General features: G+C 35.4%; 4 protein-coding genes across 7 annotated transcripts; 3 read left to right on the top strand and 1 right to left on the bottom strand.

Moving 5' to 3' along the window:
* Window positions 1-17429: 17429 nt before the first annotated feature.
* MS3_00009894 (uncharacterized protein) lies at window positions 17430-40930 on the top strand (the record flags this gene model as incomplete). 4 transcript variants are annotated; one of them, XM_051218304.1, is made up of 11 exons in its annotated part: window positions 17430-17499; window positions 19735-19896; window positions 19931-20028; window positions 20061-20112; window positions 20145-20245; window positions 22540-22659; window positions 24453-24899; window positions 35089-35539; window positions 35620-35699; window positions 38276-39246; window positions 40427-40930. In XM_051218304.1, coding segments are annotated over 10 exons (1923 nt in total), but the record flags the coding sequence as incomplete, so codon positions are not given. The 4 variants fall into 4 exon arrangements, with proteins under 4 accessions (XP_051074153.1, XP_051074154.1, XP_035586319.1 ...); XM_051218306.1 differs by adding an exon at window positions 26109-26492 and having other exon boundaries at window positions 17430-17789; window positions 22540-23404; window positions 35089-40930; XM_035730774.2 differs by lacking the exons at window positions 17430-17499; window positions 40427-40930 and having other exon boundaries at window positions 19725-19896; window positions 38276-38617.
* Window positions 40931-45020: 4090 nt separating this feature from the next.
* On the top strand, window positions 45021-46892 carry KLHL10_3 (Kelch-like protein 10; the record flags this gene model as incomplete). The annotated part of the gene is made up of 1 exon (XM_012943333.1): window positions 45021-46892. One exon carries the CDS (start codon window positions 45021-45023, stop codon window positions 46890-46892), a length of 1872 nt encoding a protein of 623 aa, XP_012798787.1.
* Window positions 46893-51605: 4713 nt separating this feature from the next.
* On the top strand, window positions 51606-58203 carry MS3_00010139 (uncharacterized protein). Its single transcript, XM_051218492.1, has 3 exons — window positions 51606-51668; window positions 57042-57268; window positions 57310-58203. The coding sequence occupies exons 2-3, from the start codon at window positions 57080-57082 to the stop codon at window positions 57715-57717; spliced, it is 597 nt and encodes a 198-aa protein (XP_051074151.1). The 5' UTR covers window positions 51606-51668; window positions 57042-57079; the 3' UTR covers window positions 57718-58203.
* Window positions 58204-58427: 224 nt separating this feature from the next.
* Window positions 58428-62403, bottom strand: RLP7_2 (ribosomal-like protein). Its single transcript, XM_051218303.1, has 5 exons — window positions 62218-62403; window positions 62015-62183; window positions 61774-61980; window positions 61588-61741; window positions 58428-58791 (listed from the first exon to the last, which is right to left on the bottom strand). Coding segments are annotated over exons 1-5 (747 nt in total). The 5' UTR covers window positions 62220-62403; the 3' UTR covers window positions 58428-58576.
* Window positions 62404-67427: the final 5024 nt, after the last annotated feature.

Below are 67427 nucleotides of genomic sequence, written 5' to 3'. Positions count from 1 at the left end.
ACTGTTTCTGGCATTATTAGTTTATTGAAGATGAAACGGTGTTAAATGTTCTTTTCTTGTTGTTGTTAAAAGAAATATATGGCAAGAGAAATATGTATATATTATTTTCTTTGAAGTGTTATATAATATCATATTTGATAGGATAATCTGAAATTTAAATATCTAAATTAGTAAATAATTCTGACGGATCACATAATATAGCTTAAGAAACCTTTTTTTATAATGAATAAACTCATTAGTGAAAATCATCTCATATAATCATATCATTAATGCTCCTCTGATATAACAAATATTGATAGTGTTTTATTAATAGTTTCAAATAAGCATTGCGGTAAAGCAAAACTTTTAAATATCTTTTGTATATATAAATTATTGGTTGTGATCGTTCTTTTACATTGTGAAAGTGTTGTTTTTGCAATGCTGTATAATAATGAAAGAATTCTATTAATACCTAATTGACTCATTCTCAACATGCTTTAACAACAGTTCTTTCAACTTCATATCCGGTCTTTTTGAATCGTCATGGATGAGCCTGATAATCGTGAGAAAATGATCACTGTTTAATTGAGATGCCTGAAAACATTGTGTTAGTTCAAAACATTGAAGATAGTTTTCTAGTTACTGAAACTTATCATAAAAGCATTAATGTGCAGTAAATAGGAAGAATTTCGACTTCAAGCAAATCATTCAGCAAGAATATTTTATGTCGTTACCGATATTTCGAATTTAATTGGACATTTTAAGAGTTAACTCAAACCCACAGTAAATTACATTTAATATGGTTCTATTCTATATTCATCAAATCGATAGTCACTCCTAGATTCTACGATTTTTTAAAAATTTGCTTTCCTAGTTGACAAGTAACTAACTTTTTTAAAGATTTTAGGGGAACATTGAATTTAAGTTTAGCGAAACCTGAATATATATAGTTTGAGATGGTGTTAAGTGCTTCATTCTTTCATTTGTAATTACACGATTGACTTATGCCGAGAAGTCCACTAGACATTTGTTCGCCATAATTTGGGGCTTAGGTCAATCCGTTACTTGTTTGTTTTATTGATTGATTCCTTGTTTATACAGTTTAAGCGTATCATCTATATCTGTGATATACTTATATGATGCGAAATTTCTATGATTCTGAAATTTTAATTTTTTAGATTTCAATGGTCATACCGCGTTAAAGTTTAATATTTAACTCAATCAGGAATAACAAGTTGTTATTTTAAACAAAGGGAGGTAGAAATGTTTTGCTGTGTTTTGATTTAATCAGATTATTTGAATATATTGGTCCTATATCATCTACTCGGGGCAGGCTATCAGACTTCGGATTCATACGAGGGGACAAAGGTGAAAATGACAGAATTTATATTAACCGGTTCAAAAGTAAAGGAAACGATCAATAAGATAAACAAGTAAGTACACTAATCATCATTTTAACTTTTATCAGTAAAATATATATATTAAGGAAATTATGTACTACTATGTAGTGTTAAAAACGTCCTGTATTTCTTGAAGTGGATAGAATAACAATGAACTTTTCAGATGCTTTAACACATTTTCTCTGAAGTAGTCCAGATTTTTATTTATCAAGATACCTATAGCTTTGCAAATTATGCTTAATTCACTTATATTTGTGATGTTAGATCATATTACTAAAGTACTACATTTGTTTTTAAATTCAATGGAATAATTATGTCATCTTGTCTTCATAAATTCTGGTTACATAAAACTTGATGAAACTAGATAAAAATAACCATACATACATCGCCACGTTGATAAAAATTCATTATCTTCTTTAAATTTATGATATAATCTGAGTCACTATACGAATCATGTGTTAAACATAGGTGTGATTGAATTTCAAGACCAACTATGCTGCTCAGTGGTAATTTATATACTAGAATAGTTCAAATTATTTAGTGAAGTATATCAGTCAGTAATCTCAAAATTAAACACATTACACTGAGGCTAATATTCAAATTGTATTCGAAGAACTTTATCAGGCAGCTAATTCCTTTATTCATCCATAATCCACTTGGGTTTTGATTAGGAGATATTTGGTGTTTGAATGAACTAATGATACCTTTGTACTTGTTGATGGCTTGATTTCAAATTCCAAATACAATACATTCGTTTGTGGTTGTGTCTTACTTCTTAATTCAGTTACGTTAATTCTGGATTCCTAGTTCATACTACAATTCAAATAATTCAAATATTGTAAGATATCAACCAAATATAGAATAGTGTTACTTGCCTATAAAGTATGATGCAAATCCCAATCTTTTGGAATAAGTTTTAAAGCTTATAAAACGATCTAAAATGGTATTATACCGTACCTAACCAAACAACGAATTAGCTTTGAACCCGAAATATAACTCATCAGTACTTATCGAATACCGTGTACAGACGAGTGGTTTTACAAAGACTGAAGATATTATCATCAAGTTCTACAGTCAGAGAATTCAATGTACTGTTCTGACTATGATTGACTACCAAATCTACCGGGTCTTTGTATGTGGTTGAAATTTATCACTAAACACCTAGTATCGTCAAGTGTTTGTTCACTATTGATGCATTCAATGACTCTTCGACTTATTTATTGAATTATTTATTTACTTTGTTTTTAAGCGACTTTAATTTTCTCTAATCACCTTGATATGCAGTGTATGGTTGACTAGAAATATAAGGGAGCGAGTTGTATGAGGATACATCCATAAGTTTGTTTACCACCTGAGTTTAAAGGTATCCTATATTCGCTAGTCTTTTTAAAAGTACAGCAAACTTTTGTTTGTTCAACATAATTATATGTTATAGTAATACTTTTTGGTTGACTTTTTCATTTTTATTGATTTCAAAAGTTAGGATTGAACTGAAGAATAAAGTATATCGTAGTTGAAAATTTTTAACAAATGTCAGGTTTGCCTGATTTATGAAACCAAACATGATTTACAAGTCAATGATCTCTAACTGTTTCAGAATCCACGATGATGTAACAGTCGTTTTCTAATGGTCTAGCAAAACTTTGTATTTACTGACTACCGAGAATTTATTAACCTAACTAGGACATCTAGGTTTTGTGTTAATCACTGGTGTTTTTCAATAGTTCTCTCGATCCCACTAACAGGTCATGAGCTGTGGTTTTAGATACTTCCCCAAAACAAAGTTTTGTAAATACTTGACACAGTTAGTCATAATGGACACTACTAGCTGAAAGCTCTCAGTCATATAATTTCATGTTACACTACCACTGTCCACAATTATAGACACTTTTCTTCCAAAGCATCATCGTCTTCTTCCTCGTCTGTCTTTAGAAGAAAATATTTATGAGATATTTGTAAACGATTTTTGTCCAATTCTGTATTACCTACTGTATCTTCACCGGAAACAGAGATGAAGTCAAACAGTACGAGAAAAAAATTACCTGAAATTTCTTTTATCAATAGGACACCACTTCGTTCATTTTACAAGTCAACCACAGATATTATTTATATTATACATATTATAATTTTTCATCTACTTATGTTACTGTGTAGATGTGTTCCAAATTTGTATCAAGTAGCATATTGATATTCTGTTTACTTTTCTTGACTGAAAAGTACGTTTGCAGAAAAGAACTGGTGACATGTTTAGATGGAAACATCATTATTCCACTTTGCAATCAGAAACATATTTTTATCCAGCGCAATAAGAAACTAACTTACATTAAGCATCATAAGGCATACAGTTGATCGATTATAGGACTGGAATAATGCGGAGTTACATTATAAATTCGAGTTCTAGTGAAAATCGTCTGCTAGGATGAGACGTGGTGTCGATTTTTAATGGTACATTATAGCTGTTAAGCACCGTTGTGAAATAATAATTCAGTTTATCTAATTTGGTGCTTGAAAATATTCAAATTTAAACCTCTAGATGGTACTGATACTTTGTTAAAGCTGTTGCCATATTTGCTTATACAGATGGGATACTGGTATCTAAACGTGTATTTCAGAATTCACTAAGGGTCAATTTGGAAATTCAATATATTTGCTGATTTGTATTGCTTCTTTAGGTGATTTATTCAGTATATAAATCAGCATGTTGAAGACAACTGGAATTATAACAACTAACTGATAACTAAGTCTACCGTCATGTACTGATATAGACAGAACAGGCAAGATTGTGACGGAATGAACGCTCTGAAAAAACCTTCGAACAGTTTTACTTAAAATCATTGTTTTTTTGAGTATTTATTTTTGTTTTGTATGTTAACTTTTATTCAGGACTCGTTCAACCGTGTTTTTATATTTCGCAATACGAACCACTGACAGTTGTGTGTTGTTTGATTTAACTAAAGGTTAAAACAGAGTGGTCGATGACTACTATCCTATGATTGTTTGCTTGCAGATAAAAACTATACTCCATTTTGTTGAAAATACTCTCGCTGATTGTCAGATACTTAACATTTAGATTTATTAACCATTTTTTGCTGTATAGTACGTTATTTTATACGAGATAAACCTTTGACTGCGAAGTGGGAGCTGTATGGTTGAAGTATGTGGAGACAATTAACATGAATTTATTTGGAAAGTAATTTTTGCTCCTATTCGTTTTTTTTCATAGCCTTACACAACTTGTACAATTATTATTGTTGACGGTTAAAGTATTGTTTAAATTGGGCTTTGATCGTCGTTAACTTTTCGGTTTCCTGCTCGCATGGCACACTGACGATATCTTCTTAATACACTGTTGCACATACACTTCTCGTTCTAATTTAGCGGCTGCCGCGTCAACAGGACTCTACAGATCGTATTGGTATTCTCATTATGTGATTATTCTGTCCCTAAATTAATTACTTTGTCTCTATACTTTTTGCAATATCTATCATTATTTTGGCATTAACACATTTGATCTGCCACAGGTATCTTGTATTTTTATGATACAATTTGATTCAGCAATAAAATCATATAAATTAGGTACTAGGTTTTTGCTTGGATGTTTTTGCTAAATATGAGTGATTAGATAAGATTTCGCGTACTACACCGTATAACTCAGTTTGGTATAATTGAATGGACTTTGGTTAGTTGGATTGATTTCTGCGTTTGAATTAAGTATGAGAAGTTAAGCCTTTACAGAGGCTACAAAGAATACAAGTCAAAATGATATCGCAGAGCCCAACGAAACCCCTGGTGTGGGAAATAGTTATCAATAATGGATATTTCATTGACGTCAACTGGCTAAATATTCACAAGAAATAATTCAATATATTTTGTGTCACTGTTTAGATTGAAAGAGAATGGTCTTTGTAACCACCATACACACGTCAACTTCTGTGCCAGATCAAACATGTTGCCTACATTAATACCAAACTCATTTTGTTAATTACTTTTTTGTCGGGTTATTCTGAACTATTCAACCGATAACTGAAGGAGTTTAGTATCAGAATCTCTTGAATATGGTTTAACAACATAGCAAAAATAGTTTTGTATATATTATTAGATTGAAATAAAAGGCTGCCTAGCAGTTTAACTCCATTTGAGATAAGGTAAAGTCAATTGTAACGGTTCCCGCCTAGCGAGAAGTTCTTTTGTGAACTAAAAGTGCATGCAGAGTAACGTAAGTTGGGTTGGAAAGGAGAACTAAAGCAAAGATGAGTCAATGACCCGCGCGACTACTCCCAACACGTTTGGTACCGAGTTAAACGGCCGTTGAATCTGGTGGGGGACTATTGTAGGACCACTGGAATGTCACTGTGCTCTAGCCAAATCATCCAGCAGTTGGGTCACTGAATATCGAAAAGACTATTGACTACTGTCAAAGTCAAGGACAACTAACGCGCATCAGTTAATCGCATGTTACGAACTGGACAATGCGATGGTGTTCCTACTTGAGTAGCTCTCCAATCATTCGATATAGATCATCTACGTTGATGATCTACACGCACAAGACGTACTAACACTTATTATTGGAAAGGATTACAAAACAATCAGAAACGACACAGGCTTCAGATTAAGACAATATTGTGATCGAAATAATAAGCAAGTAGTTTAATCTACTAAATTATTACCTGGGAAAATTAACCTTATTTATTTAACACACCTTGAGGACCGTGGTGACAGAGAGTATGTTATATTTGAATGTCACGAATCTGTTGATGTGTTTGAACTATACCTTAATTTTCACAGATTGAAATCATGAGTCAGTTGAAGCTAGACCACCATTGAAAACCTGGAAACACTGGACGGCCGTTTCGTCCTAGTATGGGACTCCTCAGCAGTGCGCATCCACGATCCCGCACCACGCGGGGCTCGAACCCAGGACCTACTGGATTCGCGCGCGAGCACTTAACCATTAGACCACTGAGCCGGCATCCAACGGTGTGGTCTAATGGTTAAGTGCTCGCGCGCGAATCCAGTAGGTCCTGGGTTCGAGCCCCGCGTGGTGCGGGATCGTGGATGCGCACTGCTGAGGAGTCCTATACTAGGACGAAACGGCCGTCCAGTGTTTCCAGGTTTTCAATGGTGGTCTAGCTTCAACTGACTCATGATTTCAATCTGTGAAAATTAAGGTATAGTTCAAACACATCAACAGATTCGTGACATTCAAATATAACATACTCTCTGTCACCACGGTCCCTCAAGGTGTGTTAAATAAATAAGGTTAATTTTCCCAGGTAATAATTTAGTAGATTAAACTACTTGCTTATTATTTCGATCACAATATTGTCTTAATCTGAAGCCTGTGTCGTTTCTGATTGTTTTGTAATCCTTTCCAATAATAAGTGTTAGTACGTCTTGTGCGTGTAGATCATCAACGTAGATGATCTATCTCGAATGATTGGAGAGCTACTCAAGTAGGAACACCATCGCATTGTCCAGTTCGTAACATGCGATTAACTGATGCGCGTTAGTTGTCCTTGACTTTGACAGTAGTCAATAGTCTTTCGATATTCAGTGACCCAACTGCTGGATGATTTGGCTAGAGCACAGTGACATTCCAGTGGTCCTACAATAGTCCCCCACCAGATTCAACGGCCGTTTAACTCGGTACCAAACGTGTTGGGAGTAGTCGCGCGGGTCATTGACTCATCTTTGCTTTAGTTCTCCTTTCCAACCCAACTTACGTTACTCTGCATGCACTTTTAGTTCACAAAAGAACTTCTCGCTAGGCGGGAACCGTTACAATTGACTTTACCTTATCTCAAATGGAGTTAAACTGCTAGGCAGCCTTTTATTTCAATCTAATAATATATACAAAACTATTTTTGCTATGTTGTTAAACCATATTCAAGAGATTCTGATACTAAACTCCTTCAGTTATCGGTTGAATAGTTCAGAATAACCCGACAAAAAAGTAATTAACAAAATGAGTTTGGTATTAATGTAGGCAACATGTTTGATCTGGCACAGAAGTTGACGTGTGTATGGTGGTTACAAAGACCATTCTCTTTCAATCTAAACAGTGACACAAAATATATTGAATTATTTCTTGTGAATATTTAGCCAGTTGACGTCAATGAAATATCCATTATTGATAACTATTTCCCACACCAGGGGTTTCGTTGGGCTCTGCGATATCATTTTGACTTGTATTCTTTGTAGCCTCTGTAAAGGCTTAACTTCTCATACTTAATTCAAACGCAGAAATCAATCCAACTAACCAAAGTCCATTCAATTATTTCAATCTGTGAGAATTTCTAAAAATCTCCACAAACCCCTTCTAATATACCTTAATTGTCTAGTATACTTACATCCATACATTCCTATTCGACAGTGATTTCCTGTTCTTCAGTTCAAAAGAATTAGAACATGGATTTAACGATTTACAACGAATTATGGGAATCACAAATCTCACATGCGCAGCTGATATGATTCAGCATATTGGTGACTGAAGTAATGGGAATCTTAGTTGAGGTTGGAAGTATTTATAGGTCATATTTAAATTTTGTTCGTTGCTAAGCGACACCTATGAGGTACCCGACTTGTTGAAAAGTCGTAAGAAAGTGTGAATATTAAACGATGTTGGTCGAAGTATCTTAGATGTAAGTCAATGCTTTGAGTTACTATTGGCTATGGTCTGTACGCGATACGGTTTTTTATGGAAGTTCGCAATCACTTTTGTTCTCAAGCTTAATGACATGCGATCCTATAACTAGAAGATTATCAAGTGAACGGAAGGAAGACACGGCTTCTTCACTAAAGCAAACATTGATGTTGGATAATATGAAGGACAGTTTTCACAAGGAAAATATCAGTGACGTCCAAAATATAAGGTATAGGATTGCTTACAGTAAGTGAATAGTGAAATATTAGGAACCTGATAGCTTGCAGTATGGTGCACTTGGTTTTTTACGTCAGTATGAGCCATAGGTGAGCCTCCTTAAGCAAATAGATTTGTCTTTGTTTTGTCGCTCCACTAAAAACCGAATTATATTAAAAGTCTCCCGAAGTTATTTGTGTCTTTTCTTTGTACAGCACAAGTAAGGAAATGTAGGTAGGGACGTCGGTGTATCATTTTTATTCTTGCTGGTGGTTACGTCTAGTTGTACACGTGGTTGTCCTCACTTACATGCCATGACCGCGGAACAGTTGACAGACGATGTCAGGTGGATTATAGATGTGTTTGCTGATATTGTGAGAGATACCTCTATTAGACAAACTTTTATTATGGATTATACACAAGCAGGCTCTCTACACGCTTAAACTTCTTCATGCTCTGTATTCTTCCTTTTTTATTAAAGTTGTATTAATTTCTTCCACGAATGCACATTCCACTCGTTAATTTTCATCTAAAGTAGACAAATAACTCATCAATTTTAACCAACAACCAGTTGCCTTGCACTTGTTGAGTCTAGTGTCCGTCATTATTTTAAGCACACAAAATATCTTATTCTAGTTTTTGGACAAACCAATCTATTCATTCTACTTGAGTCATATTTTGACCGTGTTAATTATTCGCTTATCAGTCTTGACTGTTTTTATATGAGCGTATGTGTGTGTACACATCATATCCCATGTCTCATCACATGTCTGTAGTTTATTTTGTCTGCCTATAAATATTGAGTAACGCCTGGCTAAAAATGAGTTGGCTTACCAGCCATCTCCCCTGCGCGTCATTTTGCTGTGTTCTATCACATTCACTTTACATACAATATATATATTCAAAGACCATTCTTGTTAATTGACTTATCTAAATTCCGTTATTGACTAACGTGATTTGAGTCGATGATTGTATACGAGGATAGGTGATAACAAACATTCGTACGATCTAAATGGAGTCAGATCAACGGGCCACTAAATGAGTTTTAAACTTACCATCCAAATTGGTTGGCACAAAAGGCTATCTCCACCAAATTAATGTACCCTCCTGTCTACTTCTTATTGGTTTACTGAATTTGAGTGCATTTTATTGACAGATCATTGATGAAATCTCGTTACCCATTGCCTTAGTCATAACTATTATACTTCTGCAATTCTCCGTCTATTTTGACAAACATTGCTCAAAAGTTATGCTTACAGAAATGCTTATCCTCGTATTTTAGTGTTATAAAGAGCTGTAACGAGTCCTAACACACGACCCATAATTTATACCCATTTGTTAGGACTGTAGAGCATCAAGTGAGACACATTATTTAATCTAGGATCCACCTAAAATGAGCCTGACACTATGAAAATGGTGAAAGTGTTGTTACTTACCACCGGGCATTTAAGGTGAAGACGATGATTTTAATACAACCATGACAGTGGGACAGTACACTTTGCTTGTTTCAGCCTCTATGATCGCTGATGAAGCAACCAGTCAGTCAGGTTCTTCTCCTCTGGTTACTATTTCTCGGACTCATGTTTCCTGTTTGATACTGGTTTCGATACTCCGGTAAGATAACCTATAAAATGCTAGCTTCGGCCCGAGAGGAACGACGAAGTGGGTAGTCTGGGAAAGAAAACTGCACGATAATGGAACATCACATAATAAACGACAGAGTTGTTGGCGTTTTTACGCACGGTATATTCTTTTGATATACTTGAGTTTGACGGACAGATTTTCCCCCACTTTTATAAACTTTCCCTTCGTTACTTGAAGCCAGTCTACAATTTTACATATCACAGGTCAGTGTTCTTTATTTTTGGTTTTCCGTCTAGCCGTAGTTAGCATTTTGTCTAGGTGTGCAGCTAGAGACTGGAGCTCGGAGTCAGTGAGAAAATCGTACGAGATTACGCAAAATGTTTCTTCTAATTGTTACGACCTGGACACTGTTTCCATTATTTGTTGTAACAATGAATGATTTTGCTGTAATTGCTAAAGTGTTTGTTAACAAGTTCTGATTTGGCAGTCGAGGATAATTAATTACCCCGTAATTAATTTTCGAATTTATATGTATATCTCAACCACGATATATGCTTTTACCTGTTGCGCTACAGTTCCATTAGGTGAATACCTAGCTCGTAAATTTTCATAACCGTTCCGCCGCAAAACGATCCTGACATGAGTGTCACTTTTATATGTCTTCTGATCTAGCATTCTACAGCGGAAACCTTCTTTATACTACTAATCATGCCTGAAAATATGGCGTGTAAGTTCCTTACTTACTTATGCCTGTTACTCCTTATGGAGCATAGGCCAACGACCAGCATTCTCCAACCCACTCTGCCCTGGGCCTTCCTTTCCAGTTCCATCCAATTCTTGTTCATTTTTCTCATGTCTATTTCCATTTCTCGGCGTAATGTGTTCTTTGGTCTTCCTCTTCTCCTTTGGCCTTGAGGATTCCATCTGAGGGTTTGTCTTGTGACGCAGTTGGGTGCTTTCCTCAATATGTGTCCTATCCACTTCCAGTGCTTCTTCCTGATTTCTTCTTCCACTGGGATCTGGTTTGTTCTCTCTGATAGTAGGTTGTTGCTAATAGTATCTGGTCAACGGATCCGAAGTATCTTGCGCAGACAACTGTTAATAAATACCCGATTCCTCTGGATGATTGCTTTCGTAGGTCACCAAGTTTCCGCCGCATACAGTAGAACTATCTTGACATTTGTATTGAAAATTCTGACCTTGGTGTTGGTTGACAGTCGCTTTGAGTCTCAGATGTTCTTCAGTTGTAAATATGCTGCTCTTGCTTTACCGATCCGCGCCTTCACATCTGCATCAGATCCACCGTGTTCATCAATGATGCTGCCCAGATATGTAAAGGATTTACATCTTCCAAATCTTCTCCGTCAATTGTGATTGGATTGTTGCATACTGTGTTTTATCGGAGAATCTTGCTTTTCCATTTGTGTATGTTGAGACCTGCTGCTGCCACACTGTCATTCTTCTCCTGCATTTGTTGTTGCGCGTGCGATAGAAAAGCCAGATCATCTGCATAGTCTAGATCGTCCAACTGCATCCTATCTGTCCCCTGTATCCTATATTTCCACGCAGATGTTGACATCTTCATGATCTAGCCGATCACCAAGAGGAGGGGATATGGTGAGAGTAAGCAACGTTGCCTGACACCGGTTTTTACTTCGAACGAGTCCGCGAGCTGTCCCCCATGCACGATTTTGCAGTTTAATCCATCATTGGAATTTCGTATGATAGTGACTATCTTCTCAGGCACTCCGTAGTGTCAAAGAAGCTTCCATAGTGTTGTTCTGTTCACGCTATCAAATGCTTTTTCGTAGTCAATGAAGTTGATGTAGAGTGATGAGTCCCATCCAATTGATTGTTCCACAATGGTTCGTAGTGTTGCGATTTGATCGGTACACAATCGATCCTTATGGAATCCTGTCTGTTGATCTCGAAGTTGGGCGTCTACGGAGTTCTTCATCCTGTCTGACAATACCCTGTCGAAGACTTTTCCTGGTGTTGAGAGAAGAGTGATGCTCCCGTAGTTGACACGCTTGCTGAGATCGCCTTTCTTCGGTATTTCGGCCAGAAGCCCTTCCTTCCAGTCTTTTGGTACTTGTTCTTATCCCAAATCATGCTGAAGATAATGTGAAGTATCATTGTAGTTGCCGCTACGTCTGCTTTCAGTGCCTCTGCTGGAATCTTGTCTGGTCCTGCTGCTTTGCCACTCTTGATTTGTCTGATTGCCATGCTGATTTCTTTAATTGTTGGTGGGCCAACATTGATTGGGAGGTCCGTGTGTTCTGCTTCGATATTAAGTGGGTTCGGTTGGGCTAGTCGTTTCAAGAGTTCTTTGAAGTGCTCTACCCACCTGTTTCATTGTTCTTCAATTTTTGTGATTACCTTGCCTTCCTTGCTTTTGACTGGTCGTTCTGGTTTACGGTGATTTCCAGAGAGTTTCTTCGTTATGTCATGGCATGGGATGTAAGTGCTTTGCCAATAATGTATTGTTATTGTAAGAATATGTATTGAGCATATCACTTTGGAACTCCGCTGCGCTTGAAAATTCGCCAATAGTCATTTTTAGTTTATTGATCTTCAGAAAAAGTATCAGTTGATGGGTCATGGTGCTTTGCAGATGTCAAAAACGAAGGTATTCACATGTGACACCAGGATAAACATAGGAAAAAACAACAAAAAAGCAGTTAAACGATTCGAAGACTATCTATAGGAAGTTTTACCTAATAATCTTAGTCCATTCAGTTTCAAACAAGCGATACAAAACCAGAGGTGACAGGTGTTTTTTAGGATAGGAAAGCACTATGAGGGGAAGTTTATTGATCATTTTCCTGGACAGTAGCTGCAGTTTCTGTTCAATGTTTAATGTATTCGACTAGCTAACAACAGAACGTTTTCATGGTGTTTGTATGAACTAACGATTTCTTTTTACTTGCTGAGTGCTTGATTTTGAATTCCAAATACAGTACATTCCTTCGCGCTTACCTAGTACTTATCGATCCAATTGAGTTATTTCTGGGATTCCTAGTTTGCACTATAATTCAAATATTCTTAATCACCATAGCTCCATACGCTTTTGAGTCGGTATATCACCGAAGTCCTTGATAAAATTAATATCTATAAGGCTAAAATCCTGAATAACTAGAAAAGATTATCTTGCGTGACAGTACGTGTAAGGTTATCAATATATCAACTTTTCGGCTATAAAATTGATTAATTTAGCACGTAATTTCACGTAATCTCTTGATCTGACATATGTATTACTCTACATTAGAGCAGCTGAGCTAGATGTTTAGATTTCAAGGTTACGAAGCTAACACTATTTAATTTAGTCACGGAAATAGCTTGTCCTGACTTCAGATGACAATGATTAGTTTATGACTAGTATTAATTATTCGCATTTTGGAGTTCATCAACGAAGACTGAACTCTTGTTTCCTGCCATAATATTTAGAAATAGAACACCAGTCATGTAGTTTGCGTTTTACTAGATTTAACTCCAGTTATACTAATGAAAAGTATATAACGTTGGATAAGTTGAAAAAAACCGTTCTGTAGACCTTCGACATTGAAGTTGACCGTATCAGTTTTACTGGACTCACCTAGGTTAAGGTGCCCGGTCACTAATCTGCACCAGATTATAAATGGGTATGTAGTGGCACTAAACTCTAACCACACGAACTTTGAAGCCAAGCACGTAATTAGTGCTAATATTTAAATTCAACAATCGACACGAAGAGAAGGTCAGCATTGTAGGTGTGAAGAGTTGGTTGAATTTAATGAGATGGAGTTGCCCGGCCTTGCAGGCGTGGTTATTCTGTATAACTTGTCTTCACTAACATTAAATATATTATTTAAATGTTTAGCCTAAATGTATCCTTTAGGAACTCCATACGTCATATTGTAAATCGTTACGGTACGATGAATCAGTGTAGACAGTGGTGTGCCTTCTACATAAGATCTTATAGATTAGGCAGTCACATAATGACAAATCTATACTTTTAGAATTAAGTCTATAATAATAATAATAACAAAGAAGACCATATTTCTACAGGTACTCCATACTATGCATTTCCAACTACGTTAGTCAGCTTGGACTCGATAACCCCGGACATATATATTCGAACGTCTTCACTTATGACTTTTGATCTGACTGGGTTAGCATACTTTGATCGTAAGGGTGCCATGAATAAGGGCGATTTAAAGCCCAAAATACCTATGGCATTTTTAGTGGTGAGCACGACGTTATCTGGTAGACCAGTTCATACACTATATAAGCTGAATAAACGTGCACAATTCCTCGTAGTAGTGAAGGCATCACTGCTCGATTTCAACAGGTACGTCACACCTAATACTTCTACTAGTGGTGTTTCGGAAACTCACAAGACTCTAAAAATGGATATTCTTGAGCGTGTGGTTCTAACCGATCGATAAATGTTAGGTCAATTCCTCGACATCATCGATCTACAACATGGCTCAGCTACAGAAATGTTGCAACGAATGAGAAAGGTCATTGATAAATTGACTTTTGACGATGGCCTGTTTAGGCAGCACTCCATATCAAAGCTTCCTTCTCTCGTTTCGAAATAGCGCTGTAGATGAGACGAATGCATCTGCTGACCAGACTCTGAAGATCACCATAACCCCTGACGTCGAGGTTTATTCTGTCAAAGAAACGTCACAAGCAACGCAAAATGATGTAGTGTACTTCTTAATCGTCATCTTACTATCCAGCATATTTACAGACGCTGTCTGACTCCCTGAAGAAGTCCGTCACGACAAAGATTTCTCTCTATGCCACGAGTGGCAGGAAAACCTCATTGATTCTGGAATCAAAATAAATATATAAAATCTCGTCAAAATTGCAGATAACCATGCAGTTATTCAATCTGCGAACTGTCTGAAACGAAACCTTTTGGGAAACTTACTTGACAGCACGCGTAAAAGGAAACCGTATCCGACGAAGTCAGACATCTGGTATACATCACTGATGTGTTGACGAATGTTCGCTATCTCATGGAAACTGGAGCAGAAGTCAGTGTTCTTCATACAGTCACATTAAAGCACATGATCGATCCATATGTAACCCGCCATGTTACACATAACATCACGACAACAGGACCACCACTAGCTCCCAAAACGTTGAGGTTGGGCAGAAACAAACTCGATCACATCATTCGACCGTCAGACAGCCCATGGGCATCTCCGTTGCACATGGTCTCTAAAAATGACAGCAGCGACTGGCGTCCAACTGGTGATGATTCCCGATCGTCCCCCGTTGCCATACTTCCACGATTTGTCAGCTACCTTGAAGGGAAAACTGTCTTTTCGAAGAGAGACTTGATTGAAGACTATAACCAAATCCCTATGGCCACTGACGACATTCCGAAAAACACAATCATAACTCTTTTCGGCCTGTACGAATTTTTGCGAATGCATTTCGGCTTAAGAAATGCTGCTCAGACATTTCAAAGGTTCATAGATGACGCTTTTCGAGGTCTCAACTTCGTACATGTGTATGTTGATGACTGCTTGATTGCGTGTCCGGACAGAGAATCTCATCTCCAACATCTGGACCATGTCGTCAGACAAATACAAAGTCACGGCAATAGTGTAAACATTCAGAAACGTTTAATCCACACTGACTCCCTATATTTCCTCGAACACACTATTGATGCTCAAGTCATCCGACTTCTAAAAAGCGAAGTTGCAGCCATTCTGGATTACCCAGAACCGATCACAAACAGCAACTAAGTCTATTCAACGGCCTGGTAGTTTCCTATAGATGGTTCTTACCAAACTGCGCGTCCCATATCAGAACTTTAGCGGCTCAACTTCGTGGAAATAAGAAAATCATCAATTCGGACGACATCAGGAAAAAAGCATTCCCCACAATTACGGGAATTGTCTCCAAAGCAACCCCACTTGCACACTAGGAAACCCAAGCACCCGTAGGTATCGCAGTGGACGCATCTGACTCGGCAATCCGGGGAGTCGTACAACAATGGGTAAACAACACCTAACAGCCTTTAGGACTCTTCGTTGCTAGTCTCTGAATATAGGTATAGCACTTTCGGTAGGGAACTCCTAGCCATGTGTTGTATTGCATGACACTTTCGACACTCTATGGAGGGTCGAAAATTCACTCTTTTCACTGATCACAAACCTCTTGCTTTCTCTTTAAGCTAATTTACAGACAAGTATTCCCCTCGACAGTCTGTTGGGGACGATAGATCCTCAGACTCACATTTTTAAATTTTATCTTATCGATCATCTTATCGATTAAATGCTAGATATTTTTATTGGGGTCAATTGATGAACTATCGATTAAATGCGCAAATAGGTCAATTGATGAACTATCGATTAAATGCGCAAATAGGTCAATTAATGAACTCGTTGATTAATGTTTAAAAAATTTCTATGACAATATCGATTGTAAATAATTGTATAAATACGCTTGATTTGTGTGTTTGATTTGACTTGTTATCTGCTGTTTGTCTGTAGAATACACTTCTACGCCTTACCCAAACTTCTTGATCGAGTTAGCAGAGTCGGGGACAACGAACCAGAATAGCTATTGAGTCGCTGAATCATTGATCCTTCGTTCGTTCGAGTAAGACGCATCAGTAATAGCATTCAAGCAATAACGAAACATGACACAGTCCCAACAACTGGACTGTATTTCGCAGTTAACTTTAGATGTACAAAACATTTTTAAGGCAAAAAATGTAGTTGCAGACGGTTTGTCTCGTTAAACTTCTTTGGACTTTCCAAAAAATCGTGAAGGGGTGAGCACATTTCCTATGTAAGCTTCCAGAAACCCAAGGTAGTTAGACTCAACAACTGTCCCTCAGGTTCTTTCGAAACTTTAGGAAATATGTTTAGAAGTCAGTTGGCACCCTGAAAACCGTTTGATTTAGGCTGCTTCGCAGTTGCGAGAGACGCTTACCACGACGTACTAACACATTGAAGATGTCACAAGTACTCGGAGTTTGACAACACCTTAACCAGTAACACGTTATATAATCGAAACGTGCCAGCCCAGTTGGTCTAGACGTCAGAAGCCAATAGTTTCGAATATATATTTGATGGAAGATCGATATATCGAGAAGTAACTAAATTAGGCTGGCTAGCGGTTGTGGGAGAGGTGAAGCATGACGTACTCACTCGTGATCTGATGTTGATGCATGACCGAGCACCTACAGCAAGGTCAGCCTATTAAAACTAATGAGGTTAGCATCAAATGCCGAAGAAATTTATTTATAGCTACAGAATGGTCTTGTGTGGTTACATGACCGAGTGACAAGAACAAGGGTATGTCCAGGCAAGTAAATTAAGTTCAGAATCAATGTTTAAGATTCATGGGCCTGTTTTTTCCAAGGAATCATTCATCACAACAAGCCATAGCCTCTACTATCCCGTCCACGGCCATTTGAAAAATAGAACTAATATTGCTTGATTACAACCCGAGAATAAGTCACTTTGATAAAACTAATGCAAGTTAAACAAAAGCCGTCATTCGTAGTAAAAATTAGAAGTCTCTGGGATGAATTATTATTCTTACTTTATTTTCCTATTTCTTCTGTTATTCGTTTTATCGCACCAAATGCAAAGCAAAGTCAAGTCGAGAGCTTTTCAAATAGTTTTTGCATTATCGTTATGATTAGGAAAGGGTACTTTAACCGTACGTTTATTTGTTCAACATGAATAAAATCCGTAACGGCAGTTTTTTATGCTAGTGAAAACATTTTATAATTAAAGTTTTCGCAAAGGGCGGCATAATAATTCTTCAGTTTGTCATAAATATAAATTTCCAAATATTTAGCATAGTAAGTTTGAATTTCACATAAAACATTCCCGTTCGGCCACCACTTAAACGTGTTTCATAACATTCTTGTCGTTGAAGTAAAAATAACAGGAATACAACGGAGTATACTTTCGTATCCCTTCATAATTTTTGTAGTTTGTAAATTGGTAATTGCCGTCTATATTTTCTAAAAATTTTGTTTTGAGCGATTATTATATTTTTTCAAGTCACTTACTAGCATATCATGGGTTATTTTTATCTGTATCGACGTTTTGTTGCAATAGATCATGTCTGATTCTTCTAAAGATAAATTTCTATAATGTGAAATATTGCTTATCCGATAATAACGTGATGCTTATATGTAGTCATCGAACGAAAAGTAGGTGTCACTGAATTAAGCGTGGTTTATTCCCCCCTTCTTTTATTTGAGATTGTTGATTAGGAAATTGTCCATCATGGTTCAGCATAACCCCAAGTACATCTCCAGTAACTTGGTGATCCGAGTATATCTTCTCATCCATTTACTTTCGACTTTTGCTCTAACTGCCCTAAAAATAGTACGGTAGAAGAGATTCAACATATGTATATTATATATCACTATGAAGAACTGCAAGTAACTATTCTGGTAAAATAACCAGCCAAAATATTGGCTTATTATGGTCACTCCATATCATCTTACTATAAATTGACTGTATCTATATTTCTGACTCAATCTGAATAAAATACATTGAATCTAGTCTTTCAGGTTAATTCTGGATGAGGTTTATACTCTGCAAATGAATCACGGATAGTGAATTGGCAAATTAAATTTTTGTCGTGTATTTGCATCCCTTCACCTAATAAGTGTTCACAATTAATTTTACATATTTGATCCACCTATTCAGTTATTTTAAAAAATGCACGTAGTTTATTTTGTTTCCTCTGTATTGTGGTAACTCAACTCATTAGAAATAGGTAGTAAAATAAAAGATATGTTTCTGAAAAACTAATTGGAGAGCCAGAAAGTTTGAATAAATATTCTATTCAACGTGACATTTCGAGTCATTTTAAAGAGAAACAAAAATGTATAGCACAGTTTATCTGATTCTTTGACTTTTTGAGTATTAGTATCCGTTCGACACAACAGTTTCTATAGCGGACGACCAGCACTCACTGGGTTATGGTTTGAATCCTCCATCAGACAACGCAAGACTGTGCGTCTCAATGTAAGAAGGACAGCGTTGGTCTTGTTGTATTCACTTATGTAAACCTCACTCAGTATCCAGCCATTGAAGATTATGTCACTTGATAAAATTAAGGCATAAAGTGATGTTTAGTTGTTCTTGTAAATTAATCTAGTATATGCTACTCGTATATGAATGCCCGTAGTTTCTGCCATCGATTTCATGCATATTTTAGCCTAAAGTATATAAGGGTGAATTTTAATTTATGCATATTATTTGTCTGGATCTTCCCATCGATTGACTGCACCACTGGGCAATACAGTTATTATATAAACTCGGACGCTTAGTGGACAATGCAGAATTTGAAGCCAAAGGTACTGCGTTCGCGTTTCGGAGTGAACATCAACGCCGGGGTATAGGTTCACCCATCTGATGAGCATGGTAGATTTTAGTGCTGACCATCATTCGTCTCTGTTTAAGACGTGAGTCACTTAAGAGAAATATCGAGGTAACACGAACAGAATGCACAGACGCTTAAAAAGACTGATCAATTCAAGTCCTAAACATCAGTGTGACGATCCAAACAACCAATATATATGAATGTTATGTGTAATCATATTATTTGTCCTAATTACTCAATACTGTACAAAGTCCACGTATTCACTATCAGTAAAGTATACAATTCCTGACTGCAGCAAGACAATGACATGACGCCAAATGTTCTCTGGTTCAGGTTATGGATAATTTTGTTGTATCATTACTCTTTGAGTTATAATCTTCCTACTAATATCTTTGAAATGAGCCAGGATATTTTTTGGTACGGCATCATAAATATTACATATCATATAAACTACACCGCATAAATCCTGGTTAATATTTTTTAAAAATCATTTTACGATTTGTATTATTTCACATTACATAAATAAACTTTGTGTTCCTATGAATACAGGTTCCAAATCTGTTTGTTCCGCTCCTGTAGAGGAACAGAGTGGTAACAACGAAAGAACGAATTCCATGATACCAAAATGTGTCAGTAAAAAGTCTGTAAAATTTCCTGGGGAATGTAATCTTGTTACGTGTGTGATAGATCCAGTTGATCCTTGGTTAAACAGTAAGTCAGTTAACTTTATAAATTTTGGCTGAAGGACAGTGCTTATCACCTGCTGAGTTAATCAGTGTTTATAAATTTCAATGTAATCTCTCTTCGATCCAACCTTTGTATAGTGTCATTTCACAGTTACAAGTAAGTAGTTGAGGAAAATCACTTGTTTGTAGTCTATAGATTTGAGGCAGTCTCTAGAACGGAAACACGTTTTTAATCTTAAGGGTAAGAGATTATGCTATTGATTATCATTTTAGGTTGTCAACTTAATGGTGGACATATTGATATGCTGGAATATGTTTTCAAATACGTCCAATTTCAATACGTAAATTTGGAAAACACCAATCTTGATGACGAGGTAAGGATTCTACTGGTGTTTTGATATAACTATATTTCATCACTCAAATATACCACCTGAAATTTGATTGCAAAAAGATGGTATAGAAAGCATGTATATGTAAATAATATAATGCAAGGAAATAGAATACAAGGCAAACATTTATTTAAGATGAAACCGGACCATTTTAAAGTGACATCAGGACTATTACTCTTGTGGGCTATTTTTATTTTGGTTAAGACAGCATGAGTAATGTTGTAAGTAATCCCATGTTATAAACTCTGATATACTTTGAGTTTTTTATGGTTAGGAAAGAGGAAGTGGACTACAGGATAATAGCTACAAGATTTAAAAGTCAGCTTTCATTTCACTCTATCAGTTTTTGAATTGTAAATGCTGGTTTAAGTAATATTCTGCTGGTTCGCGAGCTCATATACCATATTAAGCGACATTTTGTGAAGTGGAAATAAATGAAGGACCCGACGAAATAAACAATATTTTCTAAAATAAAGTATAAACAAAAGAAACAAGTAAGATAAAATTAGAATGAATTCTTTTTTAGCGTAATGCATTTAGATATTGATTAAGGAGTCGCCTTTTCTCGAAACAAAAAGATTGAGTAAATTGAAATCAAAGGTAGTAAAACAATGATAGATTTTTGGTATCCCAATGATCATATATTCAGAGTAAATAAATAAATTACTGAAGTAAACTAACAAACGTCTAAGTAGCATGAAGGATAAAGAAAAGATATTTAGTTCAATCAAAATCAAAGTAAAAATAGGTCTAATCATGTCACCGTCATGTAAATTTTCGGTCGAACGGTTTCTGTATGATACACCATTATTTGTGCGGCTGTGAAAAACGTGAAGCTTGAATTATGAAATGGTCCGAAACATCAGTGGGAAGATTCAACTAATCAATACATACAAATGAGTCGGAATCTGAATGTGTATGTGTGTGTGAATTGTCCAAAAGACGAACATAGTTACATGTGGTTGTTTTGATAGACAGTTCAAGCTGGATAAATAGTCAGGACTTCTTTTCTGTCGAGGAAATTAGCATTATGTGAAACGCTTCAACCACTCGCCTTTCTTTATTGTTGGAAAAACCTTTCTGAATTATTTTGATATTATTGATATCGGTTTGGTGGTAACTAAGTATAACAAGTACTGCTAATGAGAATTTGATTTGTAGATTTTTCAGTTCTACAAAAGTAATAGGTCTTTTTGTATAGCTTAAGTGTTCTTTGGCCCAAGTCAAGATTTTATAAGAAGGCCTTCTAACATGAAATGCAAGGCAATCGACACAATCTGTAGACACAGTACTGTGTAGATGTGAACAGGATCTTTTCTTGAGTCTGAACTAAAGTACTTCGAAGAGTGTTGATTGTTTTATAGAAAGCCTTGATTTTGTATATCGTGGTGGTTAGGAAAAACTAGGGTACCAATACAGTATATTTCATTAGAACTGGTACTTCTAGATGAACCGTTATATTCTAGAATATTCATAAGAATATTCACGATAAAATTGGTAAGTTGCAAAAAGTTTATTATGTTATCACTTCTGGGGCAATGATCTTGAAAGTTCATCTAAATAAACTCAGGGTCAAGGATAGTTTTGCGTTCAGCAAGTGTGGAGAACTGAAATCGATATACCGATTTGAATGGATCGGTTCTCGGTATATGGTTGAATTAAGATTTCCATTATGGTTGCTCTTAACTAGACGGTTCAAGAATGGTAGTTCACTGGGTTCATCTTCCTTTTTGGAAGTAAATTTGCTGTGATTTGAAAAAGTGTTTATCATTTCAGGACAATTTTTTTAAGGAAAGTCTTTTTATCGATGAAAAATGGGGTATCTGCATAGTTGCCCAAGATACATAGCCTGATGGTACAGGAAAAATCAAGCAACCTAATATGAGATATGAGTAAATCGACAAAAATGGACGTTACATGAGATCTCACGGCCACTCTGTTTGTTTGTTTAAAGTTCCTTTGGATAAGAAATCATTAAATCCAAGCATAGTTTTAGAAATTTCATGTTTAGATTAATGCTGAAAGAAAATCTGCTAGGAAGAGTGTTATTATTCATTGGTAAGTCAGCCAATAAAATCTAAATATCTATCAACTGGAATACTAAAATATAAAGACACAACATAATAGCTTACTATTGTCTATTTCTGTTCCATAGATAATTCCAAAATTTTTAACTTGAAAACATATGAGTCTTAATAAATATTATGTAGGTTCTGCTAAAAGATCTCTATAAGTAACAACGGATTTATGTTTATTTTATTTCTTGGACTCATTTTTAGTCTGTTGAATCATTATATGAAATTTTGAGTTATTATGAAACATGTACAGGATTGTGTTTGGCTCGAAACCCTAATGTTACGTCTACCGGCTGGATCCCTGTCGCTTTTCTATTTCGAGAAGTAAGTGAACATGTTGTAATGTCGATTACTATGTTAAGACCATATAACTTGTTCTGGCTTCTGGAGAGACTAATATATCTATTCTTCTTAAGTCACGCTTTGACCTTGTTAATTATTCACTTATCAACCCTAACTTTTTATATGAGCGGATATGTGTGTACACTTCATATTATATTCGTAACATGTCTGTAACTTATTTTGATTTGGCTATAAACTCCTGATTAAATGAAGTTGACTCACACGCCATCTCTAATGAATGTCATTTCGCTTCGCTCTCTTCTCTTAACTTCATTCCTCTGATCGTCTGTTCAAATCAATCAATGTAAAAAAACATACGCACTCAAAAATCCATTCTCGTATTGCACTCATTTAATTCCGTTATTCACTAATGCGATTTAGGTCGATAATTGTATACGAGGATGGACGATATGTATATTTCAATAGCGATCACCATGCAATCTAATTGATGTCAGATATCGGGACATTAAAATGGGTTTTGTCAGGCAGTTCATCATTCCATTTAACAAAAGACTACTACTAAATCCCCCAGTCATTATTTCTTAATCCTGTTAAAAAATATAACATTCTGTTTATTATTATTCCCTATTTACTAATTTGTTGTTACATTAAATCGATGACGAAATCTAAAAATTGGTTGTCAGTAGATTTAATATTGATCAACAAGTGTTTCATGAATGTTTATATCTTAAAATTTGGCGGTTTCTTGATGAACAAAAAGTTAGAGGTAAACCACTCATGCTTCTAATTTTATATTTAATTAATCTGCGTCATTTCAAAACCAAATGTAGAAACCATTTCGCTCAAGTTTTCTTCTCCTGTTTCTCATTGCGTTATTTCATAGAATTTTATTATTTTTCGATTAGTTTTTGTCATCTACTAGTACACTAGAACAGTTCCTTGATGATTACATATTCACAGATTTACCTTTTATGAATTCTATCAAATTATTTATTATAAGGTATATCATGCATGTATTTAGGGGAATGGGCAATTTTTCGGCAACCGAATTATCTTCAGTACTTTTGTATAAATAAATCCTTTTAAGAAGTTCGTTAAATACATATTCTACAAATAAAACGTAAAAACCTAGATATTTTTCATTTAGTTATTAGTTTATTGATTGCCTGAGCATTTCACCTATTCTTATTTTATTAAAGCATGTTTCAAAACATTTTATTTCACGTTATATCTAAGTGTCATAGCGAAAATATGAAAATGAGATTAACCATTTAGTACCAATTTGTTTTAGGTCACAATGATTAATAAGTTAGGGCCAACCGTTAAGAAACATCATGATAGTCTCTGATTGAATTTTTTGACACTGTTGGACAAATAGTTTGACCATTAAAATCTGCTTAAATTAACTATCACTAATACAGATTGGTAGATTTATTCCCTATCTATCAACCTTAGTTTGATTATAAACCAAGTTCGTTTAAACCTTATTTACTGATTTTATAAATCTACTTTGAAAATTCTTCTATTACTCTGAAGTATTCATTCGAAAGATGCTGGATGGTTTATACAGTGACCATACGAAACGTTTTATTCAGATTGAAGTGAACAGTTGTATATGTAGTCACGATAATGCATGAGTTGAGGAATTTCAATATTTTAAAAACCGGTTAAATTTCTAACAGTGAATTCTGTAACTCAAATATATTTTATGAACATTTTTGAGATAAAATTTATTATTTCAAACAAATTAGTACTCACCGACAGTTAATGTTTAATTTATTTCTTTTATTGTATTTTTTTCATGTATTTCTTAGGTGCCGTATATGGAATGGCTTGATTTAAGAGAAAACAACTTGGGTTTAACTTTTGTACAAATATTATCATCATCTCTTCGTATACCACGAAAAGACTTTAAACCAAAAGAGTTTAAAAAAGAAAGTTTTGATAAAAATTGTAATCGTCTCTCCGAGAAATTATCTGATAAGGATACTTTCAAAACTTCTAAGAATGTATCGATTACAGAATCAAATTTAAGCTCATCAAAAACACTGCCTTTTCATTCACGTGGGTTACATTTTGGTAGTACAGGTATTAATGGGCAATTATTACATATACTAATTCCGGGAATTCGTTTGGGTTGTATTACTGATCTTCGATTACCCGATAATGGAATTACTGGATCTGATGCTAAATTTTTAGTGCCACTGTTACGTTATAGTTCTCATCTGAAATATCTAGATCTGAGTAGAAATCTACTTGGGGTAGGTTATCATGTTGAAGTTTCATGATGTTTTATGACTTTAAATATGTTTACCTTGTTGTTTATTCTACTTTTTTATAGTTATAGTCTGACTGTCACTTATACTAATAGTTACAATTATCCTAATCAGTAACAATATGTAATAATTAAATTCGTAAAAATGTAAATGTTAATCAAAATGACATGAAATTTCAACTGGTTACACAATGTACATAAGTAGGAAAAAGAAATAATGAATAAAATTGAAATTCTTACATCACATAGTTTATTTAAATGAATCCTTGTTCAATATTATCACGCCTACTCTCAGTATGTACCATCAACTGAATGACAGATTATATTTATCGATGAAGTTTTGTACAAATCACAGTACTGCTTCTTTAAAACTATATATTTAAGGTTGAATAACTCATTCATTTAGCTATTTACCAAACAAAAGGCTAATTACATACTGTTCATTTGATCATTTTTAGCATACATGGTCTGCAGGTTGAATTTTAGCACAAGTCAGCGTTGTAATGAGTAAAAAGCAAAAGAAAGACAGTAAGGCAGAAATCTTGAACTAAACTTCAACAGAATGTATTAAAAGCAGAAGTTTTACAAAATGGCCTCCCTAGCAACCACCAAACCTTAAAAGAATGAAATGCGTCGACATTCTACGTGATTGTTTTACTTAAATTGTCAGCATATTAACTTCAAACTTGTTATACAATCCGTATAGATTTTCTGAGGTATCATTGATTCAAATAATAAAGTAAAAGCGTCAGCCGTTCACAAATTACTTTAGTAAACCGTTTCTTTATCAGAATTTTCTGTAGTATTAGTCTAAAACAAGTTTCTTCTGATTCCTGTTACTTGATTCAAAATTTATCTGTTGCTGAACGTTTGATCATAGTTTCACATACTGGTAATTATATTTTGTCAATCATTCAACCAGATGTTTTAGGAGTAAAATTATTTTTACTTTTATTGTTATTTAGTAAGAAACAATTTGTCTTATTTGATACGATACCACATCAGATTGTTTGTTGAATGTAGAACCATATATTTTTTACTCATCCAACTACTTATATACTGATTTACGCCTGTTACCCCTCGTGGTGGATCATAAGTCGCCCACCACCATTTTCCAACGAACTCTGTCTTGGACAGTCCTTTCCAGTTGTTTCCAGTTGCTATCCATCCTTTTGATTTCTGCTTCCAATTTTAGACTCTGTGTGTTCTTTCGTCCAAAGAGTCTGGCTACATCCAAGCTGTCTATTGTATCCCATGCTTCTTCTAAGATTTGGAGGTCTTCATAATTCATTCAACTACCAGAAGAGAGAGGAATTGAGGGATTGAGCAGCCTTTTCTGACGCCGGTCCTTACTGGACGCATCCAACTGACATAAGGTTGATCACAAACAAAGGACTTAAAAACTATTTTAAATACTTTTGAAACAGTAATATGGTATAGAAAACCATAGCTTTGAAACTATATGAGGCAATATTCAAGATTGTACGATTGCATTATCGTGAATATGGAATTCGGCACTTGCATAGAATTGCACTACATAAACAGTTCTATTTAGCTTTACTTGCAGTCGAATAAATGAGTTAGTCTTAAATTCACTTTTATTGTATGAACAGTTTGAAGCTAGTTTTTGATGTTTATTTAGAGAAATATGCAGTAAGATTTTGTTCATCTGATGTTTTCAATTAATAATTTGATTTTAACTTCTTTATTTAAGTGGTGCATGTGATATCATTGTTGTTTATTTGTCTGTTGTAGTTATTCATTTAAATTTAACTTTCCAATATTGAACTGTATCAATAAAACATATTTAATGTTTTTGTTTCGGAGATTTACATATATAATCTTGTCTCTACTTAACTAGTGGCCACTTAACTAAAATGTATTTATGATTGCAGAAAACATAGAAGCTTAGAATTGAAGCTTGTTGTTTTAAAGTTATCTCCATAGCGCTAAATAGAAAATAAATATGTCTGACTGATAAATAAATAAGCATATCTAAAAATCAGTCTGTCACGTCATGATTTTGCATTTTATATGATAAAAGCTATAAAATACACAGTAGGTTCATATTACATTGAAAACAGGTATTTAGTGAATTTGTGAAACAGTACAAATTTCTCAATCATATAATCTAACACCTTTAACACAGATACCTCGCATTTATAAAGAACACATTTTAAATTCTATCCATTTACCTTCTATGATTCTAAAAATAAAATAGATAAGTATGTATGTACAGAGATGCAGCGATGTATTATTCCCAAATTTAGTTTTGAATGCTGACTGATACGTTGTATCACTCATCGATTTCATTGTTTCAAAGAGGGATTAAACACGAATATTATGTATATCAGTCCTGTCACGTTGTTCAATATAAAAGTGATGGAAATGTGTTTTTCGTATACGTGTAGACGTATTTTTCTGTAATACGTTCGCTTCCCTTATATGTTGCAATTATATTTTTTCTTGTCGCCCATCGGAGTATTTCATCAACGAATAGATTTTTTATCCGAGTTTAGAGGCTACAAGTGTTTCCACGTCCTAACCACTCCATCTGTAGAATTATACCAAAACGATATTAATATATAGAAGTTATATTCATTGATAATTATTTTTAAAAATGCTGGTAGATATTCTTATTAACGGAATAATCTTTGAGTTTTGAAAATCAGTTGTCACTTTTTGACTTGCAAATATATATATAGATGTTGAGATATGCACCAATTCTTCTATAATTTTATTTAAATGCCTACACTTTCATACATCATTTTTGGTCACTGTTCTCATTATTTAGCTCTAATCAAAATCATTCAAAGCTTTATGCAGTGCAAATGTACTCTAAGAATAATGTCATGAATACAGTGTATATGATTAGTATACAGTTTGCTTGATAATTATTTTAGCAAGCAAACTTGTAGAATATGTTCGGCTACTGGAATTCAATCAACTAAGAGGTCTTGTGAGACATTTGTTTACAGCAGCTGAAAGTTTGTAAGCGAGCAGTTTTAATCGTGCGTAGATGGGTACTATATTGAACAATATTTATGTAGGTTCATCTTTTATTCACTGGAATAAGAACTTTCGTCTAAATTTGAACGAATAGTTTCACAATATTTGGGCGCCGAGTTAATGTGAGCCATTAAAGAGGAATAATGTATTTGTAAAATTTCAGCGAAAGAATTTGAAATAAATCCAACGTTTCGCCTGACAATCTGGTCCAAGCTTTTTCAAGGAAAATATAATCAAACAACAAAATTATCAAATTCTTTTGCTGAGATTTAACAAATACACTCTTCTTTTTTAATGTTTTATTCATTTGTTCCGGAAATTCTTATTCAGCTTAAGTAACGTAAGCATATTGACATTGGCAAATAATTTGTTCATTGCACTCCAAATTTCAATAGTTGTTTAGCTAGAACCAGTTCATAATTTCCCCCTTAAATCTAACAGTCTTTATAAGCATCACATGGTAGAGAATAATGACTGTTTAATCTATGCCGCTGACATTCATAAAACTGATAAAAATAATCTAAAAATTATAAGCAGAGGTGTATGTTCATGATTTGAGGCAATATCGAGGCAATCCTCACAAGATGTACTTATGTCACAAAGTGACTGATCAATAACAGCCCTAAACATAAATGGGAAGATTCAAACAACCAATACATGATGAATTAAATCTACAAATTGTATAGAAACCATAACGACCATATTTGGATCAGAAAGTAACTCTCTTTATGAATAGATACAAATTACTATCAAAATGTTTAATCAATCGTTCTTAAGAGAAGTTTAACAAATTTAAGATTTCATCGAAATTCCTGACACTTACCATACTAAGTTATAATATCAAGTGTTGATTGAAAGCTAGATAGCTTTCAAGAAAAGTGAATTAATCTATGCTGTCACTATAACATCTAAGGTGTTATTATTTGAAAAAAAATCTGGATACAGTCGAATCACGTGATTCGAATCACTTCTCATTGCTTCATTGTTAACTTTATAATAATCCAGTTCATTTAAAAAAGTTATGGTTTCTCTACATAATGTTCTTTAATTAATAAAGTGATTTCCTTGTTATTACTATTGATGAAGTTATAAAAACTTGTAAATTTGCAAAATCCAATATGTTTACTGAATTCAATCGTTTAGATTATTTCGATTATTTTTAATGATTTTTAAAAATTCTAAATCGTATTGAGTTTTAGATTTCCTCGTAATAAATATCACCATTTCTGTCTTAATATTTCTTGTGATAAATAACACGTAAACGTTCTCATCTATAACAAACTATTACAGTTTAACGAGTAAATTATTCTTAATTCAACATATGTGGCAAAGTCTTTATATTTTAAAGCATAAGGTGCATACAAAATGAATAGTCAGGAGTGATATCACTTTAATGTACAAGATTATTGACGGGATAAACATCGTAATAGTAATAGCTTAGAAATGTCTCTAGTAAGAAAGGAGTGATATGTAATGTTAGATATGAAAAGGTGTCATAATCATAATGTAATATGCATTTCGAGATTTTGGGATGTCATATCTTTGCCGTAAAAAGTAGATTAAATAACTTAGTTAAACAAGATTTTTTCTAATTTACTTTTTATTTGGCATTAACTTGTATCTATTGCCAGCTTTTGAAACTGTACGGTATCGAAGATTGTATAATGCATTTAATCTCGTGAAGGGAACCGCATACAATCATATAATATTATTATTAGTGATGAAATCCAACCTATCTGTTACATCATGTTCAAAAATGTGATAATTTGTTCGATTCTTGATAGTTATAGGAAAAAAACTGTTTGTTCATTGATAAACAAGAAGAAAAGATACAATTAGTGTACACACTTGTAAACTGATTTCCACAAACCACCTAAATGAACTATTGCATGCTTACTGGTGATCAACTTTGGGATAAAATTCCAGCCAACTATAAGGATTAGTCAAATAAAACGCTTTATCACTTACTGATTGAAGCTGGGAATGTGAACTGTTGTATTCCGAACTAGCATTATGAATGCATATGCATGTACCAGCTGAACTAAGCGAACTTAATTTTATAAATATATATTCTGTAATTTAGAAAATCCAAGTTATAATGGGTGATCAGAGGTAGTCGGTAAGAAATTCACACAGCGTTAAAGGGGATGACAAAGATCCCAATAGTTGTTACATCACTCGTTTATTGAGTAACGTTGAGTTCATATTTTTCAACATTAGAAATAATTAATTATAAGGTTAATAAATGTTAACATCATCATATTAAACAATATGCCACAAACTATACTGATGGTTCTAAACTATAAAAAGGCAACAGTAATTTTAATTATGATATATATTTCAAAACTCATACACTTCCAACTTAACCATTACTGATTATAATAAAACTACCTCTACTTACGATTTCGAGCTTGATAACTTGGTTTTTTTACAAATTATGTAATTCACCTTTAAAATGAACTTCAATCAAGATTTATCTCAGATGTACATTTATATATATTCCATTAAAGTACTATGGAATGGAAGTTTTTTATATTGATTAATAAATTAAATGAAAGTTTTATTGGAATGGCAATGCTTCTTTTTTAACTCCTATTTAAATAGACATTTGGTTATTTTAAAAAAGTTTGTAGGTATCATTACAAAGGTTCGATTTGATAATTTCGAATAAATTGAGCATTGAGTAGATTTTATAAATAAATAAATAATATATTTTTAATGTCCCAATGAGTATTCTCTGAGGAAGTGGCTTACACTAAGTCACGAAACGTCAGAAAATTTAATCTTTCTATTCATTGGGATATTACAAACATATTATTTATTTATTTTAAAAAACGTTTTTGCTTATTTCTTTAGTTTTAGTGTTATTTTTAGATTGGACATGTTCAATTTAACCTGCTCTCTATGTCCTCATCTATGTTCTCATGTAACTCACCTCGTATTGTTAGTGTAGAAAATCGAATATTTATATTTATTTTAAACAATACTGAACAATTATAAATGAAGAATAATTTGAGACTACTTTATACGTTTTCTTTATTACCGTATATTTACAGCTTTCTAATTAGAATATCTGTTTGTTAATAAACCAGATCATAAATTAACAATCATAATAAACAAGGTATACCTATATTTGTGTTTTTACATAGAAATATCATTGTATTTTTTGATTTACAAAGCATAGCTATACAATTGATAACAAAATCATTCAATATGGTATGTTAGTTGTTATTACCTCTCACTGTATCAATAATGTACTGTAGTAGTAATAATAAGAATAATAAATGTGAACTCTAACTATCCTGATGTTGTATAATTTTAACGGTAAACATTATATAGAATTAGATCTAAATATAAATTGTGTTTACGTTTAACAGCAAACAAAGTTCACATTATATCACTAAAAAAACTTCATTTCTAAATTTTTTACTCCTACATTGGCCAGTCATGAATTGCTGTGCATTCACTTTTATTACATTGAAATAGTGAATAAATAAGTGTAACAACAAAATAGCTGAAACATTAAACAGATTTAATATTCTAAGGCGATTAGGATTTCTACTGAATGAAAAGAATTTTGGAGGTACTATGTTCTGTCTTAGCTGAATATTCCATCCATGATGTTTTCATTGTCTTGCTTGATAGCTTCATATCTCGTCAAATGTACTGTTCAAAATAAGGAAAGTAGCCGAAGAAAAATATTTTTCAGAAAATTTTCTTTGAATCCTACATTTGAAGTTTAGTGAATTATTGTTTATTGCTTTATAATTCTTTTTAAAATGAAGAATTCATTTCCTTCAAGATGTTTGGTCAATATTTTCAACAATTGGATTGTGAGTGTTACGGAAAACTATTATTCTAAACTGTCTAATCATGAAAACTTACTACACAAATTTCTAAACTTCTCTGATGTATCCGATACCGGTTGTTCTTATTTATTCGTTCTGTTTAACACTTAGATTTCACGTACTTATTTCTACAAAAGATGATTTAATCATTTCAAACAATGACAATGGAGTTTATAAGGGACTGGCACACATCTAGTTTAGAATAAATAAAAAATATGTACTTTATCAAATTAAGCCTAAGTTATTTATATGACATTATTAAATGTTACTCTCCTTCCTAAGATAAATATATATGTAACCATAGAGAGATAGAAAAAAGTGCAAAATATCCTCATGAAAATAATTTTTATTTTTTAGATCATCATTGTTATAGTAGAATTAAACGAACTAAAATGTACACTCTTCAATTGAAATTATCCATAATTATAGTCATTAAAAAAAATGTAAAACAATGTCAACTTTCTTCGTAATACGTTTTTAACCACATATTTTTCATGATGTACCTTATCGATGCTTTTCAGTCACAATAATTGTATAAATGTAACCTAACCGAGCTTCGAAGTAGACAATAGACATACCTTACTATATTATTTTTGAATTTTTTTCTTCAAATAAATAACAAGATAATTAGTGGATACTATTAGATATGTGTTTTAAACAAAAAGGTCACCGAGTTCATTTCTTGCCTTGCTAATATCGATCATCAAGTTAATAATATGATCAACTGTTGTATGTATAAATTAAATTTTGAATGGGTTGCTATAAATATGAGTTCAGTCAAAATAATATATACTCCTACTAAAGTATGAAAGTGATATTCAACAATCAAGAACACTGTTATTTCAAACATAAATATTATATTAGAGGTGACTAAACAAACTTGTAGAGTACCATGTATAAGAACAATAAAAGAAAATTGAATTTAATTATCACATATTGTGTTATAAAGTAAATATTGGTTTATTGTGAACTTATCTTATTTTCATTTGGTTGTTTTCTTTTGTTGTTATACTGATGATTGATTTTCTTTGAGGGGGGAACAAATAGTACATTTATTCATATTATAAAAAGAAAAAAATATGTCTTAATAAAATCTAAGAAACTATCGATGTTAAATACAACAATAGAATAAAAGAAATACGGTAAAATACTGAAATTTATTATTTTTATTATCAAGTCATATGACTTTTAATGTACTTTCTAACCTTAATATGCCATCAATTTTATGCATTTATTTGCTTATATATATCTGTTTATCCTAAGAACTTACATGAAGATTTTATTTCTCTTCTAAAGACCAATTGATATCTTCCAATTCATAACAGTATTCTTCACAGATGTAAATAAATTTCAATAATTAAAAATGTGTAACAAATAATTTTGATTGTATTGGATATGAAAGAAAAGTTTAACTAAATACTTGGTTTTTTTCTCAGTAGACAAAAGCAGTTTCGAGTTTCAATTGATATTTCTACTATCTTATACTATCTAAACAAAATTAAATGGATTAACTACAATAATTTGCCAACAATATTAACTTAAATAGATTTCTTGTAGAATTTCTCGAATGTCTTGGAGTTTATGTGTGAAATTTTGAAACAGTGAGCTGACCAGATCAATATCCTTTTCAGAAGCTAGTCAGATGGTTTTCTTTAAGTTGCTGTAGGGTAAGAGTTGGTGGTCATAAACCTATCAAGAAAATAAGCAAAGATTCATAATCACGTTATCTAGTTGACAGAAAGCTACACTGCCAAAATACTCATTTTGTATGTAAAAATGAAGTCTAGTTAATTGTTCAGTTTTGCGACTTAGCCTGTAGAGATTTGCATTTTTTATTTAGCATTACTTTCAGCTTTCGTACGGATTTCAGTTAATGGCCAGTAGCATAACATGCCTATTTGCGGATTGGTTGACTTATAATGTTGATTTAACAAACGCTAATATCTATAAGTACCGGAAATTTTCTGTACATTTTGATTCTTGCCCAACAAGTACTTTCTCCGGTCTTCTGTCTTACTTGCGACTTGGAGGGTTCTGGCGTTCGAGCGCTCAATTTATACGCGGTATATCTAAGCTCTAGATATAACACTTACATATATATGTATATATTTGATCACTGTAAGTACCAGGAAATAAAAACTTACTTATAGTTTACCCTTTAATGAAGTTTCTTTATAACAAATAAATTCCAAAATGAATTTTTCCTTTAATCATATTAATAAAATGAACTTAGTCTGTAACAACATAAAGAGATTGATCTGTTTTCATGGAATTAATTTTTAATTCGCTAGTGAAACTTTCATTTTGATACAATGAAAATAAATTACTGTTATTTCATTTTAATTGTTTCAATGAAGTTTGATGAGTAATTGTGTGGAAAATTATTTCTGTACATTTATTAATTATAAATTTCAAGCTGAAAAATCAAAACTGGACTGATAATGATGTTGACAGATTGCTACCATATTAACTAATACACGTAGATAACTTTTCACTTTATAAAATCATAGTAAAATGTAACCATAAATCAATAACTTTTCAATTAGTTTCTCAATAAAATTTGTCCACCTAAATAGATTTATCATTAATAATTTTCATAAAATAGTTCTAAAAAGCGACTACTTCAATTGAAGTTATTCAGATAGGATATGCTTCAAGTGGCCTAAAAGGAATAGTATTAATAATAATACGTAATAATAATGCGTTGTGGATGAAATGAAAATTTGACTAAATACACAAAATCAGATTGCTCTTAGTCTTTCAATATAAAATGCAATACTACTGGGTAAAACAAATGTTATGGTTGTGAAATGTGAAAAGTCAGGGAAGTTGTATAACAGTTTTCTTCAAATCTTGAAATCAAATTTACGTAAAAGTTATCAAATTTCATTCGAAAATTTTACTGATAATAAGAAGAAAGATAAAAAAATACACACTAAAAGCAAGTAACTGTTGTGTGACACAACGTAGGCTGAAGACAAACAAAGGTTATTGAACAATAAAACATTCCAATTCAATGGGAATACACATTGTGAATAATCTATGTTAATCGGTGGTCAATTGAAAATGTAATATATCATTAGTATCTTCTGTTCACTCACTTCTAGTCTCATTACTTTGATTCGGACTGCACTGGCTGTATTCGTCAGATCATATCTATTATTTAATAGCTTAATATTGAACTTCATTAGTTGAGGTGTTTTACTATTAAGTGAAACCATTTCCTTTCAAAATAATAACTTTTTGAGTAAATATTAATAAAGATTTAGAAATAATATCAATAATTTTTTATCATATTTGACTTCTTTTCATATAAAGGACTTGGGTTGTTCAACTATATCACAGGCACTAGCTTCACCTTGTTTTTCATCCGAAATACTCAATTCAGATGAAAATCAACGCGGTTTAATCCGACTGTTTTTATCAGAAAATATGATAACCAGATCAAGTATGAATAAATTGGCAACTGGATTAATACGCTGCACACGTTTAACAACGTTACAATTATCTGGCAATTTAAATATTGGCTCTTCCGGTTTATTTGATTTAAAGTCAAGTCTTATCAGTTGTCCATGTTTAAAGCGTTTGGGTATTGCATTTTGTGGTATTGATCATGATGGTGCAGCATGCATTACAGAGATATTATTAAAAACAACATCTCGTTTCAAAATAATAGATCTGACAGGAAATCCTATTGGCATAGAAAATTGTTTAGCATTATTAAACTCTTCAGCTTATTTAGATGAAAAAGTTAGAATAATAGGTTTAGGTAAGTTTGATCTTATTTAAATCATATATCAAAATCTATATGAACGTGTACATAAATACTTATGTTTAAGTGTGTTTTAGAATTTCAACCATCATCGTTAATGCAATATGCAAGACAGTTATCGGAAAAAGAAAATAATAGTCTTTTGCATCAGAGTAATGTAAGTAGTATATTTGATTTATTTTCTTGGTCCTTTAGGTTTCTCCTATATTTGTGAAAATTTACTGTGTTATTATTACTTTAGGTAGATATTTGACCATGTTTAGAGTATGTAATAAACAATTTATTTGTCGTCAGACGAGTTTTCATGTTCCTAATACAAATGAAGCACTTTGACCTAAAGTTCTATATCTTCATGGACTAAAATGAGTGGAGTACTCAGTGTCAACATCTAGTCTTCATCAGATTTCACTGACCACTTTCGACATGAACTAGAATTAACTCATTTTCCCATTTTATAATTAGATTTCAAACTGAGCATATCGGTTAATGTTGGTTCTCTTGGCAAGTAACAGAAAAATTGCTTTGCAGTAACTGAAATAAAAATCACTCCTGAACTAATATTGCTACTATGTACAAAGCAAAACAGAATAGGGCTAACGCCTCTAAATATATCAACTCTGAATTGTTCATCGGAGTGTTAAAGGTTACCGATTGATCCCCTCTTCATGACCATTTAATAAATAAATATTTTTAAACAAGATCATGAACCGGTCAGTGCTAGGCTGTCGTTCGAAATCCGGGGGCACTCAACGGCCGTTCGTCCTAGTATGGGACTCCTCATTAGTGGGCACCCACGATCTCTTGCACGGGACCCGAACCCATGACTTGTGGTCTCGCGCGTAAACGTTTAACCTTTGGGCTTTGAGCCGGTATCCGACGGTATTACTGTCTAACGTCAGCCGATCCACGATATTAAGCAACCATCCTACCTTGTCTTCGGTAAGTAGCTGCCTCTTACCCGTCACGAATCAGCTTGACTTAACACGGCCTCTTACTAGAATTCCGAGAATTGCATGTCAAAGTCAGTCACTAGCGGGCGCATGATAATTATCAGTAAAGAGTTGTTGAGATGTGGATGCCCACTGCTGAGGAGTCCCGTACTAGGACGAAACAGTCTTCCTGTGCCCCCAGGTTTTCAATGATGGTTTAACATTGGTCGGTACATGATCTCAAAGCTCACCACAACCCTATGCTGAAAATAAATATTTTATAAATAACCGTCTTATTCATCTAAAGTCAGTAAATGGGATCTCGTATGGAGTTTTGTGAACTAACATAATGAAACTACTTTTCAGCAACCAGATTGTATGCCAAGTCGGGAATTCTTTAGTTTTTAGTTTAATATATGCCAACATTATGGTCTTCCAGGTATCAGTGTTAAGAGCTACAGTTGATCAATCTCAGTTGATATATAGCACCTAAAGCGGATTACTTCGGTATTCCATTTCAGTTACAAGTTTCAGCGACTCTGGTTTATTACTTAATGTTAAAAGCCACAAGAAAATGTAATTACATCCTAGGAACGAGCTCGAATGAGGATGAAAATGATGTTCTGAACTTTACTGCTAGTTGCACACATTACTCAAATTTCTCTATTTTAATATAACGATGACCCTCAGAACCTCGGAATAATTTTTTCATCAATAGTATAAATATATCTCAAAGGACGTTAAACTTCACTCTGGAATATTTTTTCTAAACTATCTACTCATTTTCTTCACGACCAGTACTGAAAATATAAGATCATTGCTAATGACAGATATTTAAATATAGCACATCAATAATTACCATAATAAGTTAACATTTAAAATATTTGCAGTAATTCATCCGTAGTAACCACTGCTATAAGTAACCCGTTTGATAACTTTAGAGTTATTATACTTGTTTTTATCCGTACTTTATTCGTAGTACTTTGTAATTCTACTTGCTGACAACAAGCGTTTACTAAAGAAATATTCAAAACTAAAATTGCAAGATCAACACGTGATATCCTGAAGTAATGAGGCGTAGCAAAGAACAAATTATTCAACTATAATTGGAATATTACTTTTGATATCCAGAGATTGAAACTGTTATTGAATAGTTCTAGTTTATAATGATGAAGGTTATGTACAACTTGGTTTTCTAGTTTTTACTCCTTGATGAATGGTTCTGTCAACGTAAACCTATATTCACCTGACGATGCACAATTCGACATCCAGAAAATTAGGCCGCTATTTTGGTGATTTCGTAGTTTCTCAGAAGTTTATATATTAAAATCGCTTTTACTTAGAAAATTGTATGACAGTGCCTACGGTAACGGTAAAAATGGTCCCAATTGATCTTCTATGTGTTCAGTAGCACAATCAGTTTTACTCTGTAAACGAATCTTTAACTTACACTGGTTTCCTAAATTCTATGAAAAGTAAATTGCTACATACTACTCATAAGTTGGGAATCATGTATGGTTTCCAATTCATTTGAATATCTAAAACTGAACTAGTTCAATTCAACTCTAAGTTTGATCAGTTATTATTCAAGTATTTTTCCGTTTTAGTCCGGTCATACAAGCTATAAATCATTTGCACTACGTATATTTAATGTAGATTTTGGTTTAATTGATTAATTAATTAATCTCTTAGAGCTGAATTTAGAAATCGATATATCCATTAATGGAATTACTTTTTATGTTCTGTAAACAGAGTATTTTCTTTACATAATGGTTTTTTTGACTGTTTTTTATTCTGATGTCAGAATAATTCACAGGTTCAAAGTGATGGACTGACTCCAGATCGAGATTATCAACGGCTTAAACATAAGAATCGGAGACATTCTCAGATTAGTTCATCGAAACATTCAATTTATAGAAAAACTAAATTCACTTCCTTACCTACAATTGACTACAATCATAAACCATATTCAGAACTTAATCCAAAATATTTGTGGGGTGACAGTTCAGATGATGAAGATAAAGTGAATGAGACTGATGATAACAATGAATCTGTAATTACAAAAACAAATAGAAATTACCTTTCAGAACAAAACTACAGACAAACTAGCAAAAACGAATGGACAAAACATCATTCTATTAGCTGAACTGTATACATATTTTCATGAGATTCAAATATTTCATAGAAAAATTCTTCCCGCTGTTTTCAGTCTTAACTTGATTGTTAGATTTATACAAATGTATCAAATAACCTTGAATAGTGTAAATTACACAGCTTTTACTGTGTACTTACATCACTCATGTAAAGTCGTCAGATTTCTGTCAACAATCTTTTCTAATGAATATATGTATTTTTCTACAACTACATTTCCTTAGATGTACTATGAATCTTCCAAATTTCAATGTTTAACTAAAGATTATCATAGCAAGGTAAAATATGAACTACACATTGAGTAGAAAAATTAAACTTTTCACTGAAAAGATTTTCATTTACAAAATTCCTCATGTTTCTACCAGGATTTGAAGTGGATATGCATGTCTATGATAATTGGAAGTATTTGAATTATAGTTTGAACTAAGAATCCCATAAATAACGCAGTCAAGAAGTACTAGATGAGCACAAACGAATGTACTGTATTTAGAATTCGATATCAAGCATTGAACAAGTACAAAGGAATCATTAGTTCAATCAAACACCTCAATGTCATCGGTGATGGAATATACAATATATAAGTACTATCAACCAGTATCAGATACAATAAATTTAATCGTACTGGTAATTTATCTATGCTGTTTGAAAACAAATATCGTTTTCACTCAGTTACCCTTGAAGTATTTTAAATAGCCGTAACCAACAAAGTGGTGTTATAATGTTTTAGATTGAAAAAAATTAAGGTTTACACGACTAGTCGATGACTGAAATGGTTTGCAGCATTTTAGATACCTAATGAATGCAGATAACAATAGAATGTAATAAATAATAGTTAGCTTTCATCTTCCACATTATTCCTCCACCAATTCCAATGACGGTTTTCTTAAGCATTTCTAATAACGTCTATTTTGAGAGGTGTTTTTCACTTGGAAAATTTGTGCAAATCAATCTGTATTCATCATAGGTCAGAATTTTTTAATAAAACTATGTACAAGCTATTTACAAGAGAAATGTACACTCAGACAATTATGCACTAACAATTATGACGTAATGTTAGCACAGATCAAATGATTTCTGCTTATTGTACTGTAGAATGTACCCATCAAACTGTTGGATCTAACAGAATGCAAAATATTTTGCCATTATCTTCTATTTCCGATTATTTAGAAATATGCAAAATCTACAAAAAAAATGTTGCAAACATAATAAATTATCTGAAATAATTGAGAGTACAACAAATTACATATTTGAGTAAGAACACACATAATCTCTTTAGTGCATATGCGAATTGATTTGCCTACGGTTTTTTAAAATCTCGGAAGACTGGTTACAAACCTAACACGTCATAAAATAGGTCTTTTCAAATGTGTCGAGACTTTCAGTAAGACCTCTAAACGCTTAGAAGATAATGTCTGTCCGAGATAACTGTCACCTTCAGTGTCTTCGAAAAAACATCAAGAAATACAGTTGATTTCGTGTTGAAAATATTCAACAATTAAGAAGCTTTGTAGACGGAACATTAAAGTCAAATAACTTGTGTGATATTTGCAATCAAAATTTAACTATGGTTAAGGCGTATTTGCATTTTATTGTCATTTACGTAATCAAATCCCACATTACAAGACAATTGAGTATTGTAACTATATCATTCATAAGTGTTGTTTTTACTTGACAGTCATGTGAATGAAAGATCATCACCGCATATATATCAATGAAGTATTTACAACTTCAAATCTTAAACTTTCAAACTAATGAATTAATTTCACTTGGTGTTGTTTGCTTGTATATTTTGATTGTTGTTTAGGACTGCATTTGACCAGTCTGTTATTGGCACATATGCATCCTGTGCGGATTGTCTCGATGTTGCCTTAAGTCACAAGCTGTGCATGCAAAGATGGATGGTGGCTAGAAGTGGAATCCAATTTGGGACTCGTCAGCTGGATTCACCTGAATCTTAAAGTTGATAATCACTACTGGATTCGAGTTAATGTAGTGAAATGATTAGTAAACTTATAATACCTCATTAAATTCATTGGTTCTAATTTATTCAAAGAAAATCAGCATAGAGCTATTTAATTAAACTAAACTCATCATATTGTGATGAGGATTCTATATTGTACCAAAAATGTAAAATTGAATAAATCCACTAATTATAATAATGATAATCTAAAATTATAATTTGTTTACAAAGTTGTACGTGTTAGGAATTCCGTATGGAACGTAGATTGTGTTTTACACAAATTAACTAAGATTTGTTAGATTCACTATTTCTATTATTTTATTGTTAACAATGGAAAAGTAAAACAACTCTACAATCATTTCAATGCCGCTAACATTAACGGTTTGAACTGTTTAGTTATCAGATATACTGATTGATCACTGTGAGAGAACCAATATCATATAGTTCCATAGTTTAGTGCCGTTCAAATTCTGTTGATGACGTATATGAGTTATCCTTGTAGACGAAAGAATACAAATCATGCTTTACGTATGTCTTTACTTGATGGTAATGATCGATAGATTGACAAGTCGAACATTTCACGTTATACATCTTAATCATTACTATTGAGGCGACAAAAAAAGTAGGTGACGAGGACACAGATAGGGACAACTAAATATATTGAGAAATGAAATTACAGAATTTCTTAGTAAAATCTGAGAATGGTACATTAAATAATTCATTCGCAAAATGTCCATCAATTGTCTCAGACTTCGTTGATACTTCATCTCCATACCAATCACTCTTTGTTCTCGTTCACTTCTCTTTTGTCTTCTCAACCTTCTGCCTCCAGGCATTCCACTTCCGATTGGTTATTCATACTACTTATATCTGTCGACATCAGTAATACACACACCACACTATTATTATTGTGTGTATTTATTGTACTTAAAGTGATAGCATTGGTTTGTAATCCTAGTTTGTATATTTCTCCTAATAGTTTTAAACAATTCACAATGGTAGAAACTTATATTAACAATATGGATATTTAGAACAAACAGTTTGTATTCAAAAGGAAATCTATCAACTACAATGAAAACAACATGATATGTTTCAACTTGTTTTATGTTCATAAATACTAACACTCCTGCACCAACTAAGCAAACTTCCATTGTAAATAATTATAAAAATGATTCATGATAATGTTCCATCGAAAATGATAAACATTCTGAAGTACAAACTAAATGCTAGATTACAATCATAGTTCACATCAGTTTTGTAAATATTAACTTTCATAAGCTTCTTTTGTTTATTCCTTAATGTAAATACCATCTTAACTATTGAATGATTTGCTTTAACAATGAGAATGACTAAATTCGTCTTATTTATGAAGAATCATTTACATTTATCGCCACTAAAATAAATGTCAGTGGTCAAATTTCTGCTGAATATAAACAAGTAAATAATTTTCTTGAAACCACTAATCAATCTAAGTTAGATAACCATCGAAAACCTGGACCAGCTCCTGATTTCAATCAAACTCAACAATTTGCACAGCTTCGTAATGAAAGGCAGTAATTGCAAATAATAATAAAGGGTTCCTATCACCGTGGATGTTATTCGTATTCTACAACATACATACACAAAGAGAGGTTCGTTTACTTATTCTCATTGGAAATGAATGTTGTATTACTCATAGTATGTATTCTCTCTGAAACATATCCATAAAAGAAATTACGCCAGCTGCAACAAAATTTACACTAAATTAACTGAATGCCTCCTCCGTTTACGCATACATAAACGTACATGCAATCGCTTGCATCAGTAAAAGAAGACAACTACAGATACGAGTTTGATTGGGAAAACCTCGAAATCCTGGATTGGTTGATTCCAAACTATTGAGAAACTTTCTGGAAACACAGAACTGAATTCAATCAGAATTCATTAGGCATGTCGTCATGGACCTATTTTACAAACCTATACAGGAAACGTCAGTTAATCATGTATAAATAGGTTAACAGAATAAAGTGATCATTAGGAATACAAAGAAAAATGCAGCCAACCAAACGTCTGAGAGTAACCAATCACAGATAAGCTAGTTAGAATGAGTTAATTTTTACCTAAACTAAAATAAACTAAGTCACACCTGTTGCTCATCTAGGGTTACTGTCGGTCCCGATCCCAGAAAAAGGAGGAGGGTTGGGCATGAGGACGGCATCTGCATCCCGTAAAGAAACAACCCTGCTAAAAACGCCAACCAGAACAAACATATTAAACCATTTCAACTGTGTTGTCTGAGTTGAGGTTTCTTGCTCCTGAAGAATTATGATGCCTCGTGGTGAATGTCATTCCCCGTTTAACATCAAGACCAGAGCAACAGTTTTAATTGGTGCATGAAATGTTCAGAAAATGTGGGAAACCGGGAGAACTAGTTAAATAGCTATGGAAATGAGGGATACAAATAGGTGGTGCTCAAAATCAATGAAACACATCAAATCCAAGCTGGACAGAAATGAATAGATTCAGAAGAGTTGCTTCAGTACTCCGATCATGAAGAACAAAGTGTAGCGCATATTCAGTGAATTGCTTTGATGCTGTCCAAAGAAGCACAAAATGCACTTATTGGATGGGAATCTCATAGACCCATGATCATCAAAGAATCTTTCAAAGCAAAGCAGTAGGGAACTGCATTGCATTTCAATGTAATACACCCACTAACGATAGCAATGACTACGGAATTGATTAGTTTTACGAGAGGCTGCAATCGATGATAGCTAAGTGCTCGTTGAAGTACCTGGTCATCCTGATGGGAAACCAAAACACCAAAGTCGGAATGAACAACACCAGGTTTTAAGATATCATAGGATGACATGGAATGACTGGAATAAACAAACGAGAATGTTGAGAGATTTGCAAATTTATATGCATTCAACAAATTGGCTATAGATAATACAATATTCCCACAGAAAGCTACATGTGTATCAACGGGCCATATCACACAGAACAAGATCGATCATATTTGTACAACTAATATATTCACAAGATCGATTGAAGGCGTGAGAATCAGGAGACGAGATGACATATTTTACGATCACCACCTGATGATTGCTAAGGTGAAACTAAAACCAAAGAAGCATTGGATTAGTGGACAAACACAAATGCGAAGGTTCAATACTTACTTTCTTCGACATACAGTCGAATTCAACAAATTCAAGACCGCTCTCAACAACACGTTTCAAGCCTTACTACGTCTAATGCAAGATGAAGAAACTTCTATGGAGGTCAGCTGGAAGGGGATGACAGAAGCACCAACTTCGACGTGTCAGGAGGTTCTAGGCCACAACAAGCATCATCATAAGGAATGAGTCTCTTTCCAAACCCCGGACAAGATTCAAGAAAGAAAGATAAGGAAGATAGCAATTAACAGCAGTCGAACAAGAACAGAGAAAGTGATGGCACAAGCTGAGTTCATCAAAGTAAGCAAGTAAATGAGGAGCAGCATTAGATCTGACAATCAATAAAACGTGTAAGAGCTGGCAACGACAGCAGAAAAAGGTGCAAGAGAAGGGAATATGAAACAAATAAATGACACAGTGAAGCGTTCACATACCCGGAAGCACCTTCGACGAACAAATAGGATCCAATGCAAACGTAAATGCACGTATCAGAAAGTGGTTGATAGTTGAAAGCTACTTAAAATTTTATCACACTTCAATTGGATTTGTTGTATTTATTCAGTTGATTGAAGTTAATTATTTATTCGATAAGTTTCGATTATTTCATTCAGTTCAAATAAAATTCATACTTTAAGATACTTCACAACATTAAATGGTACACATGATCTTTACAATAAATCCGTATTGCCTATAACTTTTATTTCATTCTGTTACAAAAGTTTTGATTATTCATTTATTTTAAGAATCTGACTTCAATAATTAGTATTATTATCACTGTTTGTAGTTGCATATCATTCGATAATTATTGGCCTGCATGAATATCTAGGCTACCTGTTATTGCCTTCTAGATATTTCAACAGGTTATCTAATTCCTTGTTTGTTTCAACAGATCACCATGTCAATCAGTTGCATAACCTATATCAGGTGCGTTTGTGAAAAGTTTACTACCCTTCGCTGTAAATGTTACAAACATTTACAATTGGAGACATCGTGATGGCTGGCAATGTGCATTGAAAGAATGTCAACTTCTGAAATGCTGATAACAAACTGGTGATCACTCAATATTTATCATCAGGATCGATCAAGAAATAATAAACGCTGAGAATTTTATATTGTGCCGAAAATATAATATTGAATAAAGCCAATAATATTGATGAATAACTTTTTTAAACTGGCCACTTCTACTTATCGACCTTTTTCGAAATTGTCAATAAATTCAAAATGTAATATCAATTCGACACATTAAATTATATCCGTAGTATCAAAATCAGACATTTGAAATTATGTCCACATCATCAATGTCGAATTGTTTTTTCATTAGTACACTTCCAGATTATCTTCTTGATCGAAAAGTAATTATAAACAATAGTCATGTACATTCTATAAGTGGATTTAAACTTGCTAAAGCAAGTACAATTTTTAAACATGAACTTATTAAATTACGTCAATTTGAATTAGTAAATTATTATTATAGAAGAAGAAGAACAACAACAACAATCATTAAATCACAATATCAATTACAACCTAAAAGTTTATCTGATTTACAATTTCAACCACTTATACTTAATTATACAAATATTTATGCATTAGAATGTTTATTATCATTTATTCATTGTAATCATGAAACTCGTTATAATTTATTAAATAATAATATTAAACCATCTACTATTAATTCATTATTAGAAGTAGGATTATATTATGAAACATTTGAATTTATAAATGATTGTATCCAAGTGGTTCAATATAAATTAAATACAAAAAATTGTTTAAATTATTGGATGAATTCTGAAAAATTATTAAGTCAATTACCAAACTATCAATTGATCACTTTGAATTATTTATTAATTCATTTTATTGAAATTAGTCAATATGAAGAATTTTTAAATATAAATTTCATTGAATTAAAAAAATTATTAATAGAAGATTCATTGAATATTTCAAATGAAAAATATTTATTTGATCTTATTATAAAATGGATTCATCATAAAATGATAGAAAGACAATTCTATATTTATGATTTATTAGCATGTTTAAGATTGGGTAGATTATCAAATGAATATTTAGATGATATATCACAACATTCATTAGTACAAACAATGTGGAATTCATGTCATCATTTAATACTTTTAGCACGTTATTCTAATATAGAATTATTTTCACAATTCAATAATATGTTAACTTTTAAATTAAAAGATGAAACTGAACTTTTCACATATCTTCATAAACCACGTCTTCCTCATAATTCAATTTTTGTCATTGGTGGATGGGAAGGAAATCAACATGATTCTTATTTTGGTCCATCTAAAATAATTCAAGTGTATAATTCACGAGCTGACACTTGGCGTCGTATAGATTCTGATGATTTAACTCTTAATGTGGGTCATGCTTATTCTGCTTGTGTTTTGCATAAAACACAAATTTACATTGTAGGTGGTTATGTGCCTAGTGGGCCAACTCAAACTCTTAAAGTTTTTGAATTAACCAGTCATAAATGGAAGATTTTATCACCAATGCATGAGAAAAGAAATTATGTGTGTGCATGTAGTTTAAACAATTATATATATGCTATTGGTGGACATAATGGCAAATTTCGACTGAGCTCAGTTGAACGGTATGATATAGAACAAAAACAGTGGTTTTTTGTTTCACCAATGCATCAAGTTCGTAGTGACGCAGGAGCTCATTCATTTTCAGGGTTTATATATGCTGTCGGAGGTTTCGATGGTGAGCATTTTCATAATTCTGTAGAAATGTATGATCCCCGTACAGATCAATGGTCAATAGTAGCTCCAATGAATAGTATTCGAAGTGGTGTTAGTGTTATTGTATATGGTCAATATTTGTATTCCATCGGTGGAAACGATGGACGTCAAAGACTACGAACAGTAGAACGATATAATCCGGATACAAATCGATGGCAAATGATGCCTTCAATGATACATAAAAGAAGTAATTGTTGTGTTACTACATTAGATGACATGATATATGTCATTGGAGGTTGGAGTGATGAAACCAATTCAACAATCTCTTCAGTTGAACGATGGTCTCCGAATTCTTCTGGTCATTGGGAACCCGCAAGAGAATTACACATCCCAACAAGTGGGAATTGTTGTTGCACCGTGACTGGGATAAATTTATTATTAAACTTCATATGAAAGTAAAAAGGGTATAAATAATAAATTTGTAATATCCTAACGAGTAGAAAAATTAGATTTTCTGACGTTTCGTGGCTTAGTGTAAGTCACTTCTTCAGAGAATAAAGTGTTTATGTTTAGCCATAATATTTCCAACTTTGCTTGATAAATAGAAAGGAGAAAATAAATTTTCATTATTATGCGTTTATGCTACATGTCAGTGCGGAAAATGAACACATCAAATCTTTAAACTTCATCATCAATTAAACGTTCATGTACCGCGTGTTGAGTCACTTTGTTGATTCAACATACTACTTAGTTTACAAAACTCGAAACAACTACAGAAGAGTTCAAGCATGCAAACTAGTGACTAGATTTTGAGTGATCCAACAATTACTAGCTTATCTGATCGTAACAGTAGAAGTGATCAGTTATGTTATGAACCTGTAGATAAAGAAGAATATAACAACATACTGTCAACACCAAGATTAATTCAACTTATCATGAAAAAATTACCCAACCTAATTGGCTTTTGATATGAGTAGGAATATACTTCGAAGTAAAACTCACTGAAAAATAGTATTCACTGTAGCTCTCATATTTACATTTATCGGGATAGAATGAAACATTGGTTTTTGTGATATTAGTGAACAAATGGTTAAATATTTAATGTTGCTTTTACTTTATCACGAATATTGTAGTTTGAGCCCAAGTTTTTGAATAAATTACATACCATTAGTAGTTATCGTGGCCAAGCTCCTTTAATAAGTTTTCAGAACATAAGTTTATATTCAATAATAAATTAGAAATGAGTCCCATATTGTAGAGTTTTGGTTTCGTTACAAAGTTTGTTTTCTGGCATTCCATTACAGTCACATGAGATAAACTTGATCACAGGTAACATTGCTGATTTTAGAAATAATCTTCAAATCAGCTTGTTGGAGGATATCATGTTGATTATCTTATTGAGACAAAAACCTAACATATTGATCTGTCTCCTGGAGTTAAATTGCAATTCTTAGTTATTTCAAAGACTTTGAATATTTCATGAGTGATTATGTCACACATCATCTCCATTCTGTGTTTACACAGAGGGATACCTCGATGTTTAGAAACAGACAACTAAATGTCGCCACGTGATCTAAGTGACTCCTGTTCCGATCCTTGTAGAATTATCAGACAATAAGATATCTGTACAACACGGACAAGCTGGGAACTACTCATAGTCAACAGTCGTCACTCTAACTGAATACGAAGCGATATACTACTACAGATCACATAGAGATGTACAAAACTCGATCAGCTAATTTGTCATTCCACTCAGTCGCAACGCCCTTCTGTTATCAATTGAGCTTATGCGATTAGCAATGAAAAATCTGTGGTGTTTTTATGAACCAATGAATGATTCATTTGTACTTGGTGTATACCTGATTTCTAATTCCAAACACAATAAGTTCGTTAGTGCCCACCTATTTCTGTCTACTTAGATTGCACAACTTCAGGAATTCCTTTTTGTTCAATAATTCAAAATTGCATCCACATATACTTAAGTGGTTTGCATCATATCAATCACCAATATTTTCAGGATTATACAATGATGACAACTAACTCTCTGAATATACAATTATTACTGATCAACACTGTATTCCGTTTAGTAAGATTGAATCAATTGAACCAGAAGCGGCTTATGACCAGTTTGCTAACTACTGTCTAGCCATGAAATTTCTCCACTGTGCTAATTTCCACCTCTTCAAAAATGTAGATTATCATTTGAAATTCTGCTCACCCATAGATACAAACAGGTAATCTCCGTCTCCATTGTGACTGTCCCACAATCTAAATAAAGACCTATTCACCGCTAATCTAGTTCCTTCTATCAATAGAACGAGGGTTAACTACAGGCACTAAAAGTACTTCATGTAGATTTTTTCTATACACCATATATTCTTGATACAAAAGGACAGTTATCAGAATAAATAATCTAGACCTCTCATCAGTATATGGTCTAATCATCGAGTTATTTAATTCTCAAACTTTGCCTAGAAACGAAAATCTATTTTTCAAAAACTCTACAATGGATGATATAGCATTTAATGTCAACTTTGCAAAATACAGAACAATAATCACAATTGATTGATCACTGGGTGGCGATCAATGTCATGCGTGTCTAGTCCTTACTAGTGCAGATCGAATGCTATCGATCATGTTGCAATGTGGCCACCAGTCTAGGTGGCTCGACACTGCGGGCACTATTTATTGAGATTAGACGGTGGTTGGAGGTAGTCGACAGGAACACTGGACCCGGGTTTTGTGCTACTTGGCACTCGTCAGCAAGGTGTACCACATTGCAACATGGTCGATAGCATTCGATCTGCACTGATAAGGACTAGACACGCATGACATTGATCGTCACCCAGTGATCAATCAACTGTGATTACATTTCAGTCCTACAGATGGTCGGTAGCGGCTCGGATAGCTCAGTGGTGACGTCCCTGACTGTGAAGCTGGGTGATACGGGATCGAATCCGTCAGGGAGCACCAGTTCCCTCAAGATTACAGGTACACCTTGCTGACGAGTGCGAAGTAGCACGAAACCCGCGTCCGGGGTTTCCTGTCGACTACCTTCAACCACCATCTAATCACAGAACAATAATCAAAATGCTAAGCATTTAGATATGCTATAAATTTTTAATTTGTTTCACTGATTAATTTCGTTTGGTTTTTTTTGGTGAATGTGTGATTAAACTCAAAGGAGAATCTTAAAAAATCGCATTCATAATTTCTAGCTGAAAGTTTGAATGTTCTGATTTTCGTGTAGAAAAGAAAGATGAAATAATAAATATTCTATTTAATGTAAACACAAATGTGGCAATCGAATGTATTTGAACAAAAAATTACAGAAGCCCTTAGTAAAATCTGAGACCCATACAGTAAAAACTTCATTTGCAAAACACCATTCACCCGTTTCAGAATTCATTGTTCCTTCATCTTCACACCAATCATTCTCTGTTCACGTCCTCTTTCCTTCGATCTTCCTAATCTTCTCCTGCTGTGTATTTCCCTTTCAATTGATGATACATACTACTTATATCTATCGACGTCAGCAGCTCACACCTCAGTATCATTGCCAGTTAGTGTGAAATAAGCCTTCTGAAAGCGAAGAAGGCTAATTTTCACATGTTATTCAAGTCACTGTATCTCACGTAACAAACATAATGAGGCTTTGATACTACTGAACACAAAAGAAGTACATCTGGTATAAAAATGCAGAAACAACAGTGACTAGTGTATCCAACTTAGCTTTAATTTTTAAAATGATGTTCATTTAAGATAACCGATTAGGTCTGTCAACAAAGAACAGCTATATGGTTACTAAAATTTAGGCACCTAGGTTGTCTATCTATAACAGGTCTTTACCATTTTCAAAAAGATACCTCCGTTTCACATTTCACGAACATGAGAACTGAGATAACAATATTGTGCTTTGTGTTAATGATGTTGATAGATATAAGTAGTTTGTACCATCAGTGAAAAGTGAGATGCACGGAGGCAGAAAGTTAAGGAAATCGAGGAGAATAAGATGAAAACAGAGAGTGACGGGTGCGGAAGGGAAGGACCAATCAAGTCTGAACTAACGGACAGACATTTTAGAAATAAGTTATTTGATATACGATTCTCAGACTTACCAAGTTATTCTGTAATTTCATTTTTTTAATACAACATTACATATGATATGTGACGCACGAAGTGCTACTAGAAAAACATTAAACAAACTATTAAAAACCGTGATTTGTGCAAACTTGAAACGATTGACCACATTATTGTTCTGATTATGGATCAACAGACATGCCACAAATTTCGTTTACGTTTCCAGCACTGGCAAATCTACATATCAACAAGTTATCAATATCGTGGATATTTTTCAGGGAAACTCTGCTCCAGACTGCTTATAATGACTGAACCACTTGCATAGCACACACTAGAAACTATATTATTCGAAAAGTCATGAAATCATCATGATAAGAATGTAGATCACCAACGTAGATGATCTATGTCAAAATGATTGAAGGCCTACTCGAGTGAGACGTGAATGATGTGACAAACTAGCTAACGTCGAAGTCACACCTCACGGTCAGCACCTTACGTGGATTACCCCACTGACGTGTCAGGGTACTATAGATGCTTTGAAGACTGTACAACACAAAGGACGTCATTGCAGGAACATATTAGGTAAAGTAGATACAAGCGAAGGCAAGACCACTACCGCATGGGCCAGTCCATGGCGTACGATTAACTGATGCGTGTTGGTTGTCGTTGACTCTGATGAGGATCGATGATTTGTTCGATAATCAATGACACAACTGCAGGATGATTTGACTAGGGCTCAGCTGAATTTCACTGGCCCTACAAGAATATTCGACTGAAGGATATTATGTGAATGAACCGATTGAATTTTGCTGCCCAGTTCTCTCCACATCATATATGATGTAAGCACGTGATAAAACCTCCACTAGTCCACTAACAAAAGTTACCTATTCATGTTCATATTTACTACTGCTCATAACAGTAATACGTTTTTATTGTGAATCGTTTCATAACAAAAAGTGGTAATGAGCTGTTTGAAATGTAGTTTAGGGTCATCTATATACTTTTTTCTAACAAACATTTTTTTGTAGTGAACACAGACTGAAGTGACCTAATTCGCCACTTTTAGTGAACGAAGAGCATCTCGTTACTAATAGCAATGTGCAGCGCTATGAATAAAACAGCAGCCATTGTTACTCCAACTTCAGCTGTGTAAGTTATAGTTTTAGTAATCATTTGAACAATTTCTTACATCATAGGTGTAAAAGTTGGATTTTTTGACATGTGGATTGCTAGTTAAAATTCAAACCAGACATAAAATGAAGTCACCGTAAATTTTTCCTTATACACGTGAAAACTGATAACCCAGAAGTCTAGTTTAGCCGACCTATATAACTGATAGCTGTCGGTCGCTTTTAGTTTCAGGGTTAAGTTATTGTTTTCTAAAAAACAACCTATATATATCCAACTAACCATCCAAACAATTGCAAAATCATAAATGTCTACTAGCTATTGGCACAACTGTGGTTAATCATATGACAATATTTACTAGAATGTACTTAGATATACACAAATTAAAAAGCGACGCAAAGATAGGCCTCAAGGATGCTGGTTATTGCCTCAGCAATGAGGATAGTGAGTTTGTTTGGCTCTGCTAACCTGGACACCCTGTTTTCCAGCCGTGATCCAACTTCTCTTTGAGAATGTACACCAATTACGCTGATGCTACTTAATCAAGTAGGACGTACTATTCGTCCGCCACATTGTTGGAAAAACGGAATCCCACTGCTAGTCAGTTTGATCACTCTACTAACCTTCTTAGAGTAGCCTTGAAGGTGCTTTGTCCAGGTTTAAGGTATGAATTTCGAATTTACCATTGATGTTCTCCCAAACATTAAGTATACTTTTAAAGCAATGGATCAAGCAATCATAAATTGTCCGTTGGACTTTGTTCCCTACGTCATAGTATCAGTTCTTTTTTCTCTCGTAAGGGCCAAAATCTAACACGTATAAACCCCATATTCCAACTTATCAACTGAAATATTGATATGCAACGCGACACTGGACTATCTATAATTAATACATCTTAAATAACCAGCTATATGACATTCAGCTGAGTGGTTCCACCTAAACAAAAGTACTAAGGTGTGGCTGTCTGCACACAATCCAATACTCCAAATTTAGGTCATACTGTACGTATAGGCTAGCATGCTGAAGTCAAAAACAGTAGACTTTTTATTCATGCATTTTATACTGACTAGATACATCTGCCCTCAACAATCCCCGACTCTTTTGAACAGCAGACAGGAAATACTCGCTACAGTATTATGAACCGTTTTATATTTAGCACCATAAATCGTGGAAGTGATAGAAATCCATTTATTTATTTATTTGAACACATGAATATTGGTACAAGGGAGCGCCAATATATATGCGCCGCACAAAGCAATGAGAATTCGAAGAGAAGTAGAAAAAAACTAAGGAGCGCAAAAGAAAAAGAGAACGATAACGAAGAGATTGGTGTAAGGTAGTGTGGTAGTAACGAGGGAACGAAAAGGTACAATCAGAAGAAATCTTTCAGGTAAAGGAGACACAACCACTTTTTATGAAGAAAGTAAAAGAAGGTTACAACAGGATCGCCACTGGCTTCTATTCTGAGCCATATCTGATAACGTCTCTAGCCACTGTGTAGCACCATCTCTCAGACCCCAACCAGTGAGTCGTGAAGGACCAACAGAAGCCAGTGCTTTGCAGCTTTCTTTCATACCACGACACCATGTCATATACTGACCACCTCTCCGCTTTTTCCAACCAGTCCCAGAGTCGGCAAATAATGCACGACGTGGGATTCTCTGGGACGACATTTGTAGAACATGTCCAAGCCACCGAAGTCGGTGTTTCAAGATGGTGACACCAATTGAATTATCATCTCTGTGCCCGAACACACGATGCCGAACCTCTGCATTACTGAGATGGTGTTGCCACTGAATGTCAGCAATCCTTCGGAGACAGCGATGATCGAACACAGAGAGTCGTCTAACGTCCTCAACTCGGAGAGACCAGGTTTCACAAGCTTAGAGCAAAACTGCTCTCACCGACGCGTTGTGGATCCGGCCTTTTACAGCCAGACTAACATCACGAAGGCGCCAAAGGTGGCCCAGATTGGCATAAGCCGCTCTGGCTCTCACTATTCGTGCATTGATCTCATCACTCACACCCCCACCAGCACTTATGCAGCTACCCAGATACACGAACTTCTCAACTACGTCTATCTGCTCACCATCCAGAGTGAGTACAGGATTAGAATCCTGCCAGTCTTGTAGAAGTACTTTGCACTTCGAAGGTGCAAAGCACATACCATACCTACGGACACTGATTGCCAACTGATTAAGTGCGGATTGCATGCCTTGGGCATTATCGCACAGTAAGATAATATCATCCGCATACTCAAGGTCGAGAAGTCTTTCTCCAGGCAACAGATCCACACCACCATTACTTACATCCATCAGAGCTGTTTCCAGAATGTCATCGATGGCAAAGTTGAAGAGGAATGGTGAGATTGGGCAACCGTGCCTAACCCCACTGCTCGAATGGAACAATGGAGAGAGGTGGTTGTATGCCCTCACTCTGCCTGAGGTGCTTGTGTATAGGGCTTTTAGGATGTTAATAAACTTCTCAGGCACACCCTTCTTCAATAGACAATCCCAGAGAACAGTCCTGTCCAACGAATCGAAGGCAGCCCTGATGTCAAGAAACACTACGATTGTTGGCCTTTGAAAAGTATGGCGGTGTTCTAACATTAGGCGGAGGGTGAATATATGATCAATACATCCTCGACCAGAACGAAACCCAGCCTGCTCCTCACGAGTCAATCTTTCTCGGGTTTTGAACAACCTACGAAGAATGACGGAAGCCAATAGCTTGGACGCAATCGGAAGTAAACTTATCCCCCGATAGTTGTTACAGGAACGACGTGAACCGTTTTTAAAGATAGGGACAACTATCGACTCATTCCATGACGTTGGTACACTCTCTAGTTCCCAAACCTTTGTAAACAACGTCGTCAATTCCTTAGTCAAAAAGTCACCACCATCTTTAAAAAGAGCCGGAGGTAAGTCATCTGGGCCAGGTGATTTGTAACGCTTCAAGAGTTGGAGTTCCTTGCGGACTTCCTCCTCATTTGGTGGATCAGTCGTCACCGGCCATGGAGGGCAGGACAGTCTGACCGATGTTGCCGGAGCAGCAGACCCGTTGAACTGCCCTTCTAAAAATTCTGCCCATCGTCCAAGACGTCGATGGATGTTAGTGATTGGCATCCCATCATCCTCGCAGATTGTTTCACTCACACCAGACTTCTTGCTGCCAGTGGCTCGGATGAGCTGGAAGAGCTTCCGGTAGTTACCAGATGCAGCTGCTGCTTCCAGCTCATTAGCACGCTTCGACCACCAGGCTTCTCGGTCCTTACGCAAGCTTTGCCCAATTTCATTACGCAACATCCTTCGTTTATGGTCAAACTCACGGTCACCCGGAGTAGACCGACGGGCTTCAATGAGTTGTAAGGAACCAGAAGAAACCCAGTGCTTAAAAGCGGGACGTTTCGCAAACCCACAACTGACTGTTCCCGCCATTTTCATGGCGTCATGCAATTGCAACCAATGCTCATCTATACTTTTCGGTGGAGTGGTAGCTAGCCTAGAGGCTAGCTCGGTTCGATACTTACTTGCAACAGAAGTTGCAACCAGCTTGCTAACATCAATCTTTTGGTGGTGGTCACTTCGTTGGCCACTGAAAAGTAAGGCAAGATTGGCGCAGACCAAGGCATGGTCAGAGTCCAGATAGGTACTCCAAAAGGAGCGGCAGTCTTGTACACAACCACGCCAGCGGTAGCTGATCGCGATGTGATCAATCTGAGTCCAGGCTTGAGATGCAGAGGGAGGACGCCAGGTGGCACATCGGCGATGACTGTGCCGAAAGTTAGTGCTAGCCAGAAACAGGTTGTGGTCTGTGCAAAGTTGCAGTAGACGGTCCCCGTTATCTGACCTGCGACAAACGAGTCCCCATCGGCCACCTAAACGACTCTCTTCTGTGCCTAGACGCCCGACCTGGGCATTCAAGTCTCCGGCTAGTACTACAATATCTGTCTGATGAACTTTCTGTAGAACTGTTAGTTGGTGGTAAAACTCATCCTTGATTGCATCCGGGCTGCAATCTGTCGGGGCATAGGCGGAGATGACGAAAAGACATCGTTTCTCACGCCGATTTCTTCTCACTTTGATGGAACTTTCTAATCTAACAGCACATAACCGACTGTTAATGGGGATCCAATCGACTAGTGCTGCCTCAGATCTAGCGCTTAGTGCGACACCAACGCCAGCAAGACCAGACGAAGATGCCACAGGGTCCCCGGATAAGCGCACGTAAAACAAGCTTTTCGAAGCGACAGATGGAGATCGAATTTGTAGTTCTTCGCCAGAGTCTTGAATACGGGTCTCGGATAGACAACAAACATCAATATTAAGACTTTCCAAAGACATAGCCAGCCCTATCTGTTGTCCGACCTGCATAAATGTGCGAACGTTGAAGGCAGCCAGTTTGAATGGTGCACGTGGTTTCAGAAAAACTGCTTCAGTCCTCGTATTCGGTGGTAACATACAATTTTCAACCGGACAGTGACTCGAGAACGTCTAGATACAGTCGAATTTCCACCAAAGACGAGCCGCTGTATAAGTATAAAAGAGGGTGAATAATGTGGAAAATAATAATAATAATAACAATAATGACAATAATAGTAGTAATAATAATAATAGTATTAATAATGACAAAAATTGTAATGATAATAATCTGAATCAATTGTTTGTTTTTCAAAGCGAGAAAGGTAATTTCCATAGGCATAAAGAGTTAATCAATTTGTGTGTGGGCTGTGATACTGCCCGGGTGCCCAAACCGAAGCAGGTGGTTTTCTCAGGGGCCACTCCCCGAGCCTTTGACCTAAAGGTCTAACCCACAAGGCAGTGGAGCATCGTAAGGAGATGCAGTCCCATGGTAGCCGGTGACCAACGATTGGTTCATACGCCATTTGTTCCCGCAGGATACTGGAGCCCATGTGCACCATTGATTTGGAATCCGGTTAAAGCGCCGGACATTCGCTTTTCGTCCTCTCATTTTCGTAAACAACACCCCCGCCACGAGAAGGCAATGAGTAGGACTTCCCTGGCAGAGGCTGTATACGCGTGGCCGTGTGAGAGTATTTCGAGAGGGAGAGCGGACTCTCCCCACTCTCGGCCGTACCAGGGCATTCAGGGGACAACTTAAGAGTTGGACACGGTTTTACAAATGGTTAGCGCAGATAGTTCTAAACGACATGAAGATTGGCTATATATCACCTCCTGTATATATACTGCGGAAGAAAACTCACACGTAAATACTGAACAGAAAGCTGGCCTACGCGCAAACCGATTTCGTAAGTATCAACAAGGAACTGTTGAGACTCCACAAGTCAATAGCACTGAGAGAAGTTTTGGAAGTGGTATTATGGATGTTAAGCGCAACATTTTCTGATAAAACCCTACTTTATTTACATTTCAGATTGATATCGGTATTACCTGGTTGAGGATAAATACACCATGTCTATAATTGAAATAATAAAAGAACAAACATCCGGCTTGAGACTGTCAACTCGAAACGACAACGTGCGGGGATGCTTGATCAAGGAATACCATTTCAAATGCAGCGTACCAACATTTCTCAAAGAAATACACTTCACCAACTTTTACACTAAAAGCGCTTCTGCACACCTATGTTACCAAGACACGGTAATTCCCACCCATACATATAATACACGTTTGTTTTTTAGGCTTCTGCAGAACCCGTCTGGGTTAATCTCTTCAAAATTCAGATGATGAAAGACATTCACACTTCATTTGGTGCATGTGCTCAAGTTAGAATAACACTCCCTCCAACTTTCGAAACAGTTAAATCACGGAAACGATTATTCAAACTATGTATACAGTTACAACAACCCTCCTTAATGTGGAAAGAATATACAATAACAAATGTGCAATTTTTTGATGAGTATTTAGACAATTCTGACCAGACCACAACAGATTCCACTGAAGGTCGACACACACATCTAATCAATGAGACACAGAATGCTTTGACCACACTTTGCACACTAATAGAATTTAAACAAACGATACAAAGCCGTGAACTTAACGAAATAGATATCTTAGCACTATCTGACGCACACTTTGAAATTACTTGAAGTTACCAGAAATTTACAGGAAGACCAATCACGTATTTAACACACCATTGAGATTGAGAAAAACCACCACATAACGGGAGGATATTTACGAACATGGAAGGCGTGCCCAGAGCTTATTGGGGATGAGGATGAAGAAAACAAAAAGCGATCATGGTATGCCAAACTAGTTCTCCCAAATGATAGTATCAACGACACTGGAGACAAAGTGGATAGGCAGTCTTACTACGTGTTTACTTTTACACCGTAAAATCTGATGGAAATGTCCCATTCCTCGCAGAAACTAACGATATAACTCAAAGTGACGCAGAAAGGACAATTGTTTGCAAAGTATGTGAGGTATAGACGCGATATATCTAAAAGAACTGATTGTAATGAGTCTTGACACTTCATAATACAATACTGAAAAGGACTTAGTTTCCGAATGCATGAAAATCTAAATTGTTTGTGACTGTAAATTAAATAATACTTAGTACTCGTTATTGCAAATTACTGTAGTGTTCTGAAAAATACATCGTTATGTGGTCTTCGACCAGTACATACTTCATTCTGTAGACAAAGATAAGTTAATGCTCGCTGCCGATGTTTATAAAAATATAAAGGGCTTCTCGACTTTTAAATGCCCCACTAAGTTCATTTAAGATGTAAATGGTCAGAAGATCAACAAATACAAAGATAATACTGCGAATCGATTGACATGACAATGGAAAATAATTCTTCCATATGAAAAACTTTTATCAGTGAGCAAAAGAGTAGCATAGTTACAGAAATTTTCAAACAAGACAAATTTTTGTATACTCATATAATATATGCAGAAAAGTAATAACCGCGGATAGTACCTATACATTCTTTATTTACACAATCATATCATTCTACGAATCATTTCATTTAATTGTTCTTCTCGAAACCCTGTTAGAGAATCAACACGAGCGTGACAGCGCCGTGAACCTGACATCCAATCACGACTGGATGACATAAGTTTGAATGGACATAAAAAGCGCTGAACGGCCATGAAGTTTGAACCAATAGTTACAAGTTCGTGGATAATGTCCTCTATGCACAAAATCCCACAGTGACCTTTGAAAAACAAATAGAATAATGATTTCAAAGTGATAAATCTAGATGAGTTTATCCACAAGACTATCAATGTTTGTATGAAGTAATATGGAAAACTATTGATAGTTTTCGGGATATAAATATCTGCAGTGTAACTAAAATAATATATCACACCCTTATTAACTTATATGGACAAGCAGGCGTGAAAAAGACGGTATAAAATGCATCAGTCCACTGTGGCACTTCAAATTAACACAAAAAGGGATGCTAATGTCAAAAGACAGATACCAAGGATAACGCCTTAATCTAGCGGTCACAATACGAGACCAAGACTAAGATGTCTACCAGTCATAAATGAAGTAGAACCTAGCGCACATATGCATCATTTTGAGTTGCTACACGACACATGTATAGTGGGATATCAGAATATTATTAGTAGTTACAGTATTAGCGGTAGTAAAAAGACTGCATAAACGATGAGGTTTGAGAAAAGTTGGATTCATGGAATCAAACAAATTGCAGAATAAGTTGTAAATTTAGGACCGAAGGGAGAGTAAAGGGTGAATAGATTTGAGCCGCATCGCTTAAAGCGTAAAAATAATGGTTATGAAAATCCCACGAAACACAAATAGATTGTCTGTACTTATTACTTACAGAAATTACCCAGTCCGAACACCAATGAAATCAAGGACTGATGCCACGAATTGAGTTGACCATCTACAGCTTATTCACCAACCTAGTGCTATAACAGCCATTATCGCGTAACACAAATCCAAACGCTAAAATAGATGTAGATTCGTAACCTCATCGACCGGCTTCTATGTGTACCCAGTATTTACTTACGCCTGTCACCCCTCATTTAGCGCAAACGGTCGACCACAATTCTCTTATCAACTCTGTCCTGGACTCACCTTTACAGTTACTTCCGAGTGCTACTCAGTCTTTTGATGACTGCCTCCAATTTCAGGAGCAGTAGGTTCTTTGTTTTGTCTCTTTTTCTTATACCTTTAGGATTCTAAGTTAAGGCTCGCCTCGTGACGCAGATGGATGATTTCCTTAATGTATGTCCTATCCACTTTGAGAATCCTTTCCAGATTTCCTCTTCAGAACGAAGCTGATTTGTTCTTTGCTATAGTAGGTTCTTGCTGATGGTATCCGGTCAACGGACATTGAGTATCTTGCGTGGACAACAGTTTATAAATACCTGTATTTTTTATGATGGTTGTGACAGTTCTACACGTTTCGACTCCGTATAATAAAACTACCTTAACGTTAGTATTGAAAATCCTGAGTGATGTTTTTGTTTTGAATTCTTGGTGTTCTTCAGTTGTTGGTGTCCAGTGCTTTGTTGGTTCGTGCCTTCACATCTGCATCAGTTCCTCCTTATTTATCGACGATGTATGAACGCTTCCACCGCTTCCAGAGCTACTCTATCAAGTATGATCTGGTTGGTGCCAGTTGTGTCGCATTTTGAGATCTCACGTTTGTCTTGTGAACGTTGAAGCCTACTGCTGCACAGGCTGCTGCTACATTATCTGTCTTTACCTACATTCATTGCTGCGTATATGATAGTAAAAACTAGGTCATCTGCGAAGTCGAAATCTGCACCAATCTTCAACTTGAGCTCTACGTTTAACTTCGACACAGCCTACTTGGTGTGGTTGTCAAACTATTCGGAAAGATTATTCGGATGGGTGTCCCAAACTATGTGGGAGGAAATAATCTTTTAGCCAGGAAGGAACATGGTTTCAGGAAAGGCGTTTCATGCTCAGCAAATTCCATTACAAGAGAAGATTGGGCTGCAGCAAAAGGTATTAATATCCCAGTACATATAATTTTCATGGATTAGAGTAAAACTCTTGACAAGCTCTCTTACCTGGGTCTTAAATTCAAACTGGGGAAGTTTGAAACTCATTATGAAATTATAGACTGTAAAAATGACTTACTCGATGATAGGAGACAACGGGTACGTGCAAATGGGGCTCTATCAGTGTGGGAATCTGTGAAAAGTGGATGTCATCAAAATACGATCCTCGGCCCGACTTGTGTGGGGCCGAATTCGGAATATGGGATTCAAGCGATGAGTCTCTGTTCCAAGTACGAGGTGGATATGCTAGAACAAGTCCAACGACTAGATTAAAATGGTGAAAGGTCGCGCTGTCCTGTCTTATGAAGACAGACTGAGACGCCTCCACGTATTTCCGTTATTTGCCACAGGTTACGGAGTGATTTAATACCGACTGGCCGTGGACTGAACGATAACCCTGGTCTTAATGTTAAATATTTTCCCTACATCGAGAACTAATCATCCGAGAGTACATTTCAAAATTCTTCAAGAACCGAGATCAAAACGTTTACGACTGGAGATCCGTTTCTCGCAGTGTAGTAAATTACTGGAATTCCCTGCCAGAGCACATAATATCACCACCTTCTGTATGTATTTCTAAAGCTATATTACATCTTCACAGTGCTACAAATTGAAAAGATTGATATCAGTCTACTGAGCTCCTAAACTTGTTACTAAAGACTGTGACAGCACTTGGAAGACCTCGTAGTGTATAAATGTAACAAGACTAATTCATTTCAAATCCCCAGTTGATCAAAACACTTAGTAAAAAACAATTTTGGTAACAAATTAACACTTAAGTTCACCAAAATTTCTCAAAGTCAGTCTAGACACACGGACTCAGGTAGTATTAAAATTTTGAGGTTCTAATCAGAAACTTAGAAAGACACACGGTAGTCTAATTAAGTATTAGTACATTCAGAAGTTGATCGCAAAAAAGTCGTTACAACTGAAACCAGCACACAACCTACCTAGTTTCTCTTCAATTATTTTGTTGTCGATTGAATGTTTGTGTCTGCCAAGCATAGTACGCCCACGCTTCATAACCATATCGCGTACCACCTGCAGGGACGGATAACCCCATACCACATAAGGTGAAACAATATTCAACAAACTAAGAGTAGCCTAAAAAACAATAAGACCATAACTGTTGAAACCTTTGTAATTTTAATGAAAACAGCTTGATTGCGTGTGTCAAGACGAAGTAATCGGAATACATCCTTACAAACATCCGCAAGTTGCTCTTCATCGTCCTTTAACCGAATGACAACACCCAGTCGTGGTTGATCAGATGTTGAAGACGGAGATTTGCGTTTAGCAATCCGCTGCAAGCGTAACTCATCGTATGACCGTCTGAGACCAGTCTGTGGATTTGTGATTTCGTAAAGTTATCCTCACCTTTATAAAACGGATCGGTGGTTGGATAAGACTTCTGCGTTTTCGGGCACGTTTACGTAACTCCTCAGAACGCAGGCGCTGTTGTTTGATTATATCCCGGCTAACCCTTTTTCTTCTTTTAAGAAGTGTAACAGGAATTGTATTGAGTTTAACAGGCTTGTCCTCGTCCCTAAAGTCTAAACAGTGGACGAATGTAAACTTACATGACTAGTACCGAAAGATCCAGAAAACGCGCTCACCTAGTTATGCTTCAGTTTCAGTTCGGAAACGACAGGAGGCTTGATAACCTATGTTAGTCCTGGCAATATTGGTCTCTCAGTTGATCCAACTTTCTTTTGAAAGCGTCGATGGATGGAGCCTCAATCACGTGCTGAGGTAATGAATTCCATTCGTTGATGATTGAATGGGAAAGTCGATAGTCAGCTGACAAGTAATTTGTCCTGGGCTTGTGAACCTTTTCGGATTGTCCTCGTAAATTCTCTGTTTTGGAAGACAAGAAAAATGAGGGCATATCAGGTGCAAATTTATCACTAAGCAATTTGAAAACTGTAATCAAGTCGCCTCTAGTTCTTCGATATGAAAACGAGAATAGGTTTAGCTTGGCCAGTCGAGCATCATACGGAAGCTTCGCTATCCCGTGAATCAGCTTAGTTGCTGTTCTCTGAACCTTTTCCAGAAGCTCACTGTCTTTTTTAAGCAGGGGCTAGCCGCTTATATGCAGTACTCAAGTTTAGGACGTATGAACATTGTATACAAAGTCAAAAACATTTTAGCGTCGACATGACATTTGAACGATTATTGCACGTCAGATACTAGTTGACATTTTATATCATCTTGATTTCTCTTCATACTGTATGTAACATAAGAAAAACAATTTTAATATGCCTATATATCTATATTTTTATTTAAAAAAACAAAACAAAAAAACCATATTATAAAGATCTCTTTTATACGCTATTACGTGTGCATGATTGTATTTCCCTTTTCGCCCGCTTTGTGTTTTCACGCGCGTACGAGTGTATTTCAACATGCATTCACATATATTTTTCTTCTCTAGGACGGCTGGAAAAGACGAAAACGAACGACGAAGTTTGCGATGAACCGAAAGTTCCATTGTACTTTTCTTTTTTACTAAATTGTAATTCATGGTCCGTTACAATAAGGGAAGACGACCTAACAAGCTATCAGAAGAGTGTTTGCCAGCGACAAACTCGTTGAGTGTAAACTTCTGGCTGGCCACGTCTTAGAGTCATCACTGCCCAACTAGGGGGAATGATCTGTAGCGGTAAATAAATCACCAAAATAAATAGCTCTGTAAGTTTTAGACATTGGATGCTGACCACATTAGTTTTAATGGATTCACCTAGCTGACGGCGCTCGGTCATGCATCCGCACCACATCACGAGTGGGAATACCGTGCTCAACAACCCTTGCAATCGCTAGCCAGATTAGATCAGACGATCGTCGATATATTAATAGCCTATCAAGTATATCATCGAACCTCCTCGTTTCTGTCTTTTGGTTTCGCTTGGTGGGTACGATTCATAGTAGAAGGTGTTACTGGTTAAAGCGTTGTCAAATTCCGAATACCTGCGGCATCTTTACTGTAAGTACTGACCATAAAGTTCTAAAACCTTTGGCGGCTATTGCACGGTAGTGTACAGTAGTCTTCAAGTCTTGGCCAACGATGACTCCTAAGTCATTGTGAGTCTGGACAACCCGGGTCAGTGTCATTCATCATGTATGTATCTGTACCTTGCAAGTATGTATCGGCAACTGCCAGGTTATAGACCATTGAGATAATTCCTTCAGGTCATTTTGGAGTTCTAAGCTGTCACCCTTACTTCCTATCGCTCGCCATTTCTTGATATCGTCAGCAAATAGCAAGACCGATGATGATAGGAGACAGGGAAGGTCATTTACATACAAGAGGAATAGCACTGGTCCCAAAACCGTACTCTGAGGCACTCCGCTAAGCACAGCTTCCCAGCTAGATAACTTTGAGTTCACCCTTACTCTTTGTTGACGTCCAACTAGGAAGTCTTTTATCCACATCAATAAATTGCCTCCAATCCCGACTTTTCTTAACTTATATAACAGCCGGTTGTGTGGAACCTTGTCAAACGCTTTGCTGAAATCAATGAAGGCGACGTCTACAGGTAGATTTTGGTCCTTAAGAGCGCACCAGCTTTCACGAGCCACTAACAAGTTAGTGAGACAAGGATAACCTATTCTGAAGCCGTGCTGCTTCTCCGAGAGGATCCGGTTTTTATCGAGATACTTAAACAGCTCCTTCCGAATAATCTTTTCTAAGATTTTAACGACCACACTAGTGAGGCTAACGGGGCGGTAGTTCTCAGGTTTGTGTTTCGTACCTGTTTTGAAGACAGGACTTACTATGGCGTTTTACCAGTCTTTCGGTAAACGACCCTACGTTACGGATAGGTTAAAGCATATACTTAAAGGGTTCGCAACGAAGTTAGATAATTCCTTCAGTAGCCTAGGATGTAATTCATCGGGCCCCGTGGATTTACCTATGTCGAGCTTATTTAGCAGACCAAAGACATCGAGTTCTTTAATGGTCACGCTATCCAGTGTATATGTGGGGGAATCTGTATGCACTGACGGGAAGGGTGCTTCTATGTTATATACATTGCTAAAGTAGTTCGAGAACACTTGAGCCTTACCAAAGTCGTCCTCCACTAATGATGAAGCAGTACTGTCTCCCCATAGAGCAGGAATATTTCCTTTCTCCTTGTCCTTTGGCTTATATAAGAATACAAGCGTTTAGGACATTCTATGGATTCCTTAACAAGTTTTCCTTCCTACAATTTTCTAGACTTACGGAGGGTCGAGGCACAAGTATTCCGAGCCTTTTGATACTGAGATTTTGACTCATCAGTCCCCAGTAACCTAAATCTATCCCGCATTTTCCTTTTCTTACGGAGAAGAATACGGAACTCCCTACTGAACCATGGTGGTGAGTTTTTCGGCCCCTTTGGTATAGTCCAAGGGATGTGAGGTGTGGTAACTTTTAAGTATGAATTTCGAAATGCGTCCCAGGCCGTTTCAATTGAGGACTTTGGGTCTATTGTTCAATCTATTAACGATGCTGAGTGCACGATGTCTGGTATGTTTGCTTTCCAGACGTTGGGTCTGGACTGGACTGACGCGTGCTCGTGACTGGCAGTTATATGGAAGTCGAAAGTTAAAACTGCGTGATCACTTTTACCTAGGGGTGGCATATGATGGAGGTTCGCAACATCATCCTCATAGTGAGTCAGTATAAGATCTAATAAGGATGATTCAGTGTCCGGATCGTACCTTGTCGCTTCTTTCACATGTTGCACTAGAGCACATGTGATAACCCCATCAACTAGTTCCTGCTCGAAAGAATTCTCCGACGATTTAGTTCGCAGATTTTCCCAGTCCACCATAGGTGCATTGAAGTCCCCTAGGATTAGACATCGACCACTATGGGACCAAGTATTGAGACTGCTTAACAGGATCTCATTTGCCTCACAGCTTGGACTGCGATAGACCAAACCAGTCAGCAGCTCTTGTCCCTTGCATTTTAAGCAAAGACTAACTAATTCACACGTCCCACTCCCATGGGATACACTGTCGATAATGGTAAATGGGATAGCATTCCTAGTGAATAGAGCTACTCCCCTTCCTTTACGTTTTGTATTCTATCGGTCCCTACTAACGTAAAACCCTCGAAATCAAGTTCCATACTGTCTATAGACTGCGTCAACCAAGTTTCTGTTACCTAGTTCTATATATATAAAGTCAATTTGTATACCTAGTTCCGATCGCTTATTGAGCAAACTTCGTGCATTAGTGGAAAAGATCCGAAGCCTATTTAGATAGCTTCGTGGTTCACCTGAAGTGTCTTCGGCATCATTTTCTGTCGAAGCCTCACAACCCGAAAATTTACAATTTTTAGGTCCTTTTCGCCAGCGTCCAACCTAATTTGTAGTTGTTTTTCGGCTTCCCGTCTTTTTACACGGTCTGCTAATGGTCAGTCCTTACGGATAAAAACTCCTGAACTCTTTGATTTATGTCCATTCTGTAAAATTAAGTCGCGTTCATTCGTTGATTTGAACAAGTAGCTGTTTTATTAGCACAACGTCATGCTCAAAACGAGTTTTCGGTTCAGAGTTTTCAATCTCCTTGATTCTGTGAAAAATAACTGACTTGTCACTGTGATCAGTCTTCAATTTGTCGGCTACTTTCGTGGGGGTAGGATTCCCTTTATATCGTTATGTCGCTTCTTGCTTACAACCTGTACCCATTCGTCAACGTTGCTTGGAGAAGCAACCACAGTTGCGTGAAACATAATGTGGCATTCCGGAGGTTTGTCCAGTGCTTAGGAGATTAGGTAGTATTTACCGCTAGAAAACCATCGAGCGTTGTGATCGCGGCTTCTAGACGTTCCCTGCTGGTTACCATTTGGAGGACGGAGGACAGAAGAAACTTCTTTTGAGTTTTTAGCTAGGGCAGACCTCTTCCCAGACCGTTTGTCCCCCTTTGTTCGATGTGAGTCAGCTGTTTTCGGACTCACCTGAGTTCACTTCACACCACTTTGCTTGTCAACATAAGGAGTGCTGTCCGATGTATCCCGACCACGCTTGCAAAGGACTTTTTAGCAGCATTTACCATTGGGATTGCCTCGGTCAGCAAGCCGTTTGCATCCGAACAGCACTGCTGACAAAGCCATTCGCAACCGTTTTTACTGAACCATTTAAAAGCCGCATGCGTTGAATTCGTGCAAACTTTGTGATAACAGCCTTTGCACTCATTTCACTGCATGCCGCTATGACCAAAAACAGTGGAATGCTGTGAATTGTTAGAACTAAAAGTAGTAACAGATACAATAGAAAACAAATTACTCAAAAGTAACGACGATAAACTACTTTAGAAACAGAAACGACACTCCAAACGGATACTTTAACTGAAATAAATTTAATTAAAGTGTAAACGGCAGTCCTGATACGTGATAAACGATCAAAACAATAGAATTTACTCAGCGAGGAAACATAACACTGAAATTACCTCCTTGAAAATATTCACCGATGGGGCTGATACCACAAGTTTGGGTAAAGCGTTCCAGTCACTGACTACTCGATGAGAAAAACGGGACCTCACTTAAAGTTTGTTAGGTCACGGTTTGTGAACCTTCTTGCTATGACCAAGTAGATTGTCAGTGCTGGAGGGAGCAAACAGATTATTATTATTATTATTATTATTATTATTATTATTATTCACAAACATCTTATGGGTACATAAGTGTTGTGAAGAAACCATTTCGGGTTTCTTCAAAAATGCAATAATACACAATTTTCAATAATGTTAGCATTATACTTGCCATATTTAAAAAAATTGAGAATAATAATGGTAGAATATGAAT

This window comes from Schistosoma haematobium, chromosome 1 (genome assembly GCF_000699445.3).
Source record: "Schistosoma haematobium chromosome 1, whole genome shotgun sequence".
Lineage (NCBI taxonomy): Eukaryota > Metazoa > Platyhelminthes > Trematoda > Strigeidida > Schistosomatidae > Schistosoma > Schistosoma haematobium.
The sequence above is the reverse complement of the archived record's forward strand: the minus strand, read 5'-3'. Positions and strand labels throughout refer to the sequence as shown.

Coding starts and splice junctions, on each gene's coding strand:
- MS3_00010139 (XM_051218492.1), top strand. CDS start 57,080: ATGTCTATAATTGAAATAATAAAAGAACAAACATCCGGCTTGAGACTG. Junction 57,269..57,309: donor ACCTATGTTACCAAGACACG/GTAATTCCCACC, acceptor TTTGTTTTTTAG/GCTTCTGCAGAACCCGTCTG.
- RLP7_2 (XM_051218303.1), bottom strand. Junction 61,742..61,773: donor TTTTCATTAAAATTACAAAG/GTTTCAACAGTT, acceptor ATTGTTTTTTAG/GCTACTCTTAGTTTGTTGAA. Junction 58,792..61,587: donor AATAATTGAAGAGAAACTAG/GTAGGTTGTGTG, acceptor TGTTTTTCAAAG/GTCACTGTGGGATTTTGTGC.